General features: G+C 31.8%; 1 protein-coding gene across 1 annotated transcript; it reads right to left on the bottom strand.

Annotated features, from left to right (window-relative positions):
• Positions 1 to 26,382: 26,382 nt before the first annotated feature.
• Positions 26,383 to 58,690, bottom strand: LOC126887664 (attractin-like protein 1). Its single transcript, XM_050655299.1, has 4 exons — positions 58,245 to 58,690; positions 46,253 to 46,482; positions 33,038 to 33,419; positions 26,383 to 26,530 (listed from the first exon to the last, which is right to left on the bottom strand). Exons 1-4 carry the CDS (start codon positions 58,448 to 58,450, stop codon positions 26,491 to 26,493), a joined length of 858 nt encoding a protein of 285 aa, XP_050511256.1. The 5' UTR covers positions 58,451 to 58,690; the 3' UTR covers positions 26,383 to 26,490.
• Positions 58,691 to 72,089: the final 13,399 nt, after the last annotated feature.

The raw sequence follows: 72,089 nt of genomic DNA, 5'->3' as shown, positions 1-72,089 counted from the left end.
TAAAGGATAGAATTATAAAATTTGGGGCAGCTCGGAAACAAAATTCAATTCAATAATTATGCTTCCCCCACCACTTTTTAATATTTTCCCATGTAACTCGGAAAATATCAACTGCACGAAAAAAATTGTTAAAAAGAAATTGTAGGAAATTTTATTTTGAACAGTTTTAGTTGAAAATGGCGAAGATATTGAACAAAAACAATTGCTATAAAATCAATCCGGTCTTACGCTCGCGCCATTACCGCATACGTACCACCTTAAATATTAATTTTATAAAAAAATGAAAGAAATAAAAATTGTGTAGAATTTAGTTCTCTTCATTTTTGTATAGGCACATAATTGTTGTAAACTAATAATAAACGAGATAATTCAATAATTCAATAATTATGCTCCAACTCTCATTATTTTCCCCTCATAACTCGGAAAATATCGACCGCACGAAAAAAATTATAATTAATGAAATTAGAGAAAACAGCATTTTCAACAATTTCAGTTTCTACAGTTTTTGTCAAAAAATTGAATATGGTGGAGATATTGAGCAAAAACGGTTCTCATTTAAAATCAAGATGGTGGCTAACGCAACGGTGGAATTCAGTCGAGATTTTAAATTTACACTAATATTGACCCTCCCTAAAGATTAGAAAAATAAAATTTGGGGCAGCTCCTAATGCAAGGTTAGGCCTGTTATTCGTCTAACCCGACTGGACTATTTGGATCATAAAGAGCTGTGACCCAACTGATGATGATGATCTTTTTTTTTTTGATGCAAGTAAACAGGTTCCACAATCTTCCTATGCAGGCATTTTAAATAAAAGCAATACGACCCATTAAATCGACTTTTTAACATTTTCGACGCACTTATTCTTCTACTTCTCTCCAGAATATTTCAAATATCAACTCCTCTAGACTCAACTAAACTCGGAAATACCAGAAATTACCACAAATGAAGATGTTAATATAAGTACACAGGAAGTACGAAAAACACTCGAAAAGCTGAAAAACAGAAAAACTGCAGGTAAGGATGGAATACCAAACGAATTACTAAAATATTGTGGAGCAGAAATGACAGAACAATTAACAAGATTAATTAACAAAATCATAAAACACAATAAAATATCGGAAGAATGGAGAACGAGCCAACTACTTCTACTATTGAAAAAAGGAGATAAAGAGCAGCCAGAAAACTACAGAGGTATCAACTTGTTAAATACTACCCTTAAACTTACAACTAAAATTTTACAAGACCTAATGAATCAGAGGATAAGTTTAGCAGATGAACAACAGGGTTTTCGTACTGAAAGATCGTGTGCAGAAGCAATATTCGTCATAAAGCAAATTACTGAGAAATCACTAGAGTATAATCGACCAGCATTTCTATGTCTGATTGACTTCAAGAAAGCATTTGACAGAGTAAGACTCAAAGATGTAATTCATCTTCTGTATAATAGAGAAGTCACTCTAGATATCATAAAAACTATTGAAAATATCTACCAAAACAACAAAGTGGAAGTCAGAATAGATGGACAACTTAGAAAACCTATAGATATAGGCAGCGGAATAAGACAGGGAGAGTCATTGAGTCCTATGCTCTTCAATTTAATTTTGGATGAAATCATTAAAAACGTCAACAAAGGACGAGGATATAGAATGGGAAAAAAAGAAGTAAAAATACTCTGCTACGCAGATGACGCAATATTGATAGCCCAAGATGAATATAGTTTGCAAAGATTAGTCCACAGATTTAACATAAGAGCAAAAGAATTCAATATGACAATTTCATCTCAGAAAACCAAAACAATAGTAATCAGTAAAGAACCAGTCAGATGTAAAATAGAAATTAATGGTATCAGTATTGAACAAGTAATGGAAATAAAATACCTTGGAAGTACATTGTCAAGTTACGGAAACCTAGACAAAGAAGTGAGAAATCAAGTACAAAGAGCAAATAGACTCACAGGATGCCTTACTAACACTATATGGCGAAACCGACATATTAACACTGAGATGAAGTCAAGAATTTATAAAGCCAGTGTAAGACCAATAATGACATATACATTAGAAACAAGACCCGATACAGCCACGACACAAAGACTACTGGAAACGGCAGAGATGAGAGTACTGAGAATTACAGGAAATACACTGAGATATCGAAAGAAGAGTGAAAACATTAGAAGACAATGTAACGTACAGAGTATAAACGAATGGACGCTAAATGGAAAAAGAGAATGGAACAACCACATAACCAGGATGGGGGAGACACGTGTGGTCAAAATTGCAAGAGATAAATCACCAGTCGGTAGAAGAAGTATCGGCCGACCGCGCAAAAGATGGAGTGACAACCTTCCATAGAGGTATCAATCCGCCAATGAACAAGCAAGATTGCTTATAAAGAGGAAGAAGAAGAAGAAGAACTCGTCTAGACAACAATTTGCTTCCCATTTGCCATATAAAAAAAAGCAAAGGCCAAAATACTATTGATCTATCTGAACAGATCAGAAAATATATTATCCCTCTTGTAAATGGTATCAGCCCTATTACTTCTGGAGGAATATTAAGCAGTCCCCATTAGACACTCACCGGCACAAAATTCCGCCACCCAAAATTTTTGGTTAAGTTTGACAATTTATAACTTTCTCATTTGTAGTCCGATTTTCAAGATTCTTGCACCAGTTTGTAGGTATATGCATTGATATCGTTTGGTATTATTTCGGTAATAAAAATTTTTGCCAACATGGCATTATACGGGGGTCAATGGAAGCGTTGTATTTTCCCCTAACTTTAAAAAATTCTGTGGAAAAATGGAAGAGCTGATTTTGTTTCATAGTCCTTTCATATTATTCCCGAGGTATCACTAAAATTTTGATTTTTGAATTATCCGAATATCCCTTTTCTTGTAAGAACTGTACCATTTTTTGTAAATAAAAATACTGATGGACTCATAAAATAAAGGTTGGATTAATAAGATTAGAATGGCACGCATTCAGCCTAAATCTTAATCCTATTGAGCATTTATGGGATGAATTAAAAAAGCTATTCGGCCTTATCCTATGGCTCCAGAAAATTTAGTACAGTTATGGCCCTGGTAGAGGAATATCGGGATATTTCCCAGGGAAGGATAACACATCTTTATTCGACGCCAAACAAATTGCGAGCAGTCGTTGCTGCAAGAGGTCGACATACCCGCTATTCAATTGTTTTGTTTTGTTATTAATTTTGTTTTGTTTTGCTAATTTTAGTGCTTTTGATATTTTTAATTAAAAACCCTCAAAGCAGTGTTTCTATTTACAGCTCTTACAAGAAAAGAGATATTCGGATAATTCAAAAAACAAAATCTTAGCGATATCTCCAGTATAATACAAAAGGAGTATAAAACAAAATCAGCCCTTCTATTTGTCCATAGAATTTTTTAAAGTTAAGAGAAAATACAACGTTTTCATTCAGCCCCGTATAACGCCATCTAAGCAAAAAAATTATGTTACCTGAAGAATAAAAAACGACATCAATACATGTGCCTACAAACTGATGCACAAATCTTGAAAATCGAAGTACAAATAAGAAAGTTATAGATTGTCAAACATCCAAAAATTTTGGGTGGCGGAATTTTGTGACGGTGAGTGTATAAAAAAACAAATATCACATATCGAAAGTCAGAAGACCCAGATCTTTGTATAATTAATGTAATTTTAGAATTGATAAAAATGCACAATACCTACCACTTCAACCTTAGCAATTTTCTTTACAATGTTGCCAGCAGTATCGCCAAAATCGTAAAAAATGTGAATTTTTTTTTCTTCGTGCCCTATATATTGAAAGCGGATGGCGATACATTTTTTTACTAAGCAAACCCCAATTATTTCTCAGTTTTTTATCTATCCTAAGACGGTGTTACTTTTTTGAAACACCCTGTATAAAAGGTGTACTTATTGATTCTTTTCTGCTATTTTTTTTAGTGTAAATAATAATTTGTTTTAATTGTTTTAAAGCTTAAAGTGAGTCTGTGGTACAATCTAATTACTCACAAAGAATATCAAATATTAGTTCAATGGTTATATTTTAATCAAAGATTAAAAATACTTTTTTTGTAATTAATTATTTATATGGGAAATAAGCCACAATTAAAATGAAAAAAATAATTTTATTAACGTTTCGACGCCCAAATCGGGTGCCGTTGTCAAAATACAAAATATTACTAAAACAAACAAAAGTGTTGTTGCTAAGCAAAAAAATTCTTCTAATAATTTATTTAATCTCACTCATTTATATTGGCAATTCAGACATATATTATACATTTTAAAGTAGAAGACTTTAAAATGATATTGCCAATATTTATGAGTTGCGTTCCTGGGACGACTTACTGAAAGATAGTTCATTCGATTACATGAAATTAACCCCAACTCAAGAATATCCGTCATAAAAAATTATAGCATGTGATATGTCTTTAAAAAGACAACCAAATGCAACGACAGTAAAATTCTCGCGTTAGAGACTTCATAGTAAATCACAAGGGAAAACCAGGAAAAAAAACCCTGTGATACTATCCCGACATCGTAAGTATTTGGTCTTACATTAATTTACTCTCAAAAAATAATACCAAATTCTGACTTGTAATATGTTTAAATTATAAATAATATTAATAATACTAGATATATAAGTAATACTAAAATATAAAATATGTACTAGCTCGATATTATTGACTTACTAATCTTGGTATTTTCTTTCTATTGACTTCCTCTTTCAGTATGGGTAACCACATCCTACTGCATTCTACCGAGGAATTTGCGACACAATTGGTTTCATTTAGCATAATTAGAGCCGCTTCTTTGATTTTTCTCTTTTTACTATCTGATACTTTCTTAACGAAGGATCCAACGAAGACACTGGAAAACAAAATATATAGAACTTTATTCAAATTTAAAAATGATCTAACATACTATCAAAGAAAATTAATGACACCTCACTACAGTAAGACACCACATTTTTATGGAGTGCCGAAAATTCATAAAGCGAACATACCACTTAGACCCATTTGTAGTACCATCAATTCTCCTTGTAGTGAACTATCAAAATTCTTATTAAACATTCTAAAACCATTTGCTAATAATGATGACACTTTTATAAAAAATACAAAACATTTTTTAAACAAATTATCAACTATTGAATTTAATCCAAATAATATTTTAGTAAGTTTTGACATAAACAGTTTATTTACAAATGTACCATTAGATAAAACTTTAAACATAATCAAAACGAAATTAGAGAATGATAATACATTGGCAACTAGGACAAGACTAAATGTATCAGCTATAATGGAGTTATTGACATTATGTAACCATAATACCTATTTTCAACTAAACAATGAATTCTATAAACAAAATTTTGGTCTAGCAATGGGCTCTTCTTTATCTCCATTATTGGCTAATATATTTATGGAGGATTTCGAAACTAATATTATTTCTAAACAAAATTTAAAACCCACAGTATGGTGGAGATATGTAGATGATGTGTTTTCAATATGGCCTCATAGATCAGAATTGTTGGATACGTTCCTGAATATTATAAACGATCAAGAAGAGACAATAAAATTTACAATGGAAAAGGAATACAATAACAGCCTACCTTTCCTCGATGTTTTGATCTCAAAGAAGGATATTGGATATGAGACTCAAGTGTATAGAAAACCAACACACACCAACAGATATCTCAATTACAAGTCAAATCACAACATCAACGTTAAAAAGGGAATCATTAAATCCTTATATGATAGAGCCAAAATTACTTGTTCTAACGAAAATTCCTTTTTAGCAGAAAAACAATTGTTAACATCTGTTTTATTAAAAAATGATTATCCTTTATCGTTTATAAATAAGGAATTGTCAAGATTGGATCGAATGGAACAGAACAACTTAGAACGGGATCCTACAACATTCACCAGAAATAATACGAGGAAAATATCAATACCATATATAAAAGGACTATCCGAGAAACTTAAAACAATAGGAAATAAATTCAACATTTCAACAACATTCAAAACAACAAACACATTGAGATCTATTCTATCTAAAACTAAACCTAACAATGATCAAGAAAGAACAAAGAATTGCATTTATAAAATACCTTGTGAATGCGAACAATTTTATTTAGGTGAGACATCAAGACCATTAGACGTTAGAATAAGTGAACATCAATCTTATATTAAAAATAGAGAATTTGAGAGATCTCAAATATGTCAACACGCATGGGATAATGAACATAGAGTTCAGTGGAGAGATTCAAGTATAGTCCTGAAAGAATCAGATAGTAAAAAGAGAAAAATCAAAGAAGCGGCTCTAATTATGCTAAATGAAACCAATTGTGTCGCAAATTCCTCGGTAGAATGCAGTAGGATGTGGTTACCCATACTGAAAGAGGAAGTCAATAGAAAGAAAATACCAAGATTAGTAAGTCAATAATATCGAGCTAGTACATATTTTATATTTTAGTATTACTTATATATCTAGTATTATTAATATTATTTATAATTTAAACATATTACAAGTCAGAATTTGGTATTATTTTTTGAGAGTAAATTAATGTAAGACCAAATACTTACGATGTCGGGATAGTATCACAGGGTTTTTTCCTGGTTTTCCCTTGTGATTTACTATGAAGTCTCTAACGCGAGAATCTTACTGTCGTTGCATTTGGTTGTCTTTTTAAAGACATATCACATGCTATAATTTTTTATGACGGATATTCTTGAGTTGGGGTTAATTTCATGTAATCGAATGAACTATCTTTCAGTAAGTCGTCCCAGGAACGCAACTCATAAATATTGGCAATATCATTTTAAAGTCTTCTACTTTAAAATGTATAATATATGTCTGAATTGCCAATATAAATGAGTGAGATTAAATAAATTATTAGAAGAATTTTTTTGCTTAGCAACAACACTTTTGTTTGTTTTAGTAATATTTTGTATTTTGACAACGGCACCCGATTTGGGCGTCGGAACGTTAATAAAATTATTTTTTTCATTTTAATTGTGGCTTATTTCCCATATAAATAATTAATCATAAAAATGCCACAAGGAAATAGCTTCAGAACAACACTTTTTTTGTAATTTTTAGCGCGAAAGTAGGCTTGATACAGAGCCCAAGCTAAAATGTTCACTCGAAGCGACTGACATGCAGCATGACATAATACTATAATTTTATTTATTAAGTGTACATCGCGCGGCGGTCGTCGTTCGAGTGAAAGTTTAAGCTACAGTACTGTATTATTCTACTTTCGCGCGTGTAAATTACAAAAAAATATATTTATAATCTTTAATTAAAATATAACCATTAAACTAATGATCGATATTTTCGGTAAATAATTAGCTTGTACTTTAAACTCACTTTTACGCTTTGAAAGAATTAAAAAAAAATTATAAACAACGCAGGAATCGTATGTTTACTTTGCTGTTTCATAACTTTTTTGCAAATGGTTGTAAAAAAGTTTTAAAACATTCATTTTCAAGATATTTGAAATGCGCATTTTAACTATTTTTTAAAAATTAGAATATAATGAAAACTTTATGAAAAACGTAAATTTGTTTATAACTATTTTTTTAAACATTTAAAGATTATGCAAAAAAATAAAAAATTTATATTTTGTCGACAAAATGTTAAAAATAGGCATCTCATCTTTATAAGATTTCAAAGTTTGATCAGTGTATCATAATCATTTTGGTTACTATTGCGACCGTATATTATTAATTAACAATTTATTTGTTGCTAAAATATTCGTTCAATTTTCACAAGCTTCTGGAACTATAATCTAAACCAAGAAGGCTTTAAATCACCAAATTATTTAATTATTGGTAGATAATTACTTATCTGAAACTTTATTTGAAAATTAAAGATTTTGTTGGGAAAACCAGCATTTTCCGAGGAAAATTTTCATTGGAGAAGATCGGTAAAAACATAAAAATTAATTTTTATTTGAGTGTTTTTGTTGTAAAGTTAAAATCTTCGGAGTTATAGAGCAATAATAGAAAAAAAACACGATTTTCGGGCGCCTTTTTGTTTATAAAAAAAGTAGCACACTATCTGCAGACTTTGCATACCAATATTATTAATATATATAATCATAAGCTTCGATTTCAGCAATAAAATTGCTGGTAAATAACTTTTCCCAAAAATTGGTCTATTCTCCGATAATCAGCCCAGACGTAAAATTTTGAGGAAGGCTGCAAAGAAAAATAAAAACATATTTCCCATTCCCTACCGCCGACGGGGTGACAGTATTTTAATAGTCATTTATGTATTCAGGATAATAAGCAGATATTTATGCCTTGAGTGCCACAAGCTTATAAACCTGATTGCTTCAAGGGGAGGAGGGTGGTTTGCGAGTGAACCGTGCGCATAGAAATTTTTAGGTCATGTAGGTACATATTTGACAAGTTATTGAAATAGTCGACATTCCAAAAATGTACTTTAATAAATATGCAGCAGGTTTTTTATTTACTATTGTAATAGGCCTGGATCGCGCGTACCAAAAAAAGTTAATTAATGGCAAGCTGAAAATTAGTTAATAGATCAACGGTTATCATATATATTATAATATTATATATACGAATAAACTTTAAAACAACCTGCTAGTTTTAACAATCATAAACTTGTCAGGATGACACGTTTCACAATTACAATCACGTTCCACAATTAAAACATCCCCTGTTCCAGTGTTCCCATACATCAAAGTTTGTCCGACTAGACACTGTTAAGCTATTAACAAATTTTCAGGTTGCTATTCTTCATCTTATTAAAGTGCCTATCCGTTCCGGATGTTGGCGATCATCATGGCTATCTTGACTTTGTTTACCGCAGCGCGGAACAGTTCAGTGGTAGTCCTGTTATACCACTTACGTAAATTTTGAAGCCAGGAAATGCGTCTTCTTCCCGGTCCCCTTTTACCATTTACCTTCCCTTGGAGAATCAATTGGAGAAGGCCGTAATGTTTTTGATTTCTCATTACATGTCCTAGATATTTTAATTTATTGTTTTTATGGTTATGAGAATTTCACATTCTTTCCCCATTCTACGCAGGACTTCCACATTGGTAATTCGGTCAACCCAGGATATACGTAAGATGCGCCTCTAACACCACATTTCGAAAGCCTCGAGCCGATTCATAGATGCAACAGTTAGTTCTGCAACAGACGGTTAGTCTGCAACAGACGGTATTTTGTTTTTAATGCTATGTCTCGACTGTTGAAAATGGGTCTCATTCTAACGTATGCTGCTTTCGCCCTTATTAGTGGAGTCAATGAAGGTTTTCACCTCCGATTTCGTTGAACCTCAATCGATTTTCATGAAAATTGGTAAGTATGTAGAGGATACCTCAAGAAACAAAGGTGACATGGTGCCTACTTGCGCTTCTACCCTGGGGGGGATGCCACCCCTTCTCGGGGGTGGAAATTATTTTATTAAAAATAATGCCACTAATCGATAGAGGGACAAATTATAAGTAAAATTTGTTATATAAAGTTATTTCAATAAATCAATAGTTTTTTAGTTATTAAAGATCAAAAGTTTTGATTTTTCCTGAAAAAAATCCATGTTTTAAAGCAGTTTTTCATAAATAACTCAAAAACCATAAGTTTCTTCAAAAAAGTTGTTATTAATAAAATCGAAGATAATATAAAAATAACTAAGCTCCTTATTCGAAAAATCCTTTATTAGTTATAAAAAGTGGGTTATATGCAATTGAATGTATATTTTTTTTCCGCGAGTACTAAAATCTTAGTATTCAAGCTTAAATAACAGGAAAACGATGCACTTTGTTAAATATAGATATTAAACATATTAATAAAGTACTTAAAGGTATCTATCAAAAAGCTATATAAGAAGTCGATAGCATCAAAATTAAGCAAGTTATGATGGAAATAAGAGGACCCTTTCAGATTTTTTAGGGAAGAATGAAAAATGAGACATACGTCATTTCCACAAAAATTAAAATTTATAGTAACCCATTTAAAACTTTATTTATTTTAACATGAGTAATAACTTCAACAATTTTGACCGGTTTAAAATTCATATTTTTGAAAAAAAAGTACGATAAAAAAAATTAGAATTTTTCAAATTTTCGTGAATTTCATTTTCTTTTGATAATAACTCCAAAAATACTCGATATACTTAAAAAATGGTAGAGAACAAAATTTTAGTTTTAACTTCATTTAAGCTTTCTATTTTTTTAATATTTTTTTACGACAAAAAATAACCGAGATAGAAACATTTAAAACCTAAATTTTACTGCGAGAACCATGTAACCGGGAATTTTTCACCTTGTATTTAAAAAAAATAAAGGATTTAGAAAATTATGTTTAATACAGTGTGATAGAACTTTTACTTAGCTTTGTAATGGTTTTTGGATAAATCTCATATTTCAAAATTTAACGTAGTTATTTTAAAAAAACCAATAACATTTTCTTGGAAAAAAATTTATAGCGGAGATTTTGTATGTATACATGTTGTGGGAAGTCCAATTAGTCGTTTGTTGTAGGAGATACGAAAAAGTTTATTTAGGTGAGATTGGGGCATAGATAATAACAGAATTTAAATACATTTCCAAATATACAGGGCCACCCATATTGACAGGATGAAACAAAATTATCTTTTGTTTAATGGAACACCCTGTATATTTTCACATTTTTGGATTCTCCTCAATGTTTTATTTCTTAAAATATCAGGTTTTGTGATGTTATACGAAGTAGTTTAAAAGATAATTACGTTTATATTTTCAAATTTTATAGCAATATTCACCCCCTGTATAATTGTAGTGATTTGACATCAGAAAATCAATTTATGTCAAGTGATTTTTAATATAATCTATTATTGTTAAAAATTATTAATCTAGCACAACGTTTAATTTTAGCTAATACAGGGTTGGTCGAAACTGAATGAGTGTTTTCTCAAAGTTTGAGAGTATGAGTTTTCTCAAACGGAGCAGCCTGTAATGCCTGTAATGAGCATTGTAATGAAATGCTATTGTATGGCACTTTATTATTTCCCACCCTGCCAGTGAGAACTGAATTTATTTTTGAAATCCCTAACTTTATGTCTTTAATTATTTTAAATATTGTAAACGATTAAAAAACAATCAAATTAAATTGAAATGAATAACCAGTGTATATCTTCCACATTTACTTCATATTTAACGTAGCCTGTACCATAACATTGCACAGATTATTATCCCTGTATAGCAACGATATACCATGAATGTGAATTCATACTTGAGAAATGTCCTATATCCAGTCTCACAAAAAAAAAGGGATTCCTCAAGCATAATGTATATGCAGACAAAATCAGCCAAAGTGATTTGCGTTATCTAATTAAAGGCCCTACCAAGTTGGTTTTGTTGAATATAGGATGGAAGCACGACGATACTTTAGTGATAAGCGTATTTTTCGTAGTAGCTATAGTATGTTGTTTTATATTATGTATTACCTATATTAAATTAGTTTTAGTATGTTTCGTTTATCTAAAAAAATGTAAAACAAACAAAAATTCTGTTTTTCTTGTAGTTGTTTTTTCGTATAGATATTGTTTTATATTGTAGTAAATTGAATTTAGTTTTAGCATGTTCCGTTTGTTTGTAGAATTATATTTAATTAGATTTGCTTTAATTACTATAATAAATAAATTCTCAATTATATTTGATGTATTTGTAGAAAAGGAAACCTAGCATTAGCGGCCGCATTTCTATAACGGCCAATTGTTTTCTATTTTTAGTGGCCGTTATTGTCAGGTTTTACTGTACCAATAATATTTTATTAAATTATGAAATATTATTTAAATAAAAAATTTATAAACTTGATAAAAGAAAGTTTGCTTAGAATTTACTCCTCTATCTAATTATGGGGTTATTTTTAATAAAATAGTGTTCACCCATGAGAAGGGGTAACATCCACCCCCAGGATAAAAGCGCAAGTTGGTACCACATCATTTTTGTTTCTTGAGGTATCATCTAACTACTTACCAATTTTCATGAAAATTGATGGAGGTTCAACGAAATCAGGGGTGAAAACCTTCAGTGACTGCCTTTTTGGAAATATAAAAGATTAATTTTTTTCGTGATTGCCGGTTTGCTAATTTTCTGATTTTTGGTTACTATAAGGTTTAAAAAATTAATAAAAATTATAAATCATGCACATAAATTTAAAAAAATATTTATTTTACTTAATTAAACAAGATTGCTTGAACCAGAATGCTGAAATATGCATTTTTATCATTAAAAAAGGTGGATTTCACCCCTAAAATTCAGAAAGCGCAACTTGATGCCATGTAACTTTTGTTTTTTGAAGTATCCTCTAACTAATCAACAATTTTCATGAAAATCGATGAAGGTTAAATGAAATCGTGGGTGAAAACATTGAGTGACTACACTTTCAGAAATATAGAAGAATAAGGTTTTCGTGATATTCGACTTGTTAATTTTCAGATTTTTGGTTGCTATAAGGTTTGAAAAATAAAAAAAATGTAATTCGTGCACATAAATATAAAAAAAAATATTTATTTTTCTTAATTGAACGAGATTACTTGCGCCATAATGCGGAAATCTGCATTTTTTACAATTTAAAATGTAGGGGTATATTACAGCCCTAAAATGCAAAAGCGCAAGTTCATGCTATATGTCTTTTATTGTTTGAGGTATCCTCTAACTACTTACCGATTTTCATGAAAATCTATGAAGGTTTAACAAAATAGGAAGTGAAAACTTACAGTGACTGCACTTTCAGAAATCTAAAAATAATTTTTAAAAAAGGGGTGTATTTCACCCCTAAAATGCAAAAAGCGCAAGTTGGCACTATGTCACCTTTGTTCCTTGAGGTATCCTTTAAGCACTCACCAATTTTTATGAAAATCGATGGAGGTTCAACGAAATCTGAGGTAATAACTCATATCCACCTTCATTGACTCCACTATATTATTCGCTGTTTAATTTCTGTTGACTGGTCCCATTGGCTATTTAAATTCGTACCCAGATATGTATATTGCTCAACTCTTTCGATATTCTGTTGGTTGATTGTAAGTTGAGCGTTTAGTATTGGTTTCTTACTAATTGTCATAAATTTGGTCTTCTTTATGTTAGGGGCTAGTCCGTGTCTGTTGCTGACTTCTGTTGTACGATTTGTTAATATCTGTAAATCATTGAGATTATCGGCAAAAACTATGGTGTCATCTGCATATCTAATGTTATTCAACCATTCACCATTTATTAATACTCCTTTGGCACAACCGTCTAAAGCTTCCTTAAATACCCATTCAGAGTAAATATTGAATAGTAGTGGAGATAAAATACAGCTCTGTCGTACTCCTTGTTCTATTGCAATTTTATCAGTTAACTGGTCTTCTATTTTGATTTTGGCCATTTGATTGCAATAAATGTTTCTGATAATTCTTAGACCTTTGTTGTCAATTCCAATTTCTTGCTTGCTATTAATAATTTTTTTGGTACGCGGGATCCAGGGCTATAACCGGTAGCTCCGTTATACACCGGACTTTGTGAAACACAAGTTTAAGTTAAATAAAAAATATTCGAAATAAGTAAAATAACAAAATTTAACTCAAATTAACTTCTATTCAGATCCTTGTGGGAACGGTACTCATCTGAGGGGCCGCAGACATTCGGATTCAATAAGTCTCTTTGTAAAGACATCGACTTTAGTAAGTAACAAGACGTTTACTCAACGCGCAACACAACACAAATTAATCAATACTAATTACAAGACGAAGCAAGTTTTCAAACCTAATAATAAATTAATAATATTGAAAAATATTAAAAATCACTAAAAGATTTTTAAATTGAAAACTTATTGGTACATTTTCATGGTAACACCTCCAAGACTTCTATAATTTGCAAGTCATATGGATGCTGCAGTGAAGACGAAAGGGAAGTAATTCTACACCTTGCAACTCACATCCCCCGTCTGCAGCCGGCAAAGTTCCAACTGAAAAATGCACCTGGTTACTCTACGGAGTAATACGAAAAATAAAATAAAAATGTGTACCATTTTTATTCGGTTGCAATGCGAAGGCAAACCAATCTTACTCTTTAATTAGAATACGGAGTGCAGTCCAGTTCCTTTAACCGCGATTTTCTGCTCTTATTGGAGCTTCATCAGAAGGAACGTAGGCACTGTTCTCCATACTCCAACTAAATTGCATCGAGAGGTTTTCCCACACATCGCAACCAAAGTGATGATAATAGGTGGCAAGCGCCATCTGGCAATTGAAAGACGAAGCAAGTTTTCAATCCTAATAGTAAATTAATATTGAAAAATATTAAAAATCACAGAATCAGTGCTATGTAAATGAGGTTCCTGAGGAAAATAGTAAACAGAAAGAGGACAGACAAAATACGAAACGAAACAATTAGACAAAACCTAAAACTAGGACCAATTAATGAAAAAATAACGAAGGGACAGTTAAGATGGTTCGGGCACGTGTGTAGAATGTGGAACGAGAGGCTTACAAAACGAGTGTTCGAAACGAAAATGCAGGGGAAAAACAAAAGGGAAGACCAAGAGTTATGTGGGTAGATGTAATCAGGAAAGAAGTCGAGAAGAAGGGATTGACATTGGAAAGTGCAAAAAACCTAAAGCGAGATCGGAAAGCATGGAGACTACAATGCCAAACTCAACTCCACCAGCCTTACACCTAAAGATAGAAAGGCTTAGGACTAAGTAAGTAAGTAAGCTCTCGTCAAAATTCCTAACCTATACTTAGTCTGGGTTAGAGGTGGCCGAACAGATCACTACTTGATCCGGCAAGTAACAGAAAGCAACCAATCAATACTTGGTCGCCGGCGTGAAGGTTTTGGCCTTAGATGAATACTATTCCATGGATACTCCAAAACCTGGGTCGTAAGTTCTTACTATATGAATATTTCAACTTGAACTCCCGGAGCGGTTGGCCTTTAGTCAATATTCAAGAGCCCGGTGAAGTTCTTTCCAGATCAATACTCTAGTAGAACTCTGTTGTCTCTTGAGAGGCTTATCGTTTTATATCGCTGCAGATGTTTGCCCTCTGCAGCGCGCATCTATGGTGGTGGAAGTTTAAGATGGTAGTGCATGCGTACAGGACACTGTACGTATTTCCCATTCTCTGCGATGACTGTATTTGAACAGTCGCTTGTATTCAGAATAATAAGCAGATATTTATGCACTGAGTGCTACAAGCGTATTACTTCTGCATATTTATGATTGCACCTGATTGCTTCTAAGGGGGGTTTGAGAGTGAACCGTGCGCATAGAAATTTTTAGGTCATGTAATTTACAAATTATTGAAATAGTCGAAATTCCTAAAATGTCCTCACGATATTATCATATTTATTTTTACTATTGTAACGGGTAGCTTTGTATAAGAGCACAGTAAGTAAAATAAGTTTTTTGGAAAAATCTAAACGCAGAAGAGACGATTGCAAAAATGAATACATTTTGAACACTTTTGAACACTTTGAACATTTTGACAGGTGACATTTTGCGCTTATGGGCTTAAAGTGAAGCTTTCGCTTGCTTTTAGCATATGTCGCTACGACATCCATGCCACGTTATGTCGTTGCGCTTCGATACATACAGCCCGATATGTTTTGGGTAGTTTAGACAAAGTCATGATTAGCTAAAACGACGTTAACCAACACAGTCAATAAAGTCATGGTAGAAGGCAGTTTTTCAAATCAGTTTAACGTCAACAGAGGATTAAAACAAGGAGACCCCATATCAACAGACTTATTCAATCTAGTACCAGAAAAGATAATTAGAGGAGACAATATCCAGACAAACGGCACGATTATTAACAGAAGACAACAGTGTGCATATTTTCCAGATGACCTGGTGTTTCTGACACGTTCAAGAGTAGAACTTCAAAAAATGTTCAAGCAATTTGAAGATGAAGCAAAAAAATATGGCCTGACTATAAACCAAGAAAAAACCAAGTATATGGAAATGAAAGGAGAAAATTCTGAAGAAAATAAGTGGATTACTCTAAGGGCAAACGACAAAGATTATAAATTTGAGAAGGTAACTGAATTTGAGTACCTTGGAGTAACAGTTACAAATAGAGGAGACTAGACAGATAAACGGTTGTTGAAAGGTAGCAAAGCAGTAGGTTCATTAAACGCACTGTTGAAGGCAAAAAACGTGTCTAGGGCAGCCAAGATCCGAGCGTATAAAACAATAGTGAGAGAAACGGTGTCGTATGCATGTGAAACTAGGACAATGAACCAGAAAGTAGAAAAAAAGCTAGGGATTTGGGAGAGAAAAATATTGAGAAACATTTTTGGTGGTATAAAGGAGGCTAACGGGGAATGGCGAAGAAGAACAAACCAGGAGCTAATGGAGATGTATAAGAATCCTAAAATAACTCAGAAAATCAAGGCACAGAGTTTTAGATGGTTGGGTCATATTTTACGAATGCCACAAGAAAGAAACGTTCTACGAGTTTTATTAGCAGGAGAACAAGGGAAGAAAAGAAAAGGGAGACCACGAAGGAAGTGGTTTGATGCCGTCCGGACTGACCTATAAGAAATGGGTACAAGAGACTGGATAGGACAAGTACAGGACCACAAAAAGTGGAAGAAATTAGTCAAGACTATCGAAGCCAAGGGCCTCTAAGGCATGTAGTGCTGTCAATATATAGACAAAGTCATACGTACATTCTCTGATGATAACCTAAGAACGTATGAAACCGGTTAGAGTATTTATGAACATCTAAGACGGCTTTTGGTGTCGTTTTGCAAAGAATTGATTATTTATTTCTATTTGTTTTACTCCGAACTGAGTATATGGGACTAATTCGTTGGAATTTTTTCCGCGCTGGACAGGCGACAATACAAATGTTTTATTTAACCACTTAACTGTTATTCATAGCACTTATAGGGCAGTCAATGAGGTTATTTGGCTCCGAATTCCATCCTACTACATCGATTTACTTGATATTTTCACATTAAGTAGGGAATATCTCAAGAAACACAGTCCACCCTATATGCTATGTTGCTTTTATCTTGGGGGCGGTTCCCACCACTTCTCGGGGGTGAAAATTTTTTTCGCCAAAATAACCACGGAAGTGGCTAGAGAACCTAATTCTAAGCTAAAATCGTTCCCTAATATTTTTTTGAAAACTAAATACTTTTTGAATTATTCATGGTTGAAAATTGGCGATTTTCATTGAAAAATTACACCTTTTCGGACAGTTTTTTGCGAATACCTGAAAAACTATGTATCTAACTAAAAAACTATACAAAGCATTTTTTAGCTTATAAAAAGGTAAAGAGATTCGTTCCTTAATAAATCTTCTAGTTATAACGCAAAAAGAGATATGGTAGGTGAAAAGAGTTTGTTTTTTGGTGCATGCTCAAATCGGCGTATTTAACTTGAAAAAAACAGAGAAACGGTCGATTTTTGGTGTATAATGTTGCCAATACCTTTTGTAGTACTTAAGAAGACCTTTAAAACGAGCACTATTACATGTCGATTACGTTCGTACTAAGCGAGATATGGTGCAAGAAAAATTGATGACTAATGTATTTTGAGAAAAAATGAGAAGTGTATTTAACCCCTCATCCACCAGAAGCTAAATGCATCGTTTTTCTTCTACAATACCATTTATTATAGTGTTGTTTCTATGTTCAAAAAGTTAGACGGGTTTGAAATGAATGGTTTTAGAAAAATACAAGATCAAATTATAGAGCGCATTTTTTAATTTTCTTAAAATTTTCATTTTTCTCCATGTAACTTGAAAATGATAAGAGATACGAAAAAAAAACGTCGTACAAAAATGTAGGGTTCTTTTAGGTAAAATTTTGTTTTTATTTTTCATTACTGTATCTTTCATCACTTTAAAGTTACAGGGAGAAAAATGAAAATTTTTAACAAAAGTTAAAAAGGCGCTCTATAATTTGATCTTATTTTCTTCAAAAACCATACCGTGATTATTTTAACCACAAAATGTTTCACACACAAGGAGGGGCGGGAACCGCCCCCAAGATAAAAGCACACATCGGCATAGGCTAGACTTTGAATTAGGAGATAAGTAGAGGCTATTCCCAAAATTTCATTAAAATCCATGGAGTAGGACAGGATCCGGAGGTAATATCCTGTTCTTGCTCTTAGTCCAGGGTAATAAGGTTTTTTCCATGACACTCGAGCAGCCAGGGTACTGAAGCGTTTTTTCGACAGGTAATACCTTTAAGAGCAAAATGTAACTATTCCCTGCGTAGGATCTGGCGGCTATTTTTATTTATAAACAATTAAGTGTCAAAAAATGGCATTTTCCCCTTTTTTTTTCAAATCAATAGAAAACAGTGAAATTTATGGTTTTTTAGAACAAATATCTTTGAGATTATGGAAAAAGCTTTAAAATGACGTATTACAAAGTTTGATATACTCATTTATTGTTAATATAATTGCGAAAAAAGGTCGGAATTGCAAAAAAAAATTAATTTCGCAATATCTATTGTAAAAATTAGTGTACAGCTTTAAAATTTTTGTCATATAAGGATTCTTTGGTGCATAATTTGTGATAAAAATTTCAAAGCGATTCATTCGATTGTTAAAATTTTATTCAAATTGTTTATCCCAGAGAGCATTTTTTTTTTCAATAACATAAGTCAGAAAAAATGACGTTAGAACCATTCCACAGGTGTCAAATGAAAGAGCATGAGCTATATTTTCAACTTGGTTTAAAAAAAGCGAATAAAAAATGCATTTATTAGTAATAAATAATTATGCAAAAGTATCGTAAATATTTCCTTATAAACATTTTATTTTGTTATATAAGAAATTATACAATTTTTTATCAATTATGATATAAATAACATTACTTGGTAGTTGTGCACTTAAAACAGGGTAAAAAAGTTAATTCTTTTGGAAAAAGTTATTCAAAAACTTTATAAGGAAAGATTTACGATGCTTTTGCACAATTATTTATTACTAATAAATGCATTTTTTATTCGCTTTTTTTAAACCAAGTTGAAAATATAGTTCATGCTCTTCCATTTAGCACCTGTGGAATGGTTCTAACATCATTTTTTTCTGACTTATGTTAGTGCAAAAAAAATGCTCACTGAGATAAACAATGCGAATAAAATTTAAACAATTGAATTAATCGCTTTGAAATTTTTATCACATATTAAGCACCAAAGAACCCTCATTTGACAAAAATTTCAAACCTGTACACTAATTTTTACAGCAGTTATTGCGAAAATAATTTTTTTTGCTATTCCGACCTTTTTTATTATATTAACAATAAATGAGTATATCAAACTTTGTAATATGTCATTTTAAAGCTTTTTCCATAATCTCAAAGATATTTGTACTAAAAAAATCATAAGTTTCACTGTTTTCCATTGATTTGAAAAAAATAGGGAAAAATGACATTTTTTGACAGTTAATTGTATATAAATAAAAATGGCCGCCAGATCCTACGCAGGAAATAGTTAAAAATTTTTTCCTATAGGTATTACTTGTCAAAAAAACGCTTCAATACCCTGGCTGCTCGAGTGTCACGAACAGGGTATATTTTTGTCTTATTACCCTGGCCTATCTCATTGACTGGCGTATTATAGTTTTGCCGGAAATTTTTATACAGGGTAGCGACAAAGTATGGAAACACGGTAATTTCTCGGAAACCGCTGAAACGATTTTTATAGATTTTGGTATTTTAGGGTCTTCTAATGCGGCCGATATGATAGTGATAATTACATTGTTGTCAAATCTTCCGTTTTTCTGGAAATCTAATCAAATTTCTTAATTCAAATAGAACACCCAGTATATTTTTTAGGTTTTGAAGTTCATGAGAAATACTGATTATTTTTTGTATTATGTTCCCTATACATAAACACCATAATTTAGGAGTTATTGCTACATTTATTAAAAAAAAAAAATTTGAACAAACTACAAAAATCCATTTTTTCGGCCCGGCTAGACATTACTTCAGGTTCTTTGGAGCATTGGGAATAAAAAAGGTTTTTTTAAATTTTCCTCTAAAGTTAATCGTTTCCGAGTTATAAACAATTTAAAACTGAAAAATTCTAATAATGATGATTTTCATGGTTCAAAAACACAAGTAAAAAAAAATGTGAAATTACAAAACACGTGAGTTCAAGCTCAAACCTTCTTCTATCAGCTCCCTGTAAGAATTTTTGGCACTTTCTATTCTAAAATATTATTTTTTTTTAATTGTTAATGAAGTGCATATGAGAGGACAAGCGATCAAGCTGCATTAACAACTAAGAAACAATGATTGAAAATGAAATAAGACCAAATTACTTAGCGGTAATAATTAAAATAAGGTTTTAGCTTGAACTTAGGCACTTCGTAGTTTCAAAAATAATATTGTTGACTTGTGTTTTTGAACCTAGAAAATCGTAATTTTTCGAGTATTTTCAGTTTGAAATTGTTTATAACTCGAATACGATTAACTTTAGAGGAAAATGAAAAAATTACCTTTTTGCACGATTGATCATTTTTGACTGTTTACCGTGACAGATTTTACGTCAGTAGGTGACATTTAATAGCAACTCGACGGTAAGTAATCCAACTCAACGGTAAGTAATTCACTTACCGTCGAGTTAAAAAATCTCTTAAATTTAATTTATTTTTTGAAAGAATAAAGAAAACTTACGAATTATTTATTAATATTGAAACTTGTGGTACAATTTGTTAAATTATTTAATGAAATCCTACTTGTTTGGGCTGTGGTTTCACTTCTAACAGAAACTCCTGCAGAATCGCATACATTAATAGTATTACTAGTATTACACAATATTTTTTCGGCAAAATCTATTTTATTTTGAAGAGAATCTTCTACATAGCTTTCTGCCACTGTCGATGAACGCCAACTTCCCTGACGCTTTAATCCAAAGACATCAACACCTTTATTACCCAAAAGCGTTGCTGATGTCCTCCTGAACGAATGGCCAGTATAGTTCTCGGGATTAGGCAAATTTAAGAATTTGTCAATTTGAGAAGGCCAGCCCCCGATTGTCCCTTTCCCTATTACTTGAGCACATTTTCCTTTGGCGTATCTTAAGAACAAATGATTTCATTTTACTTGTAATGGACGAAGTTTTATATACTTTTGCAGAATTTCTAAATATGGAGTTTTATCGTCTGGTTTATTAACGACTGTAAAAGTACGCTGGATGTTCGTTTTTGTATTGGGTACTTTTACAATCATTAAACCATCGGTTTGTTGGATGTCATTCATAGTAATATTATATAATTCTTCTCTTCTACAGGCACCAGATATTCCCAATATCATTGCGACCTACAAATTATGAAAAAATCTTCATTGGAGTATTTCTTTTACCTAAACTAGCTTATATTACCTTGTGAACTAGAAATTCTTCATCCGGTGCTTCCATCAGAAATTTTTCAAATTGCTGCCGTGTAAAAATGCTCGCTTTCTTAGGCCTATAGCCAACATTTTTTCTCTTCAAATACGCGATCAAAGTTGAAAACTTGGAAATATCAATGCCATCATAAAGAAAAACGGTGGATTTAATCATTGAATATTCTGCCCAGGGGCTTCCAGGAGCTTTCAACTGCATATGTCTTTGAACGAAATATGCCAATAGAGTCTTTTCTTCGATTCTTAAATTCTTGCCTTCGCACCAATTTTTAAAACTTTGGTAGGTATTTTGATAACGGATTTTGGATTTTTCGGGAATAATTGCGGAACACCCTTCTTCCCAAGCCCGTTCAATTTCTTCAAATTCACTTTCGCTCATATTTTAATTTATAATAATCAAAATTGTATTTAAAATTATTGACAACTAAATAAAAACTCAATTCTCCATTGTTGTTATGCACCCTAGTTACTACCTAACAACCAAAGTATCTATCTTGATAAAATGAATGAAACTAGTCAATATGACGAAAATGTTTAATTTTATAATTTATAATGATATCAATCGTGCAAAAAAAGTTATAAGCATGTCCAACGTTAAGGGTAACCGATCTCAGAAAATAATTGGAGTCGTCGCTCCACTCCTCTTCCAAACAATAATTGTCTTCGATCGGTATAAAACCCTTACCGTTCTCCATACTTAATATACTATTTTTGTTACCAATGATCCAAAGAACCTAAAATAATATCTACCCGGGCCGAAGAAACTTATTTTTATAATTTGTTCAAATTTTTTTTTTAATATATGTAGCAATAACTTATGGCATTTAAGTATAGGGAATATTACATAATAAATAATCAGTATTTATTTTTTAAGGACTTCAAAACGCAAGAAATATACAGGGTGTTCTATTTGAAATAGGAAAGTTCATTAGATTTGCAGAAAAACGGAAGATTTGACAACAATGTAACTACCACTATAATATCGGCCTCATTAAAAGACCCTTACGCACCAAAATCTAATAAAATCTTTCGAGCAGTTTTCGAAAAATTACCGTGTTTCCATACTTTGTCACTACCCTGTAAATATTTTCTATCCTTAAAAATTCACTCCCTTCCACTCAATGACTTTAGATCGTCCGTAAATTATTAATTTTTATTATATTTTCTTTATTTTTCAATGGGTTCCATCCTGTTTCCACCTCATTTTTTACTAAAATTTCATTTAGATATCGAAATCTTCGGATCCACAGACGAAAGCGAATATTTTTATCTTCGAGCGTAGAAGGAAAATAAGACATTTTAAAGTATTGATCGACATTACACAAAAACGGAAACTCACATGCAAGACAATTTTTTGCGCAATGTTCATTGGTTTAAAAGACCTCTTCATTTTTTATCTATTATTTCTCTGACAAATTATTATGAATATCTTGAATTTTTGAGCTATAATACATTACATTGTAAGATATAATTAAAAAATATACTGTTCATTTCACGGATTTGATTCGATGAGTGAACACTCACAAGTAAAGAAGAATCAACTAAGTAAAATAATGGAAACAAAATAGTCGAGGAAATGAAACTGAAAAAATGGCAAAACCTCGCAATTTTTTCGTCCAGCAGCGAATTGTACAAAAATTTGGGATTAGGCTCATTTCGCCCTCTAGTTCATTTTCTATATTGAGCCGTTGTACGCTTTTGGTTTTTTAAGGGTGAAAACTACCCCTAAAAAACTAAGATTATACAATATCATTTTAAACTTTAATATTGTCAAAATTTGGTTCTTATTAGTTACATGCTTTAAGATATACTATCATATTATTTCAACCCTTAAAACCACCCTTGTTGGAGCCATATATAAAAAATTGCTTATCCTAAAAGAATAATTTCGGCTTGCATCGATATACATAAAAATTTGAGATTAACTCTGTACTTCATATTCTGTAACATGCTCAAGGGCGTCGATTATTTTTAGGGGTGTAAACTACCCATTATTTTCAAAAATTATACAAAAACATTGTAAACTTTAATATGGGTAAAATTTGGTTTTGATTGGCTAAAAATAATGATTTGTTTTATGCTTTAGGATATATTATCATAATATTTCAGCCCTTAAAAACCACCCTTAAGAAAATTACAATTTTTATAAGTAAATAATTTAAGAGGAAAGGGTAGCGGTCAACAGGTAGCGAAAACGCGTTCCAAGATTGCGGCTGTAATTTTGAATATTTTTTCGAGATATTTGGCACACGTATTCGTAATATAATAAAGAATGGCGGTACAGAGCCCAATTTGAAAAACATATTAATATGTGGAAATTACTCTGTAATTAACTACAATATTAGAAAAACGAGCCTGTACCGCCATTAAGAAGGACAAAAAAATACACTTTCTTCAAATAAACTTTTTTATCCGATGTCTAGATTTTGTGTCATTTTGGAACTACTAAAATTTTTTATTTCATTAGTAGTTCCAAAATGACACAAAATCTAGGCATCGGATAAAAAATTTATTTGAAAAAGTGTATTTTTTTTGTTCTTCTTAATGGCGGTACAGGCTCGTTTTTTTAATATTGTAATTATTTATAGAGTAATTTCCACATATTAATATATTTTTCAAATTGGGCTTTGTACCGCCATTCTTTATTGTATTACGAATACGTGTGCCAAATATCTCGAAAAAATATTCAAAATTACAGCTGCAATCTTGAAACGCGTTTTGGCGATCTGTTGATCGCTACTGTATCACCGTAGAATTAAAGGATTTAAAAACATTTATTTACACAAAAATACGAATTTACAAATATGTAAAAGTACCACTAAAAAGAGAGTGGCATTCCATCTTGAATTTTATTGCCAAAAATTTTTGTTTTTTACATTAAAAAACTTTGGTTGTTGGTTGAAGATTTTAACTTTAATATTAGTTAGTAGTTGGGAAAAAATTAAAAAAACATTCAGCTACTAGTCCATTCTTTCACGGTTTTTGCTCTAAATTTAAAAAAACCGCTTGGATTGACATGAAATTTGGCATACGTCTAGCTCACATGTCAAAGAAAAAAAGTGATATTGTGCCGATATGTGCTTTTGCCCTGGGGGTGACTTTTACCCCCTCTTTGGGGTGAAAAAATATATGTCCAAAATAAGTCCGGAAATGGGTAAACTGACTAATTTTAAGTAACTTTTGTTCTATAGAGCTTTTTCGCCAAGTCAACACTTTTCCAGTTATTTGCGAGTGGATATGTTCATTTTTCAACAAAATAACCACATTTTTAGACGGTTTTTCGCAAATAACTCAAAAAGTAAGTATTTTGTCGAAAAAAATGTTCTTAGTAAAAATATAACCCATAAAAAAGTAAAAAAATGGTGTATATGTTAGGTCTCTGGATCTCGTAGAATCAGAGTTATAGCCAATAAAAAATAGATTCATATTCACCAAATTTCAAATATAATATTTCGACGTAAAATATCCAAAAAATTAAGCACTTTTTGGGGAAAACCTATTATAACTTTTTTAAAGTATTTAAAAAAAGTTTTATTTCTGTTTTTACAAAAAGTTTTTACAAAAAGTAGCAGTAAATTTAAGCAAGTTACGCTCAAAATAAAGTTCGTACCTTTTGTTTTTGCAAAAAAAAAATCGGGAAGACCACCCCCTAATTAGCAACTTAAATGAAATTAATCGTTACCGCTCCACAAGTTATTTTACTTATGTTGTGTTTATATGATCTGTAAGTTTCATCGATTCAAAGTGCTTATTTTTGAAAAAATTTGGTTTCAAAATAAAATTTTTAAAAGTTTAAATTTTGAAAAATATGCTTTTTTCAAAATAACTTAAAAATTGTTAGAGACACCAAAAATCTTGAAAAACAAAAAAAGTCAGATTTGCTTTTCTGAATATCATGTGTTTTTGAGTTTTTCTGTTAGACAAAAATTGACTAAGATTTGCTGTTTCTAAATTTGCATATATTCGTGATCAGTGACTCGTTCAACCCATTTTAACTACAGCCCTTTCAATAATAAGGACTTTGAACCGATGAAACTTACAGATCATATAAACAATATATGCACGAGTCAAGAAACTTGTGAAGTCGTAACGATTAAGTTCATTTAAGATATTAATTGTGGGGTGATTTTCTCGATTTTTTTACCAAAACCAAAAGGGACTAACTTTATTTTGAGCGTAACTTGTTTAGTTTTGATGCTAGAAATTTTTTTTATAAAACAAAAATGAAGCTTTTTTAAACTTTTTAAATAAGTTGTAATGAATTTTCCCCGAAATGTGCTTCATTTTTGGTTATTTCACGTTAAGATATTCCATTTGGAATTTGACGAATATGAACCTATTTTTCATTAGCTATAACTCTGCTTCTACTAGGTGTAGAGACGTGATATATACACCATTTTTTTAAATTTTTTACCGGCTATATTTTTGCTAAGAATGTTTTTTCGACAAAATACTTACTATTTGAGTTATTTGCGAAAATCCGTCTAAAAGCGTGGTTATTTTGTTGAAAAAATGAACATATTCACTGCCAAATAACTCGAAAAGTATCGACTTAGTGAAAAACTCTATAGAACAAAAGTTACTTAAAATTAGCCAGTTTATCCATTTCCTGACTTTCTTTGGACGAATATTTTTCCACCCCCAAGAGGGGGTGAAAACCACCCCCAGGGCAAAAGCACATATCGGCACAATATCACTTTTTTTCTTTGACTTGTTAGCTATGTGTATGCCAAATTTCATGGCAATCCAAGCGGTTCTTTAAAATTTAGAGGTTTTGCAATATTTTACCGTTAAAGAACGGACTATATGTATGGTTTTCAGAGGTGTACTGAGCACAGAGTACTGTAACTATTATGTATAAAAAATATATAATTAATACTATACTTTTGTGTATACTTAATGTAAGAAAATTGAAACATTGGCAAAAAAAATTGAAAGTACTACAAGGCACTTTCACATTTTACATTTATTTAACATTTAACATTATTTATTTAATTAACCAATATGAATATACCAACATAATTTTTTATTAATGTTCACTAAATTTACAGATTTAATAGAATGATTCTATTTTGCCTATTAATTTTATCACTAGGCTCTTGACTCTTGATACTCATTACTATGGCATAGAACCTTGAAGTTTGCTGTATAACTTGGCCCTGTAAAACAAAAAATTAATACAATCATTAAATGGAGAAGAAAGTTTGTAAAAACGGTGATAAACTCCAAATTTCTGGGGAATTACGTGCAGAAAATAGCACGTAAGGTGAGTGAGGTGTGTGAGGTGAAGTGCACTTTAGGATTTAAATAGTGTTTCAAAACTACTGTTTCGGTGAACATCTGCTCGGAGTTTGATTCATCTGCTCTAATTTCAGAAATTACAAAAAGCATTGTATTACAAAAAAATTAAAAACTCTTCTTATCGTCTTTGTTTCATGTCCGTCAAAACGTAATCTCCAAACCGTCAAAAAATATTAACATGGAGAGCTGTGACAGCAATTAATAAATTGTATTTTCCGCAAATCGCCAGGAAATTTTGACATTCCTGTCAAAATTTCTTGAAGAAAAAGTCAGGACTTCCTTACTGTAAGGAAATGTCATTTCCTTACTGTAAGGAAATGATATTTCCGTACAGTTGTTAGTGTTCTACATAAATGATAGAAAACACATTGCTTATAAGGAATTAATTTAAAATGCGATAATCCATAAAACGTCTGTATGCATTTTCGTACTTTTCTCTTGATTTCTTTGGCAATAATTCTAATGAAGCAGTATTCACTGCCTCAACCAGCTCTGGAGGAGTCCCAGGAATGGAAATTTCATCATCACTGATCATTTTACTTTCGAGAACACCAGCAATTAAATTTATAAGCGTCAAGTTTGACAATTCAACCTCAATACGTTTCCATAGTAACCCAAGTAATTTTATTAGGAATTTCAAAGCACCATTTATTTGGGAATAAAATTATCGCGTTTTTTTAAATCAATCAATATCTGTCGAATTTTAAACGATTTGCGGAAAAATAGTATGTTTACCTCGTAGGAAAAGCCACATTCCTGGACTCTGTGTTGCTAAGTCTCGGCTTGCGCCTCGACTTAGCAATTTTCACAGTCGTCCAGGAATGTTAAGCTTTTCCTACCCGGTAAACAATGTACTATTTTTATAAAAAAGTTCACCTAATATGAGTCAATACGGAGATAATAATATCTATCAAATCGCTGAGGAATAATAAGTCCCCGGAACCGACAGCATTTAACTGCTGAACTTTTGTTTCCCATAATTCGAGAGGTGTGAAAAACAAATTGCATTCCAGCAGGCTGGAAGGTAAAATTATAAAGCTTCAAAAAAATGGCAACCTCACACTGTGCAAAAGTTTGAAAAGATTGACCATGTTTACCGCCATGAATAAAATTTTCACGACCATTAAACTGAAAAGATTAACAAACAAAATTAAATTTCGAGCTAATCAGACCAGAATCCTCCTGCGTAGACCATATAAATACTGCATACACCCTCTACGAAATCCTGCTGTATAGACAATAAAAATACTGTGAGGATAATAATGGAACAATCGTTTGTAGGCTATTGATTATATTCAAAATAAGATAGCTAAAAGGAACTACAACGTTAACGTGGTTTTATTATTTCATATGGTCAATGGACATCTACATATGAAAAAACCGCGAAGTGCTACCATTTAAAGGGGTGCGTTTTTGAGAAATGGGTGAATTATTCCCTGGCCACAGGTTACATTAGGGTGAGTTCTATGCACTTTTGGTATAAAGATACCTACATAAAAATTGTTCCTGGTTAAATTCCCTATCTAAATATCGCTTTTTAAAGTCAATGATACTTTTTTTTACAAAAATATATTCAAAAGAAAAAGCACAAATAAACCCAAAAGAAAGAAATTTTGTTTTTTGTCCCATAACTTTTGTCCACGAGGATATAGGTATAGACATTGCTTTACAGAAAAAAAATCTACATATTTCTTCTTTAAAATGTTTTGTAGCAGAGGTAATTAGGATTTATAGTTTTCGAAATATGATTTTTAAAATTTCGCCACTCACAGCAATTTTGGGCAATTTTCCTTGTAATTTCGCAAATATTGTTCTGTAACTTTTTTCCACGTATCTTTAGGTATATGAAATGGTACACGTAATAGAAATAGAAATCAATTAGCTTTAAAATGGTCTACTGTCTAACGTTGTACGACTTTTTTTTTAAAGAGATTATGGTTTTGCAAAATTTTATACTTTTAACGATTTTTTATAATATAATATAAAAATAAAATTATATTATATTATGATATATTGTATATTATATAATATTATATTACATATAGTATATATAATATAATATTATATTATATAATATATAATACCTAATATAAAAAATATTATTTTTTACATTTTTTACGATTATTTTTGAAATTTCTCATTATAACTTTTTTCTTCTACATTTAGGTATATATTATATTATATAATAAAAAAAGCTTATTTTGTTTACTTTAAAATTTTGTATTACAAAAAATTCGAGGATTATTTTTGAATAAGATATTATTTTTCAAAATGTAATAAGTACTTGCAACGATTTTTGATTTTAGGATTATTTTTTAAATTTCTCATTATAACTTTTTTTTCTTGTACATCAATATACTATATATTGCTGAATAAAGAGGGCTTACTTTCTGTTCTTTAAAATGGTGTATCATCTATATTTAAATAATGGAAACCGAGTGATTCTTTGATATTTTTTTACCTGTATTATTTAAAATTATTTCTTTTACAAAAATTACATAAACATTAGGCTTAGAAAACATCACTTTAGTTAAAATTATTTAAACGTTGACATTTAAAAAAAAATTCAAAATCAAAGTCCATCTCTTCGTTAGCATTAGCTTCAATATCTTCCTCTGACACCTCAGTTACCTTAGAGTCCCACAATTAGTACCCATGCACATGCACCATTTTCAGAATATTGAAAAACTAATTCCTATCTTCCTACAACCGCAGTTTTTTGTACATCCTTTGGTACATTTACATGCTATTTTTTCAAGCAAAGCTTGTGGTGCAGGAGCTTTGACAGTAAATATTGGAATTAATCCATATTTTGAAGTTTGCCCGGCCGAGTCAAGTGGATCCAAAGTATTACCTATAAAAAATAAGATTCAATCATAACACACAATCACATAAAAAAGTTATAAGGAGAAATTTAAAAAATAATCCTAAAATCAAAAATCGTTGCAAGTACTTATTACATTTTGAAAAAGCATATCTTATTCAAAAATAATCCTAGAATTTTTTATAATACACCATTTTAAAGTAAATAGAATAAGCTTTCTTTTTTATTATATAATATATACCTAAATATAAAAGAAAAAAAGTTATAATGGGAAATTTAAAAAATAATCGTAAAAAATATAAAAACTTGTTAAAAGTATAAAATCTTGAAAAAGATAACCTCTTTAAAAGAAGTCGTACAACATTATACAGTAGAACATTTTAAAGGTAATTGATTTCTATTCCTCTTACATGTACCATTGCATATGCCTAAAGTTGCGTAGAAAAAATTACAGAAAAATATTTGCGAAATAACAAGGAAAATTGCCCAAAATTGCTGTGAGTGGCGAACTTTGAAAAATCATATTGCGAAAACTGTAAATCCTAACGACCTCTACTAAGCATCATTTTAAAGAGAAAATATGTAAGTTTTTTTTCTGTGAAGAAATGTCTATACCTATATCCCCGTGGACAAAAGTTATGGGACAAAAAACAAAATTTCTTTCTTTTGGGTTTCTTTGGACTTTTTCTTTTGAATATATTTTTGTAAAAAAAAGTATCTTTGATTTTAAAAAGTTATATTTAGATAGGAAATTTAACCAGGTACAATTTTTATATAGACGTGTTTGTACCAAAAGTGCATAGAACTCACCCTAATGTAACCTGTGCCCAGGGACTAATTCACCCATTTCTCAAAAACGCACCCCTTTAAATGGTAGCACTCCGCGGTTTTTTCATATATAGAGATTCATTGACCATATGAAGTAATAAAACCCCGTTAACGTTGTAGTTCCTTTCTATAGTACATAATCAATAGCCTATTGAATGGAACACACCACACAATGTCTTGGCTGTTCTACACTAATTATAGTACATTCTTTCACGGTTTTTGCTCTAAATTTTAAAAAACCGCTTGGATTGACATGAAATTTGGCATACGCATAGCTTACATGTTAAAGAAAAAAATTGATATTGTGCCGATGTGTGCTTTTGCCCTGGGGGTGACTTTCACCCCTCTTGGTGGTGAAAAAATATGTGTCCAAAATAAGTCCGGAAATGGACAAACTGACTAATTTTAAGTAACTTTTGTTCTATATAGCTTTTTCGTTAAGTCAACACTTTTCGAGTTATTTGCAAGTGAATATGTCCATTTTTTAATAAAATAACTACATTTTTAGACGGTTTTTCGCAAATAACTCAAAAAGTAAGTATTTTGTCGAAAAAAAAAACATTCGTAGCAAAAGTATAGCCTGCAAAAAAGTAAAAAAAATGGTGTGCGCGTTATGTCTCTGGACCCCGTAGAATCAGAGTTATAACCAATAAAAAATAGATTCATATTCACCAAATTTCAAATAGAATATTTCCAAGTGAAATATCCAAAAAATTAAGCACTTTTTGGGGAAAATCCATCATAACTTTTTTAAAGTGTTTAAAAAAGCTTTATTTCTGTTTTTATAAAAAGTTTCTAGCATTAAACTTAAGCAAGTTATGCTCAAAATAAAGTTGGTCCCTTTTGTTTAGGCAAAAAAAAATCGGGAAGATCACCCCCTAATTAGCAACTTAAATTAAATTAATCGTTACCGCTTCACAAATTATTTTACTTATGTTGTGTTTATATGATCTGTAAGTTTCATCGATTGAAAGTGCTTATTTTTGAAAAAATTTGGTTTTAAAATAAAATTTTTAAAAATTTTAATTTTGAAAAATATGCTTTTTTCAAAATAACTTAAAAATTGTTAGAGATACCAAAAATCTCGAAAAACAAAATAAGTCAGCATTGCTTTTCTGAATATCATGTAGGTATTTTTTGTTTTTCTGTTAGGCAAAAATTGATTAGGATTTGGTGTTTCTAAATTTGCATCCAGTCGTGATCAGTGACTCGTTCAACCCCTTTTACTTACAGATCTTTTAAGCAATGCATACACGAGTCAAGAAACTTGTGAAGTCGTAACGATTAAGTTCATTTGAGATACTAATTAGGGGGCGATTTTTCCGATTTTTTTACCAAAGAAAAGGGACTAACTTTATTTTGAGCGTAACTTGTTTACTTTTGATGCTGGGAATTTTATTATAAAACCGAAATGAAGCTTTTTTTAAACACTTTAAATAAGTTGTAATGAGTTTTCCCCGAGATGTGCTTCATTTCTGGTTATTTCACGTTAAAATATTCCGTTTGGAATTTGACGAATATGAACCTACTTTTAATTAGCTATAACTCTGCTTCTACTAGATATAGAGACATGATATATACATAAATTTTTAAAATTTTTTACACGCTATATTTTTGATAAGAATGTTTTTTCGACAAAATACTTACTATTTAAGTTATTTGCGAAAAACCGTCTAAAAGCGTGGTTATTTTGTTGAAAAAATGAACCTATTCACTGGCAAATGACTCGAAAAGTATTGACTTAGTGAAAAAACTCTATGAAACAAAAGTTACTTAAAATTAGTCAGGTTATTCGTTTCCGGACTTACTTTGGACGAATATTTTTTCACCCCCAAAAGGGGGTGAAAACCACCCCCGGGGCAAAAGCACATATCGGCACAATATCACTTTTTTTCTTTGACTTGTTAGCTATGTGTATGTCAAATTGCATGTCAATCCAAGCGGTTCTTTAAAATTTAGAGGTTTTGCAATATTTTACCGTTAAAGAACGTACTATTAGCCATAGGATGTGAAACCTGGAAATTGACAAAAACCCATTCAGATAAACTGCAAGTCTTTGTTAACAAATGCCCAAGAAAATTTGTTTGTATTTTCTGGCCCAACATCATCAGAAACGAAAATCTGCTACACCTGACCGAACAAAAGGGGGTAGAAAATGAAATAAAATCCAGAAAGTGGAGCTGAAGGCAATAGCTTCCAAGAGTGGAAGGATTTTCCTAGAATGGAACCCCCAAGAGAAAAAAAAAAACGTGTCGCTCATAAATGTGGCGTTAATAAAAAAAGTTGCAGATGAAACTGAATAAAATTGACCTAAGAAGTTTATACGCAATTGGAATGTGGAGGTTCCAAAAAGTACTGAAGATCTCATGTGTACATAGAATAACCAATGTAGCGGTATTGAGACGTAGGTATAAGGAAACAGCAGTAATTCTAACAATTGATTAAGAAATGAAAACTGAGATATGGGATATATTATGAGAGGAGATAATTATCTAATACTTCAGGTCACTAACTCATAGCTGAAGAACCTTAGATAATAGTTTGGATGTAGTAACAACGAATTATTTAGAGCCGCAGTCTGAAAAGTAAAAATCGGTCTGATAATTGCCAACCTTAGAAGAGGAGATGGTACCTAGAGAAAAAGCAAATGAAAAGTCAACAACGTTTCGGAACATGGTCAGTAAACACCGAGAAGAATGTGAAATATACTTACGTTAATAAAGTTATGGCAAATTGTTCCAGATTTAGTTTCGGAGGCTGACTGAAGGAAATTTCTATTACCGTAGGGGTTTGAAAATCGTAGACATGGGCATAAAATTTAGTGGTACTGATATTCCGTGGATCATCAAAATTGTATAAATGTTTTGAAATTTTTGTGGTGATTTTTCCACAGTGGAGGCTTTCCAAAATGGTTTTTTCTTCCAATCCTTCAGTTTTGACTGTTAGATTCACTTTCGCCGGCTTTGAACATGTAATCCGGACATCTACGTCCAAGTCAGGTTTAGTGGGGGAGTTAACATAGTTGATTCTTGTGAAATATTTGTCGCTTGATTTTGATATGTTAAATGTGAATCTATAATCGGTAGTAAGTTCATCTGAAATAAAATAGTTATTAAGGTACCAAGGGTATTATAAGAATAATAACGCTTTATATTAATGGTGTATATTAGGGTGGAAGGAAAAAGGTCAAAAAATAAACGAAAAGAAAAATTCTTGTGGCTGTCGTTTAAAAGTTGTGTCAGGTGATGAAAACAATTGGTGTGAGAGCATTTTAAAGTAAAAAAAAATATCTTGAGGTTCCATATTGGATTTGAAAAATGAAAAAACAGAAAAATTATTTTTGTCGAAAAAATCAATATGGCTCTGATCAAATTTCAATGATCGTGTTTTACCAACTACGTGTGACATTCTAAAGTGTGACATTACATTCGTAATTAACTAAAGTTGACAAATAATAATAAAGATCCATCTATCGCCGACGCGCGACGCCGACGCGACGTCTTGAATGTCGTTGCAACGAAAGTAGAACAAATATGAATAAAAGCTTCTATTCCAACATTAGCGCATAAGTGCATTCAAGCGATGATTTAAAATATTTATACAGAGTATCAAAATCTTAAGCGATAGGTACACAAAAACTCAGCAAGCATCTGATTCATAAATAGAAAAGATTTGCCAGTTTCGAAAGGAGTGTAAAAAGTTATTGAGTATCGCGGCTTGCAAGTGCAACATGACTAGAACTGTGTGTGTGTACTTGTTATAAAATCAAGAAAGTACCACAAAATGAGCGAAATTTTCTTCAAGATCAACGATTCTGTCGAAAAATGGCAATTGGACCAGTGGATATTGCAGAATCTGCAGTAATAAGGAAGAAAATGGAAAGAACCATGAAGGCAAAGGCAAGTTCTCAAAAATATAATACCTACTGACGAAATTGTTCTTAAAGCATGTACCGTCGATTCCTGTAATCCTCCCGTAAGTAGCAGCTTTTCTGACTCAAATTCTTCTGATGCAGATGATCATGAAGAAGAATCATTGCTCCTTTGTCAACAGTTACAGTCCAACCATCTACGTCACAAATACTGCGGCACTTCACTTCAATGGCTAGTATGCTTATTTCATTGCAATAGCTACCTCTACGTCATTTAATTCAAGAGTTAGATGGACGCACCAGTGGACCACTTGGTTTTTCAGGGCCAATAGGGAAACTTCTGGAACGCTGTGAAGAGAAGGCTGTTGTCGATTTTGTCGCAATAGGAAACAACCTAGCAATATTATTAGAAACAACACACCTTAGTACCGATCAGAAGGACTTGTACCAAATCAGTCAAGCAGTTGCTGCGGGAAAATGTCCTAATGATTTGAGCCTTAAAAAACCTGGGAAAATATCACACGCAAGGTGGCTGACAGTTGATAATCGGTTGCTTCGATTGTATGTTGGAACTAAATGTCCCAGCCCCCAATTAATTATGTTAGTAGGTTTCATCCAAAAAGTGTACGCACCAAAAAAAAGAAAAAGGATTTTGGTTTTCCAAAGAAAAAAGATCCGGAGATTCAAAATACCAACATTAAATTTTAGTGCTGCAGATTATAATGACTTAATTTCTATTTCTGGATTCAAAGTTACGGTTCCTCCTTTGCTAAAACACATTTCCAATGAAGATGTAAGGGATATGATTGATTCTGGGAATTACAACAACATGGAGGTCTTAAACTGCACTTGTCATACAAAATCCGTGGAAAGAACTGTTAAGTTAGTAACTGAAGCATCAGCTGCTGTTTGTGGACCAGAATCAAGGGATGGCTTTATTTGTTCAAGGTTGCAATCTAGAAATATTATGCCGTTTTTTAACACAAAATCAGACTACCAATCTTAAAATGTATATATTATATCATAAAAAAATTATTTAGATTCAAAGAACTGATACAAAATTAATTTTTAAAATTTTATTTTTTTTTGATATTCCCAAAAATTTAAATTTAATATGGAACCTGAAGATTGGGTCCAAAACAAAAAATATTTCTTACAGTTTTATTATACATCAAAACACAACTTTGTCGCACTAGCCCCATAAAAAATAATGACTTCGAATTTTTCGTTCCACCCTAGTGTATATACAGAGGGCCTTTGGCCCGAGGGATATACGTTGACCGAAAGCGTTATTATCTATAATACCCGTGGTGCCTGCAACGTTTAATATCCGACTAAATTATTCTTTATTTGCAAAAATTTTTAACGAATTTAATGAATTAGTTTTTAAATAATGTTATTTTTCAAAATAACGCCCTAGGTCATTATCGCATACTTAACTGACTTCGAAATCATGACATTATTACAAAATTATTAAATAATATACAGGGGGTCCAAAAAGTTTCCTGAGAAATGAAGACAGGAGAATATTCAGATATTTTTAAGGCAATTTAATCCAATTCACCTAGCCCAAAAATGCTTTTAAATGTTTGCTCACTACGGAGAGCAATGGATTGTATCCTTGCCTAGTATCTATTGTTGTCGTCCCTTCGTATTTACTCAGTGTTTGTTGTACGTTTGCCGACAGTATTTTAAATATTGCATATATTTTACCTGGTATTGGATACATGGGTACGATACATTGATCGGAGTAAGGCTTGGCGCCTCGTAATAAGAACAACTTAAGGGAGCTAGAACTCTTTGAAATCGAGCCTTGTGATTAGTTTGTTGTTTATAAATACCTCCATTATAAATACATAGTACTTTTACCTCCAGAATGTTCCATTTAGAAAAACGAAAACTGGTACGGTTATTATTTATACTCCAGATATGAACAGTGGCGTAACTAACGCCAATGCAACCAATGCGGTGCATTGGGGCGCAGGCCTTAGGGGGGCGCAAAAAACTGATATTCTGGAAAAATTTTAGCAAAAAAATACGTTGAAGCAAAACTCCCTGTAGCTTCCCGAAAATAAAAAAATGTAAAAAAAATATTCGTGGTATTTTGTTCCCTTCACTCACTTCCGTTCAGTCACAACAGAATATTGACTCTTTTGTTGACTCTGGTAACTCTTTTGTTTACTATTATCGTTATCTTATCTCCTCGGCGCGACGATGCACATCTGTGTTTATGGCTTTCTCATCCCAATGCTTTTGTTTATTTATCGTTGTTAGCTACAAATATATTCAAATAAAATATTTTAGTATTATTTTAGTAACTAGGACAACGTGTCCCTGTCAAGTGTCAGTCCTTGTTGTAAGATCGTACGGTTCAGTAGCTTTATTTGTTACATAAAAATACAAAACAAATTTTGTCGGTGTATTTGTTATACAATTGAAATAAGTGGACCGTTTATTTGTGCGTTTTAGTGGATTTAGTGGAAATAAAAGAAAAAGACCTAGTGGTGCTGAGTTCCGAAAAAGGAAAAAACAAGAAGATGAAAAAGTGAAAAAACTACCAAAGATTGACATGTTTTTAAAAAAACACGATTTTGCTGACACTTCTAAAGGTCAATCAGGTGACGATGGTATTGGTGAGAGTGAATGTGAGCGTGGGGAGAATAAAGATGAACTGAAATCTCGTATTTTGAACTCTGAATCATGTAGACCTCAAGGGCCATTCCCTAAAGACATTCAAACAAATAGATCTTTTTCAAAAGACTATTATTTTTTCGAAACAAAAACTGGTCAAAAAATTGAGCGGTTTTGGCTTTGCTACTCTCCGTCTTTAAACGGAGTGTATTGTGAACCATGTTGGTTGTTCGCTAACAGACTTGATAAAAACTTTAACAATGCATGGACTTCGGGGAAAATCAATGATTGGAGAAATCTGTCAACAAAAATGAAAGACCACGAATTGAGTAAGTGCCATATTAATGCATGTATCTCTTATAGAATGAGAAAAAATAACAGAGATATCAAAATGCTTTTTTATGACAAAAAAGAAACACTGATTAAAGTAATAAAGAGAATTTTGGATGTTATCATAACAATATCAACCTGTAATCTAGCTTTCAGAGGGCATCGGTCTGAAAGCATAAAAAATGTTCAAAGTGAGTCAGGAAATTTTCTGAATATTATTGATCTCCTTTCTAGATACGACCCTATTTTAAAGAATCACCTGGAAAACGAAGATAGTAGGGTAAAATACTTAAGCCCTTCAATTCAAAACGAACTTATTCAATTGACATCTCATCAGATTTTGAGTGAAATATTGACTGATGTTCAACAGTCTCCATTTTTTTCTCCCATTTTAGATACTACACAAGACATTTCAAAAATTGATCAGTTATCAATAATTTTAAGATATGTTTTATACAAACCAGACCTAAATCAGCTTCAGATAACGGAATCCTTTTTTTGTGCAAGTACTAGACCAGTCAGCCGAAGGACTAGAGGAGCTTGTAGTTAAATTTATAGAAGAAAAAAAAATACCTTTTGATAAGTGCCGAGGTCAGGGATATGATGGCGCTTCTGTCATGAGTGGAATTTACACAGGACTGCAGACCAGAATAAAATCAAAGTCCTAACGCTGAGTACGTTCATTGTGCTAGTCACAAGTTAAATTTAGTTTTAAACGACAGTGTGAAATCAATTTCAGAGATTTCATCATTCTATGATACAATAAACAGTATATACGTATTTTTCGGCCAAAGCCTACCAAGATGGCAATGTTTAAAAGAATTAACCGACTCGTGTGTTATCAAGTTAACCTTGAAAAAACTCTGTCCTACTAGGTGTATGTGAATTTAGTACTTTTACACTAGGATAGCCCCTTAATTTTACTTTCAATTAATTTTTTGAATAATAACTTTTTAATAATTAACTTTAAAATAACTGTTATATGTATTTCTTTGTATAATCTTTCTCTGGATGTTAGTTTCGTTGGAGGTTGGGGGGGGGGAGGAGGGCGGAGAATAAGTCTGAGAATAGGGGCGCACGAGGAATACTTGCATTGGGGCACAGGTCAGACTAGTTACGCCACTGGATATGAATTGATTTGAAAAACAAAAAACAAAAGATGTAAATCTTTGAAACACACTCAGTGATCAAAAGATCTAAGTTATTGGTTTACCGACCAATCGTAACTAAATTAAACAGTGAAATAGAGAATGTTGAAAAATCCCCTTACGAACAATTCACACATCCACCATTTCAGGGTGGGAAAAATTTTTTGAATAGAATCAAAGATCCAAACACCAGTTCTCAGAAATGTGTTTCGCCCTCTTCAAACCTCTCTGGGCTCATCAGTGAAGATGAGAGTTTGAATATCTCCAGACACATTCTATCAAAAAACAACATTCGAGACCCAGACATAGCAGGAGCGTATATCTACGCCGCATAATCTGACCATGACAGTCTCAGTTTTAATTCCCTAATTACTATAAGTAAAATATATGTTTGAAAAACAAAAAACAAAAGATGTAAATCTTTGAAACACACTCAGTGATCAAAAGATCTAAGTTATTGGTTTACCGACCAATCGTAACTAAATCAAACAGTGAAATAGAGAATGTGGAAAAATCCCCTTAAAACAATTCACACATCCACCATTTCAGGGTGGGAAAAATTTTTTGAATAGAATCAAAGATCCAAACACCAGTTCTCAGAAGAGACACATGAAGAGGGCGAAACACATTTCTGAGAACTGGTGTTTGGATCTTTGATTCTATTAAAAAAAATTTTCCCACCCTGAAATGGTGGATGTGTGAATTGTTCGTAAGGGGATTTTTCCACATTCTCTATTTCACTGTTTGATTTAGTTACGATTGGTCGGTAAACCAATAACTTCGATCTTTTGATCACTGAGTGTGTTTCAAAGATTTACATCTTTTGTTTTTTTTTGTTTTTCAAAAATATATTTTACTTATAGTAATTAGGGAATTAATACTGAGACTGTCGTGGTCAGACTATGCGGCGTAGATATACGCTCCTGCTATGTCTGGGTCTCGAATGTTGTTTTTTGATGGAATGTGTCTGGAGATATTCAACCTCTCATCTTCACTGATGAGCCCAGAGAGGTTTGAAGAGGGCGAAGCACATTTCTGAGAACTGGTGTTTGGATCTTTGATTCTATTCAAAAAATTTTTCCCACCCTGAAATGGTGGATGTGTGAATTGTTCGTAAGGGGATTTTTCCACATTCTCTATTTCACTGTTTGATGAATTGATTTCATCAATTTCGAATTACTACTGCCGGCTATAGACGTCCCTTTTGGGTAGGTCAAAGGTTATTTCAACGCATGCTTTTTTGAATTTAACTTTTAAGAATTTGTGGTATTAGATTATTAAATTGAGGGGTGTAAAATCAAAGGCGGCAATCTCCACTTTTTCATGTTTTGGGTTAGGGACGCCATTTGTTGCGTTTCTTTATTATCTGTTAGACAAAACTATTTGTAAAAACCAAAAGCGGTCTTAACTGTATACAAATCGCAGTGAAAAATTCATGTTAGGATCAAAAGCAGCAATATCCATAGCTGAGTGCGTACCAAACACGGCAATCTCCGCTGCGGGCCAATAAGAACCACGTTGCACTCGCACGTGATCAACTGTGTGTGAATGTCATGAACTCTGTCAAAACCTGTGAATATATACCCGAACTTCCGGATACTTTTTTATGTGATATGCATTTAAATTGCTTTTACATTATTGTTGAATATCAAAATATATTTTTCTTCACTAAGTAACCGGCACAATGATGTTTAATTAGTTTCAAAACTGGTAATATCCTTATAGATCATTTTCATATCAGTCAATCTACTAGCGTTGCAAACAAAAGCGGCAATCTCCAAAAAAAAATATTTAAAAAAAGGAAAATAAATAATTTTCTTAAGCTCCTCCTTCTGGACATCCGATCACAAACTAAATTTTATATGATTCTTATTAGTTTTATTGCGTTAATTTAATTTTGCTAGTTTCTACAGTTTTTCGCGGTTTGCCAAAATTATGGAAATGGGAGATTGCCGACTTTGATTTTACACCCCTCAATTGTGAGACATTCTAGTACTAAAAGGTACTCTTGCTTAGGTAGGATACATCGTTTTCTATAAAAATCGATTTGATAATTTCTCGATATTTCGTCATGAAAATTAAAATATTAGGTATATATCGCTACTTCAGTACAAAAGGGCCACAAATCAAAAAATACGAAAATCGCGTTTATTGAAAAAATCTAACCTTAAGCAGTCATATTTTTATATACCACTGAAACCCCCATGTATTTTACGTTTTTTAATATCGAAATAACACTTGCGCCCTTTTTGCATTTTTATGTTTGAAAGAAAAAATATGGACAAAACCGCCACTTTGTTAGTTGTGTCCTGGCAGTCGAAGTGAACGCACGTTTCCTTTGTGCTAAAGAGCCACATTTCAAAAAACCCTAGTCGTTGTTACCGTTTTTATAAACGAAAGTGCCACATTCCGAAATACGTCCGTTTGGCACAGAAGATTCACGTAAGTACATTATTATTTCTTAAGCAAAAGAGATGTGTAACGAAATACGGCCATTTTATACAAAATATTCGCATAATATATATTTTTTTTTCTCAATCAAAAACGATGTATTACAGAATACGTTCATTTTGCTTATGATATTCTCGTAGTTAGTATATCATTTAAAATAAAAAAAGGGCCATATATTGGGACACGACTATTTTGCATTTTTTATGACAGTCAAATGTTATTATTAGAAAGTAAAATGCCGTTGTTTTATTTACTTGCACAGTAGACTCTCTCCATAACGAGAACTGAAATGGCGGACCAAGACTCTCGTTATAAGCAGATCTCGTTATATCAGACAACAATAATATTGAAATGTTTTGATGCCTCTTATGTAGTTTATTAAGCCCTTAATGTACACGCTCTGATACGAGAGCGTGCCTTATTGGCAATTTTGTACACGCTCTGACACGAGCGACCATTAACCCATTAGACCTATTTATGGGATATTAAAAGTTTAATTTTTTTCAACCATTAACATTTTTGCTTAAATTGTAAGAAAAAATTTACCCTGTATATTTTATGATCTAGTAAACTAGTTAATACACTTTGTTTGATTATATTACAAACACCCATTCAGTAAAAAAAATTATAAACATTGGTCAAATTTTTTTACCTCGTCTAGATTTACACATTTAATAATGAAAATTTCATTTCGGCACTATTTTTGTCTCTCTATGGGTTATTATTGTTGAGTAAGGTTTATTACATCCGATAGTCATAAATAAATCTGGTAAAAATATATTGCTGAACAGTAAATGAAGTTTACCTCCGAGGTCCAGATTTATTTATTATATCTAATAACTTGCCCTAGGAACCGTTGACAATTGATACATTGAATTTTGTTGAATTGTTAAAAACTGTTTTTATTGGAGACACTAAACAGCTGTAAAACATTGATACCTTTTTTTATTATCCAGCTAGTGTTGACATTAAGTTATAAATTGTACCTTTTAGTAGTAGTTTTGGAATTAACTTTTGTTATTTTTGTAGACTGACATTGTAATATTTTTTTTGATAAGATAAGACTTTTTGTAATAATTTTACTCAAAATCTACATTAATTAGTGACAAAAACATTGATTAAAATGTTTGTTTTTTTGGTATGTGTCCGTTTATTTCAAATTCCTATCATGACATAAGAAATATTTTTTATACAAAAGGGCCATATCTGCTAATATCTCTTTCAGGAAAATACTTACGCTGTATCTAAATAAAATATCAGATACAGTTTAAATTTACCTTTCTATCAATATATTACTTGCATATCAATGATAAAAAATAAAAGAAAAATGAACCAAAAATAAATGTCAAAACTTTTGAGTAGCTCCTCTGTAAAAACTGTGATTTTGATTTGTGGCCCTTTTGTATTGAAGTAGCGATATGTTACAGTTCAAGTTGCTTATCAGGTTGGAGTTGACTATTCCTAGTTCGAGTCAACTCAAACGGCTGGTTTCAGTAAAAGTTGATTATAAATATAAAATGAAGATTTTGATTCAACATTTACTAGTAAAAGTAGACTCCAACTAGTTAAAGTATAATGTTCCCAATGCCATTTAGTAAAAGTTGATTCACACAAACAACCGATTCTAGAATAATGTTACTGGATATTAGGCCAGGAAATGAAGCATTGTGGCTGGCAATTTTTTTGTCCAACATGGATTTACTTGAAATTTTGACAAAAGGTAGGAAATAACCCAAGGATCATTTTCTAAATCATGCCGCTCTACGTTAAAACCTTAGGGGTGGTTGCCAGCCCAGCTCGGGGGCAGGAATTTTTCATTATATTTTAACCATGGAAATCGATGGAAAATGTAATTCTAACAAAAACATGTTTATTACGTTTTCTTCGTAAAACTAATATTTTTTCAAGTTATTCGTGGTTGAAAGTAACAGTTTTTGACGAAAAAATCGACTTTTTTAGAGGGATTTTTGAGAATAACTCAAAACATATACACTTAATAAAAAAACTGTAGCATTAAAAATTGTGTCTCTTACAAACACAAACAAAATCCTTTTTTTATAATTTTTCTACAACGAATAGAAATTTTTTCGTCAAATGCATAATTTGAAATATTCAAAGCCAAATAACAGAAAAACTTTCGTCAAATGCATAATTTGAAATATTCAAAGCCAAATAACAGAAAAACTTTGCATTTTTCGAGGAAACGAATACTTTAAGTATATAATTAGACCTTTCAAAAAAGTTTCAAGCATAAAAATTGAGCTACTTACGATCAAAATAAGGTCGGTACCTAGTTTTGCTACGAAAAAATCAGTGAAAGCAACCCCCTAACTAACCACCTACTTAAAATTGATTTTCGGACTTCTGTAATTATTTTTATATATGTATTACCAATACACCCAAGAAGTTTGACCTATTTAAAATTTAAAAAAATTGAAGTTTAAAGATAAAATATATATAGCTCCAACAAGGGTGGCTTTAAGTGTTGAGATGTTATGATATTATATCCTAAAGCATAAAACAATCATTATTTAACTAATAAAACCAAATGTTGACCATATTAAAATTTAAAATGCTATTTTATATATTTTTTTAATTATAGGTAGTTATTACCCTTAAAAAACCAAAAGCGTACAACTGATCAATATAGAAAAGTAACTAGAGGGTAAAATGACCCTAATCCCAAAATTTTCGTACAAATCGATGCTGGACGAAAAAATTGCGCGGTTTTCCCTTTTTTCAGCTTCATTTATTGGCCTATATGTGCAAATCATGATAAGTAGTTGAAACGGTCAAAACAAAGAGACGCAGTCATCAAAAAAGCACGTGAGATTATACTGGTATAATCAACATTTACTGAATCGATCCAGGAATAGTCAACACCAACTAGTAAAAGTTGAATTAAATTTTTCAAATCAACTTTTACTGCTCGTTTTAATTTAAAAATTATCTTTTGGTTCAATAAATGCACAAAATTCCTGAAAATTTTTTAGGAAAGTATAGTCCGTTCTTTAACGGTAAAATATTGCAAAACCTCTAAATTTTAAAGAACCGCTTGGATTGACATGAAATTTGGCATACACATAGCTAACAAGTCAGAGAAAAAAGTGATATTGTGCCGATATGTGCTTTTGCCCTGGGAGTGGTTTTCACCCCCTCTCGGAGGGTGAAAAATATTCGTCCAAAGAAAGTCAGGAAATGGATAAACTGGCTAATTTTAAGTAACTTTTGTTCTATAGAGTTTTTTCACTAAGTCAATACTTTTCGAGTTATTTGACAGTGAATATGTTCATTTTCTCAACAAAATAACCACGTTTTTAGACGGTTTTTCGCAAATAACTCAAATAGTAACTATTTTGTCGAAAAAATATTCTTAACAAAAATATAGCCTGCAAGAAATTAAAAAAAAAAGATGTTCATATCACGTCTCTACACCTAGTAGAAGCAGAGTTATAGCTAATGAAAAATAGGTTCATATTCGTCAAATTCCAAATGGAATACTTTAACGTGAAATAATCAAAAATGAAGTACATTTCGGGAAAAACTCATTAAAACTTATTTAAAGTGTTTAAAAAAAGCGTCATTTTTGTTTTATAAAAAAAATTTCTAACATCAAAATTAAACAATTTACGCTCAAAATAAAGTTAGTCCCTTTTGGTTTTGTTAAAAAAATCGAGAAAATCACCCCCTAATTAGTATCTTAGATGAACTTAATCGTTACGACTTCACAAGTTTCTTGACTCGTGTATATATTGTTTATATGATCTGTAAGTTTTATCGGTTCAAAGTCCTTATTATTGAAAGCGCTGTCGTTAAAATGGGTTGAACGAATCACTGATCACGAATGTATGCGAATTTAGAAACACCACATCTTAATCAATTTTTGTCTATAACAGAAAAACAAAAAATACATGATATTCAGAAAAGTAAATCTGACTTTTTTTTGTTTTTCGAGATTTTTGGTATCTCTAATAATTTTTAAGTTATTCTGAAAAAAATCATATATTTCAAAATTTAAATTTTTAAAAATTTTATTTTGAAACAAAATTTTTCCAAAAATAAACACTTTGAATCGATGAAAGTTGCAGATCATATAAACACAACATAAGTAAAATAATTTGTGGAGCGGTAACGATTAATTTCATTTAAGTTGCTAATTAGGGGGTGGTCTTCCCGATTTCTTTTTGAAAAAACAAAAGGGACCAACTTTATTTTGAGCGTAACTTGCTTAAATTTCATGCTAGAAACTTTTTGTAAAAACATAAACAAAGCTTTTTTTAAACAATTTAAAAAAAGTTAAAATGGGTTTTCCCCAAAAAGTGCTTAATTATTTGGATATTTCACGTCGAAATATTCTATTTGAAATTTGGTGAATATGAATCTATTTTTCATTGGCTATAACTCTGGTTTTACAAGATCCAGAAACCTAACGCACACCATTTTTTTTTACTTTTTTATAGGCTATATTTTTATTAAGAACTTTTTTTCCACAAAATACTTACTTTTTGAGTTATTTGCAAAAAACCGTCTAAAAATGTGGTTATTTTGTTGAAAAATGAACATATTCACTCGCAAATAACTCGAAAAGTGTTGACTTGGCGAAAAAGCTCTATAGAACAAAAGTTACTTAAAATTAGTCAGTTTACCCATTTCCGGACTTATTTTGGACATATATTTTTTCACCCCCAATAGGGGGTGAAAGTCACCCCAAGACAAAAGCACACATCGGCACAATATCACTTTTTTTCTTTGACATGTAAGCTATACGTATGCCAAATTTCATGTCAATCCAAGCAGTTCTTTAAAATTTAGAGGAAAAAAACGTGAAATAATGGACTAGTAAGCAAAAAATAATCAAATTAACAAAATGTTTCAAATGAACAATAGTATATTGTACAACAAGAGAGAAAAAAGACATATTTCTCACGAGCGCAGAAGTTCGTTGGCACGAGACGAGGTACGAGGAGAGTGCCGCAAATCAAGCGAGGGAGAAATGTGTCGTTTTCTCACGTGTTGTGCACTGTACTTTTTCTATGGATGCGTTTTTGTCAAGAGTTCAAACTTCAAAATTAAATAGTTTAGGTGATTTTATGTAGATTATATGCCAAAATTAACATAAAGTACATATTATACACATATGTGGGTATATAATATTCTTAATATTTATATACTTTTATTTATTTAAAATTATAATTACCAGTTATATTTGAACTGTTTTGAAAAATAATTCCTGGTATGTTTTCATTTGACACATTTTATTTGACAAAAAAATTTGTGTTTGTATTGTGCATATTACCATGGAAACCGCGATTCTACGTATGGAATCCGTGAAAAAAAATATTTCTCACTGCAATGGCCGACTTTTTTCACAGCCTAAGAAATTGTTCGTTTTGAATGTATGTAAGTAGTAAGAGACGTTGCACATTGTATAGCATCCATAGAAAAATACATTTGCCAATATCCTAGTAATTACTGAACACTAAGAAGCAATACTTACAGTAACAAGCTTTATTCTTATCTTTATCTGGATGATAATGATTAAGTGTGTCACACTCATCGCAAGTATTTCCAATCGTTCCCTTCGTCAAACAATTGCATTCTCCAGTGTTTTTATTACAATCTCTAGCATCAAGACCGCATTGACACTTTTTACATTGGTCTCCATTTAAAGTGGTTCCCCAGTAGCCTTTCATACATTGCTGACAGCTCCTTCCTGTGGTACTGTTACTGGAATTAATTTTACAAATGAATACGTTGGATGAAGAAACGTTCAGAAAAACGGCTAAATAAAGAAAAGAAAAGGGCAAAAAGGAAAAGTCTGACAAAAAACAAAAAAGACAAAATATATTCTCCTTCTCTCATGGCCGAATCAGCTCATCTAAACCACAACCGATCACAACAGAACACGAACAAAAATACCAAATACCAAAAATATCCTCCAACGAAATAAAATTATATCGGATCCTGAAATACCATAATCTTACCAAATTGATGTTCAGGTCATAGAAACACAGGGAATACTCTACACTCTACACATACGGCACTAGTCCTAAATAACTGATTAGTCAGAAGATGACAAGCTGGACATATATAAGGGTGTAACAAAAATACAGGTCATAAATTTAATCACATATTCTGGGACCAAAAATAGTTCGATTGAACTTAACTTACCTTCGTACAAATGTGCATATAAAAAAAGTTACAGCCCTTTGAAGTTACAAAATGAAAATCGATTTTTTCCAATATATCGAAAACTATTAGAGATTTTTTATTGAAATGGACATGTAGCATTCTTATGGCAGTGGTATCTTAAGAAAAAATTATAGTGAAATTTGGACTCCCCTTAAAAATGTAATGGGGGTTTTGTTCCTTTAAACCCCCTCAAACTTTTGTGTACGTTCCAATTTAATTATTGTTTTAGTACCGTTAGTTAAACACAATGTTTTAAAAACTATTTTCCTCTTAGTACATTTCGAAAAGTTTTTATCGAGATATTTTGAATATTTTTCAAATCCCCCACGTATTTGTATATGATTAAGTACGATTATTAGTCTAGTAAAATAAAATTACACTACATGTAAATCAAAATGTAAATTCGTACAGGTTGAAACAAATTTTATATCAAAGTTTAGGTGGGTACAAAAGATATTTTCAAGAAAGTATCCAAATCATACAAGGGGATCATTGTTTAAATAATTAAAAATGGGTCATTTTTGCAAAAAAAAATACTTTTTTAACTGCTGAGGTCATTCAATTACTAATGAAGGTCTATAGGATTTTTTCTGCAAAGCTAACGGATAAATCTTTCACATAAGACTTACTAAATTAAATTTGACCTCCTATTTATTTAAATAATTATACATAAAACTTTAAAAACAAATTTGCAAAAAAATATTTTTAGCGTTCTAAATAAGCACTATAAAATATTTTATTTTACAGAAGAAGTTGCGCTATGTTATCAGTATTAATAAAAAAAAATTGGTGCAAAAATATTTAATATTTTTTGAGATATTGAATTTGTTTTTTAAATATTACTCTATTTCAATTGCAAAAACGCGGTTGTTGCCAAAGAAATATTCACCTTTGTTAAATCTTATTATTTTTGTTTTTGTGTATATTTTCGATAAATATATTGATACATTTAAATTTCAATTAAACTTCCCCCTAAAATGGCATTTGAACATTATTCAAATTTGTTTATAATTTGTTTTTTTAATAACGTCGCGGGGATTAAATATTTTGAAATGCCGTTTCGATAATTGGGTTGCTGGGAATTTTTCAATAATTAAAAATTTTTTTTGTCTTTTTTCCTCTTCTTTTTTTTTCTTGGAGTTATATTACTACGGGCCCTTTTAGGGTTAAATTTTATTAAGAACGTCGAATCTCTAAGTTATAGATTCTAGACCTAAAAATATTAAGATTTAACTAAAATCTCTTAAATAAAATGTGGCTACTTACTGAGTTACAGGGTGTTTTATTTAAAAACTAAAAAATTATTCTTACCAAGTACTTTAAAAGTATTTGATGTATCCTTATCATACTTGGCATAAAGCGTGAGTACTATACAGTCTACTAAATTGTGATAAATAAAAGTTTCTAGCTACTACCAGAGGCGTACGACGGGGATAGTTATTGGTTGACCCTTCCCAAATTCTACGCTACTGAGGGAATTACTATTTTAGCGAAATTTTTCGATTCTCCAATACTTTCTATATAAATAATACACTCTTCACTGGTAACGATTATGTCATTAGTTTTCGAGATATTGGACGTTAAAAATGAAACGGCATAGTTATTTTGATTCATCCATTCATTAATTATTTTAAACTTCCAATATCTCTCAAACTGATGACTTTATCGATAACAATAAAGCTTATTTACATACAAAGTATTGGAGAATCGAAAAATTTCGCTTAAATAGTAATTAACTCAGTGGCGTAGAATTTGGGAAGGGTCATTCATTCACTATCCCCTGTCGTACGTCTCTGGCACTAGCTAGAAACGTTTATTAATCACAATTTAGTAGGGTGTATAATAGCCACACTTTCTGCCAAGTATGGTAAGGATACGTCAAATAGTTTTAAAGTACTTGGTAACAATAATTTTTAAAGTTTTAAATAAAACACCCTGTAACTCAGTAAGTAGTCACATTTTATTTAAGATATTTTAGTTAAATCTTAATATTTTTAGGTCTAGAATCTACAACTCAGAGACTCGACATTCTTAATAAAATTTAACCCTAAAAAGGTCCGTAGTAATATAACTCTAAGAAAAAAAAGAAGAAGAAAACACGACAAAAAAATGTTCTTAATTAGTAAAAAATTCCCAGGAACCCAATTATCGAAACGGCATTTCAAAATACTTTATCCCCGCGACGTTATTAAGAAAACAAATTATAAACAAATTTGAATAATTTTCAAATGCCATTTTAGGGGGGAAGTTAATTGAAATTTAAATTTACCAATACATTTATCGAAAATATATATGAAAATAAAAATAATGAGGTCTTAAACAGGTGAACATTTCTTTGGGAACAACCGCGTTTTTGCAATTGAAAATATAGTAATATTTAATAAAAAAATTCAATATCTCAAAAAATATTAAATATTTTTCAACCAATTTTTTTTGCTTAATACTGGTAACATAGCGCAACTTAGTCTTTAAAATAAGATATTTTATAGTGCTTATTTAAAACGCTAAAAATATTTTTTTGCAAATGTGTTTTTAAAGTTTTATATTCAATTATTTAAATAAATAGGAGATCAAATTTAATTTAGTAAGTCTTATGTGAAAGATTTACCCTTCAACTTTGCAGAAAAAAGTCCCATAGACCTTCATTAATAAGTGAATTACCTTAGCAGTTAAAAAAGTATTTTTTGTGCAAAAATGACCCCTTTTTAATTATTTAAACAATGATCCCCTTGTATGATTTGGATATTTTCTTGAACATATCTTTTGTACCCACCTAAACTTTGATATAAAATTTGTTTTAACCTGTACGAATTTACATGTTGACTTTTTTTTTATTTTATTAGGCTATATGGAGACTTGGTAATAATATGAAAATTTATTTATGATTTACATTTTTAGGTACATTTTGAACCATATTAAAAAAGAAGCAGCATCTCAATAAAGGGTGCCTTATCGAAAAAATACAAAGAGGCAAAAAAGTTTTAAAAACACTGTGTTTAACTAATGGTACCGCAGTAATAGTTTAATTGGAACGTACACAAACATTTGGGGGGTTTAAAGGCACAAAACTCCCATACATTTTGTATGTAAACGTACTTAAAAAGAAGCCGCATCCCGATAAAAACTGCCTTATCGGAAAAATAGTAAGAGGCAAAAAATTTTGAAAATATTGAATTTAACTACCACAATAATAATTACCACTATGGTACCACAATAATAATTTAATTGGCACGCTCACAAAAGTTTGGGGGGGGGGGGGCCTTTAAGGGAACAAAACCCCATAAAATTTTTAGGGGGCGCACAAATTTCACTATATTTTTTCTTTAAGATGTACCTGCCATAAGAATGCCGCATGTCTATTTTCAATAAAAAATCTCTAATAATTTTCGATATATTCGAGAAAATCGATTTTCATTTTGTAAATTCAAAGGGCTGTAACTTTTTTTATGTGCATATTTGTACTAAGGTAAGTTAGGTTTATTCGAACTATTTTTGGTCAGAATATGTACTTTAATTTATGTCCTGTATTTTTGTTACACCCTGTAATTACTAAAACTTCATTATAGTCTGACTTACATTGTTGCAAAAAATTTAATTGGGAAAAATCTAGTAATAGTTGTTATTTATGTACCAAGTCAGGAAAGTGACTGTTTATCGAAAGAGTCTGATATTACGAGCAGAACGAGGGTAGCGAGCATAGCGAGTAACAGACGAGTTCGATAAAGAGTTTTTGCTGACGTGGTGCATAGAAAATTTTATCACCAACATAATTTGATATTAATTTTAACACCTACTTGTATCCCGAATAAAGTACGTGCCTCCTAGTGGCGGGATACGGGCAAAAATACATTGGCTTATAGGGCAGTCCTTACAGTAGGGATCCTGGCCTATACAAAAAAATGCAGGCGGGTGTGGGGTAATACTGCACTTTGGTTGCATTGGTGGTGTACTGGCTTAACGTGCAGGGCACGGTATGGTGCTGATAGAAAAGGCATTCAGGCATCAAATATCCAAACAAAATATTTTAAGGCCATAAAAATGAAAATACCTTCTCCAAAGATATAAAACTTTATACTGAAATGATGGCATCTCCTGAGGTAAAATATACCGGAAGTAAAATGAGTCTCAGTTAGGATTTCCAGGTGAGGACTATCTCAGGGGGAATACCATTGCAGGTTTCAAAAATCAGGATAGGGTCGTGGAATATTGGTAGTCTTACAGGTAAAAGTCTGGAGTTAGTGGATGCGCTCAAACGAAGGAGACTTCAAGTTGCTTGCATTCAAGAAACTAGGTGGCAAGGTGAAAGGGCGAAAGAACTAGGTGAAGGTTAAAAATTGTGGTATGCAGGGAGTAGTAACACTAGAAATGGAGTTGGTATAATTGCTGATAGTGAAATAAAAGATAACGTAGTGGAAGTTGTAAGAACGAGCCGTAGAATGATGTCAGTGAAATTTGTAATTGATAAAGAGGTATAGTCGGTTCGCTAAACTCAGACGCAACTGGCTAGATAGTTTAGTCGATATTTTTTTTGTTTTTTGCCAATTTTGCAAAAATTGGCAAAGTTACTAAATATTTAGTGATTATTAACTATTTAAAAATTATTTTTTGCCAATTTTGCTAAAATTGGCAAAATTGCCGACTAAAATATCTAGAAAGTTGCGTCTGAGTTTAGCGAACAGACTATATTGAATGTTGTGTGTGTGTTTATGCTCCCCAAATATGTCTGGGTGAGAATGAAAGAAGAGCTTTCTATGACCCATTAGGAGACGTCCTGAGTGATATTCCATCAGAGAAGAAAGTTATAATAGGAGGTGATTTCAATGCACATGTGGGCCAAGCCAAGGCAGGATACGAAGCAATACATGGGGGATTAGGCTTTGGAACTAGAAATGAAGCTGGAGATGACGTGCTTGAATTGGCAACAGCATTGGATATGGCAATTGTTAACACATTTTTTTAAAAGAGAGAAACTCAACTTATTACCTACAACAGTGGACAACATCAATCCAAAATAGACTACTTCGTGATAAGGAAAGAAGACATACGTGAATGCAAGGACTGCAAGGTAATAGTTAGGGAGACAGTAAGCCAACAACATAAGCTGCTTGTTCTGGACATCGAAGTAAAAAAGCGAAACTAAACAAAAATATCGGAGAGGACCACAAAAAATCAAGTGGTGGATGCTAAAATATGAGAAAGAAGGTCTATTCAGCAGAAGAACAGTAGGTACAAAAAATATGCTGGAACATGAAAGGAAGCCCTAATACAATTTGGAGAAAAATGGCCATTAGTATTAGAGAGACTGCAATTGAAATACTTGGGAAAACGTCAGGAAAAAAGTTTGAGGATAAAGAAACTTGGTGGTGGTCAAACGAAGTACAAGAAAAAAATAAAAGAGAAGAGAAAATATATAAAAAGTGGCTTAATTAACGGAACACTAGAGAGTAATCTGAGATATGTAGGCGATAAAATACGATAGATACGATAATTTGGGATGCAAGCTAAATGTACAACAGGATCGCAGCCTTGAAATGAAACAACTCATTGAGATGGCCAGAAACGCTTTCAATAAGGTGAAATCAGTATTATGTAATTGTGGAAAATATCATGTCATATGGTTCTTCTGAGAGGCATTTTTCAGTGCGACACAAGTGACAGAAAAAAGGCACGTCCGCGATATATACACATTTATAACATTTATCCCAGTTGTTGGTAGATGGCGCTATAATCGGAAAACAAATGATTTAAGACTTGTTTACACGGGTAGAGTTTTAAGGAGAGTAGAGTAGCGAGGAGAGTAGACTCTACTCGCTACTCTATCAAGGATGGCTTGATACCGTTCACACGAGGAGAGTACAAGTATAGTACTGATGCTAGTATTTTTATATTTTTAAACACTCTTGATTATAAGTGCACCTAAAATTCTTAATTTTTTGCTTGAGCGCGTTTACTCCAAAGCCCCCCTTTGCCATTCTTTCGACGATTTCATCCTCCACAGCTTGCCTCATACTTTTATTTCCGTAGTGTACACTACCTAAATTCCATTCACACTGGTATTCGCCATACAGATCTACAAGTTTTAAAGTTTCATCTTCGGTGAACTTCATTTTCACTACTTACACAAAACATAATTCCAGCCGGAATGACAGCGTCCCTATGTACTCTCCTACTTACTCTACTCTACCACTGCTACCAAAATTGAGCGCGTTCCATGGGTAGAGTTCGCAGGCGAGTGGACATTTTGGCGGTGGTGGTGGTAGTAGAGTAGAGTTACTTTGCCACATGTTGCTAGTCACTCTACTTTACCACCTACTATACACTCTACTTGCTACTCTACTGTGCTGAGCGTTTTTACGGGTAGAGTAACTCTACTCTATCAAGTACTTGCATCATTGCTCTACCCGTGTAAACAAGTCTTTAGGTATTTATCCATTATTTACGGATTACATATCGATACGAATATAATTTAAGTTCTGCTCAGTCTTTCAGTGTGTCATTAATAACGTAGATATAATTTTACGAATGTAGAGAATCATAGCATGACATTTTAGTTAAATCTGACACTTGTTAGAATCGTAATCATAATTTGGTATAAAAACAAATAAATTGTGTTTATTTCATTTATAAAAAGGTATGTTCTTTGATTTGTATAGTCTTATAAATTGTACAGATTATAGTCGTATAGATAATATTATTAATTTTATATCCAGACAACCAAGTGACGTCAATAACGTCGAGGAAACGTCAGCTTTTGGTTGAATATATACACGTGTTTGAACATTACGTCGTATAAACGTCTTTTGTAGGTGATTTTAAAGACGTAAGATTAATGACGTTAAAATACTTTTAAAAACACGTTTTCATTTCAGACAACCCAAATCTGACGTCACAAATAGGTTAGGAGCTTAACGAGTTAATGATTATAATGTTTATATTTAAATTTGACATGCATTTGACTCCAAACAATTTCGTTTATAAGCTTAAATTGTCATAAGAAATTTTTTATTTACTGTTTACGTGCTTTGTGTGGTATTAAAATAAGATTTTTCATTTAGATATTTAGTTGAAGAAACGTGTTAATTAAGAGATTTTTATTCGTTTTTCTCAAGTGAGTTAGTTTAATGCAATACGTCTTCTTGAAAACGGTTTGAGGTTATGTGTTTTGTTTTGGTGAATATTTTCTGTTTATGAACTAATTATGTGTTATCGAGTTTAATTTAATTAATTTGTTAATAATTTATTTATTAGTTGATATGTTGTTTCAGTTTTGACACAGTAAGTACGTATACCTATATAAAAAGTGAAAATGCTATAATGTTGCATCGAGGGTATTGTAATTCTATGCATTTGGTTTTACTTTTAGCCTATAAGCTAAATTTAAAACAGTTAAATAAAAAATTGCAATTACAACAATGCCCGTACGACTAATTATTTGATATTGTGTATTTTTAAAACTATAAAATGAAAAATAATCTAAAAAAACGACATGAAAACTACGTTTTTTATATCACGTATTTAAAACGTGATAAAAATGACGTCAGTTATGGTGGGACATATTCACATAACTTTCTACGTCGAAAAAACGTGACAAACTGACGTGGTTTGGTGATAATTATGACGTCTTTTCAACGTTTTCTGTGAAGATTTCAAAGAAATCGAAAAACTGTGACGCACTGAAAGATGCCTGTGAGAAGGAGATTATTAATATCATTACATGTAACAAACACGGAAATGTTAAGAAAGGTGAAGAAAAAAGAAATACTCAACACTATGAAGAAAAGAAAAATCAGCTACGTTGTTCACATACTAAGAAATTAAAAATATGAGTTGATGCGATTGGTTGTATAAAGGAAACTGGAAGGGAAAAGAGGACTAGAGAGAGTACGGACTACCTGGTTGAACATGTTAAAGTAGTGGAGTAGAAAAACAACAATATAACTCTTCAGAACCGCTGCAGATAGAGTAAAATGAGCCAGTGTCCTTAAAGGATGAGGCACATGAAAAAGAAGAATAAAGTGTGGACAGAGGGGAATAAAAAAAAACAGAAAACAAAAGGAATTAAATAAAATATTCTATAAAAGAATGTAGTGTGTGTGTGTCATCGAATTTCCTGACTGTGGACTTAATCTATTAGCCGAACTTATTTTTGCTCTACAGATAATTATCTCACATCAATATTACTATTAAAATAAGATTTTGTATTTTATAGATATACCTATATTCTATACGAATAAATGGATAGTTTAATCTTTAGCTACAATCATATAATATTACACATTAATATAGATATATCTATATCAAAACTATATTCTAGTATTATTCAACATTATTCTTTATTGTATGTTTTTTATTATTATTATTTTCTTTTTTTTTATTGTTTTCTTTTTTTTATTATTATTTATTTTCTTGTTTGTTTTTTTTAATTGTATTATAAGAAATGTCAACAAGGAGTACTTTTGCTCAGGAGTAATACACATACACAAGACTAGACCACGGAAAGGTAGGTAGACAAATGGGATAAACACAGGTATTAATAGTTTACAATTTTAATTTTATACTAAGTATGTGTTTAATTAAGATCTCATATACACGTTCGTCTAAACTGGATAATATTGTTATTAGATTAAAAGGTCTTGTAATATTGGTTTCTCTATATACTTGATTCATGAATTGATTTATTTCTATTATCTTTAGTCTACAGTTTAGTATCATGTGTTCTGCAGATCCTAACTCACCACATTTACAAATATTACTATCACTAAGACCTATTTTAAATTTGTGTTTTGGAACTAGGCAGTGTCCAAATCTAAGTCTGCATATGTATGAAACAACGATTTTTTCGCCGTGACAATGATTAAACTAGGATTTAGCTGGAATATTTAACTGTATGTTTTTGTAGAATATTAGACTGTAAAAATATTAGTACAATTGGACATTGAGAGGTGACTCAAATTTTTTTTGCAGAAATTGCTTGGAAATGTCTCATATAATAATATTTGAGTTATCCTCCCACACAAAAAGGTCCGGAACATTGTTTAAATAATCAAAATATCAAAAAATGAAGGAAAAATTCGATATTTTTGTTGGTTTTTCGATTATAACTTTCAAAGTATTCACTTCCGATAAAAGTTGCATTGACATAAAAGTTGCATAATTAAATTTCCTATAATATAGGATTGGTTACAAATTTTAAAAATTGTCACCCTTGTTGCATAATAGCAATAATTGCGAAAAAAAAAAAAACGATAAAAAAACAGTATACGCATTTTACGTTTTTCAACCATTTATGCTACACTTAGGACATTCATATTTTACCCAGAAAAACTATAATATGATATAAGAAAACAATACTGTAAATTTCATTAAGATCGGATCAATAGATTTTGTAAAATAAATTTTACAATACAGCTTTCGCAAAAAAATTCATTTATTCAAAATGTTGCAGGACTGAAAATAAAGCAGACAGCAAGTTGAATTATTTTTTACATATAGAAGAGTACTGTACCTTTCATTTGCAATTTGCAAAATTTAAGTCGGTTAACCACTACGGCGTCAGGAATTTTTTTAAATAAACATTATTTTTTGGTGCTACGCGCAGGACAGGGGATAGTTTGCTCTGATTGGGCATTCCAATGACCTTTGATAATGATTGATAAATTTGTTTATTGCAAAATAAAAACACATACTCTGTCGTTTGAAATAACACTTTTTTTGGAAAAAACTTTCTTTGTTCATATATTTTAAGTGAGAGAGTAAAAGTTTATTATTTTTAAACGTATGAAATTGTTTAAACAATATTTCACAGACAATAATCAAATTAGTTTGATTTTTGCGGAATTAAAATATTAAAATACAACAAAATATAGAGTAATAAAATAATATATTAGATAGATTCGACAAACTGTTGGTGGAAATCAACTTGTGTGAATCGAACACCACTGTCCTGCGCGTAGCACCAAAAATTAATGTTTATTTAACAAAATTCCTGAAGCCGTGGAAGTTAATGGATTTTAATTTTAGAAATTGCAAATGAAAGGTACAATATTCTTCTATAAGCAAAAGAAATTTCAACTTGCTCTCTGCCATATTTTCAGTCCTGCGATATTTTGAAAAAATGAATTTTTTTTGCGAAAGCTGGATTGCAAAATTTATTTTGAAAAATCTGTTTAACCGATCTCAATGAAATTTACTGTGTTCTTTTATTATGTTACAAAATTTTTTTGGGTAAAATATGAAGATCCTATGTGTAGCATAAATGGTTGAAAAACGTAAGATTCAAATACTTGTTTTTTATGGTTTTTTCGCAATTATTGCTACTTTGCAACAAGGGTGACAATTTTTTAAATTTGTTACCAATTCTATATTATAGGAAATTTACTTACGCAGCTTTTATATTAGTATAACTTTTCTCGAACGTGAACACTTCAAAAGTTATAATCAAAAAACGAAGAAAATAATCGAATTTTTCCTTCATTTTTTGACATTTTGATTATTTAAACAATGTTCCGGACATTTTTGAGTGGGAGGATAACTCAATTATTATTATAGGGGTCAATTCCAAGAAATTTCTGCAAAAAATATGAGTCACCTCTCAACGTCCAACTCAAAACAGATGCGCCCTGGACCATAGCCCTTTTGTTGAGTTGTTATACCATTGTTGCCAGGTTTTGGTTTTATTGCTGGTAATATTAGCGTAAACATCATTTAATGTTAATTTATATTCACTTTCCATTTCTTATTCGGTAGCCTTCTTAGCTAAAGTATCTACTATTTCATTGTGTTTAAGATTAGAGTGGGCTTTTACACAACAAATTGATATTTGTTTGCCCTTATCCTTAAGTGCGATATATGCTTTAATAATATCAATATATACGTAGGTTGATATGTCCTTCAAACTTTCCAGTTTGGGTAAAGTACTTTTGCTGTCTGTAAGAATTAGAAATTTTTCTTCGTTTTTGTTTATACTGCTTATATACTGCAATGCTCTCAGTATTGCAATAAGTTCTGCTGAAAATGTTGTAAAATTTTCATTCAGCCGTATACCCTCTTTATACCTTGTCCTGGGGTCCCACACGGTAGCAGCCACCCTCGAATTCATTTTTGAGGCATCGGTATAAATTTGGTAGTGTTCCGGAAATAAAGTTTCTATATCCACATTAAACATGGCATTCCTTAAGTAAACTGGAAATTTCGAGTAATCTCTCATGTAGGTTGGTTGTATGTTCGGTATAAAAGAATGTAAAAGTGAAAAACAAACCGACTAATAATTTAAAATAAGTTAAAGCAAATATGCTTACCTAACGTTTCCTACACAATGCTGACATTGGGGACCACTCCAGCCCACATCACAGATACAGAGATCATCTTTACAAACTCTATTTCCACTACAACTGGTGTCATTGCATGTCGCAAATATATTTGGAAGCACGCATATACTAGCAAAAACTGTTATAAGACAAACAAAATATTTGTGTCGATATGATTTATATATCGAGATACACATTATCTCTCGTATGTGTGTGTCTTGGGTACTCTTACAAAGAAAAACAAGAATTGATTGACCTCGAGAAGATTATAAGTAGTTGACTAAATTATTATGTTAATAACTTATGGTGTTTTTTATAAAAGAAATATGGCCTCTTAATAGTCTGGTAAAATGTGATAAAAATTTGCGATAAACGCAAATGCAGTTTACGCAATAATTGAACGAAGTTATCTACAGTAAAATAGATACAACCAAACCTATATGGAATCATCTGATATTTCTTATCATTTCAAGCGAATTAAAACAAAAGCAACATTAGAAGTGATCAGCTAAAATCCTCACTTATATTGTATATTTTGAACGATTACTTAGAATAATTAAGTTTAAAGGGAAATAAACGGACGTAGGCTTCTCAACTAGTCATATAGTCTGGGCTGTTTATCGGAGAATAGGCCATTTTTGGGAAAAGGTATTTACCAGCAATTTTATTGCTGGAATCGAATTTTATGATTGTATATATTAATAATATAGGTATGCAAAGTCCGCAGATAATGTGCTACTTTTTTTATAAACAAAATGGCGCCCGAAAATCGTGTTTTTTCAATTATTGCTTTATAACTCCGAACATTTTAACTTTACAACAAAAACACTCAAATAAAAATTCACTGCAATTAAATTCTGCATCGAGATATGTTTTTCCGATCTGCTCCGACGAAAATTTTCCTCGGAAATTCCGGGTGTTCCCAACAAAATCTTTAATTTTCAAATAAAGTTTTAGATAAGTAATTATCTACGAATAATTAAATAATTTGGTGACTTAAAGGCCTGCTTGGTTTGGATTATAGTTCCAGAAGCTGGTGAAAATTGAACGAATATTTTAGCAACAATTCAATTGTTAATGAATAATTTACGGTCGAAATAATAACCAAAATAATTATGATACACTGATCAAACTTTGAAATCTTATAAAGATAAGATGCTTATTTAATATTTTGTCAACAAAATATAATTTTTTTTTGCATAATCTTTAAATGTTTAAAAAAATAGTTATAAACAAACTAACGTTTATCAGAAAGTTTTTATTATATTCTAATTTTAAAAAATAGTTAAAATGCGTATTTCAAATATCTTGAAAATGAATGTTTTAAAACTTTTTTACAACTATTTGCAAAAAAGTTATGAAACAGCAAAATTAACATACGATTACTGCGTTGTTTATATTTTTTTTTAATTCTTTCAAAGCGTAAAAGTGAGTCTAAAGTACAAGCTAAATACTTACAAAAAATGTCGATTATTAGTTTAATGGTTAAATTTGAATTAAAGATTATAAATATATTTTTTTGTAATTTACACGCGCGAAAGTAGACTAATACAGTACCGTAGCTACACTCGGAAAAATGAAAGAATACCCATGAACAAACATATAAAACACGCTGTATTTTCCTGTCACCGTGCCACAAAGAAAATTGCCCAGCGCAAATACATGTAATAATAATTATTACATGTACTTGCGCTGGTCAATTTTTTGTGTGACACGGTGACAGAAAAATACAGCGTGTTTTATATGTTCGTTCATGGATATTCTTTCATTTTTTCTACTGTATGTATTATGCATTATACCCGTCCGCATACACAACTCGCGCGAGCTTAGTGTCAGTCGCTTCGAGTGAACATCTCCGGCTCTGTATCAAGCCTACTTTCGCGCTAAAAATTGCAAAAATTAGTATATCACTTTATGAGGCGGAGAAGCATGACTTTTCTTGACGCGCCCGATATTACGCGCCGAACGAAGTGAGGCGCGTAATAGAGGGCAAGTCAAGAAAAGTCGCTTCTTTGCCGAATAAAGTATACTATTTTTTCTTCAAACGTAGCAATTTTCAACCATAAATAGTACAATTCATACGCTATTTTTACTCGAAATTAACTGTGACAACTATCAAAGTTGTCTAGATGTTAGAAATTAAAATAATTAAGTCGTCGGTGGGATTTGCGTCTCCCTGTTTACAGTTGTTTGACAGTTGTTTGCAATTATTATTACGACGAACTTCAGCAACACTTTTAATTGATGGAGGCGGAAATCTAGAATGCCTCAAACGACATGGGGGCTGGAAATCAAGCACGGTTGCCGAAGGATATATAGAGGATTCAATAAGAAATAAGAACGATAATGCTCAAAAAATTTTAAACCCTCATGATTCGCCAACATCGGGAATGATTGCTGAAAGTTGTGCTCGACCATCAGTATCATCAACAATTAACAATGCGTATCAAGAGTCGGGAACATTTTTGCACGGTTTCAATTTTGAAAATGCCTCATTAACTAATTGTACTTTTAATATTACTATAAATAAAAATGATGTTTAATTGTTGTTAATGACATTTGTATTGTTGCTTTGTGACATGTTTCATATTGTTGCCATGACAATATTTTTCCCTCCGCCGCGCCGTAAAGAAATCGGAAAAAAAACTGCTGCCGGCGGAGACATCAAACTTTGACAGGATCAAGTTAGATAAGTAATGTCATCATTATTTGACGTTTGAAGAAAAAAGTATTTTTAATCTTTGATTAAAATAGAACCATTGAACTAATATTTGATATTCTTTGTGAGTAATTAGATTGTACCACATACTCACTTCTAAGCGTTGAAACAATTAAAACAAATTATAAAAAACGGAACAATCGTATATTTATTTTGCTGTTTCATAACTTTTTTGCAAATGGTTGGAAAAATTTTTTGAAGCATTCATTTTCAAGACCTTTGAAATACGCATTTTAAGTATTTTTTAAAATTAGAATATAATAAACAATTTCTGAGAAATGTTAATTTGTTTATAACTATTTTTTTAACATTAAAGATTATGCAAAAAAATAAAAAAAATATTTTTTGTCGACAAAATATTAAATAGGCATCACATCTTTATAATCTTTCTAAGTTTGATCAATGTCTCATGATTATTCTGGTTTTTATTGCGACTGTAAATTGCTAATTAACAATTGAGTTGTTGCTAAAATATTCGTTTAATTTTCACCGGCTTCTGCAGTTATAATCTATACCAAGAAATTTTTTATTTCACCAAGTTATTTAATTATTGATAAATAATTACTTGCCCAAAAAATTTATTTGAAAATTCGAGATTTTGTTGGGAAAACCCACATTTTCCGAGGAAAATTTTCATCGGAGCAAATCGGAAAAAACATGCCTATATGTAGAATTAAATTGGGGTGAATTTTTATTTGAGTGTTTTTGGTGTAAAATTAAAATCTTCGGAGTTATAGACCAATAATTGATTTTGTTAATAAAAAAAGTAACACACTCCCTACGGACTTTGCATACCTATATTATTAATATATAGGATTACCATATTCGATTCCAGTAATGAAATTGCTGCTAAATAACCTTTCTTTGTACTTTACTAATTTGACCAGCGTATTATGACTATTTTCTTTTCAAAATTTAATAATTATGCAAAAAAACGAAAAGTTGTTGCTAAAATCTATACCAAGAAAGCTTTGATGTCACTAAGTTATTTAATTATTGATTAATAATTACTTACCTAAAACTTTATTTGAAAATTAGAGTTTTTGTTGGGAAAACCCGCATTTTCCGAGAAAAATTTTCGTCGGAGCAAATCGGGAAAAACAAATCTCTATGCAGAATTTAATTGTGGTGAGTTTTTATTTGGGTGTTTTTGTAGTAACGTTAAAATCTTCTGAGTTATACAGCAATAATTGAAAAAAATACGATTTGTCGGCGCCATTTGTTTATAAAAAAAGTAGCACAATATCTGCGGACTTTGCATACCTATATATAAATATATAGGATCTTATAATTCGATTCCATCAATAAAATTGCTGGTAAATAACTTTTCCATGAATTTTGCTAATAAGCCCAGAGTAATAATAGGTGACCAATAGCCAACCCAACCCGGGGGCATATTTACAGATGCTAGCGTGTATAGACACCAGGTTGTTGAAATCAGTTGTAGTCCAGAGAAATAAAGTTTTTCTCGGGACACTTGAGCAGCCAGGTTGCAAATGGATTTTTTGGGTACTATATAACCAATACATTATAAATACAAAAATGCCCGTCACAGTTCGGACTAGAAACTTAGTTATTAACAAATAAGGGTAAAAAATGGCAGCTTTTTCGTTTAAATCGCTACAGGTAAAAATAGGATGACTAATTATCTTATTTATAATATTCTTCTTTTTGTAGATGAGCCTGGGTTTAAAATGGCACTTTTTGAATTTCGGTTCGATCCTTTTTTGTTTCGGAAAGTGCAAAATAAAATCTGAAATTTCAAAAATAAAAAATGTGCTATAACTTTAGCGAAAATGGCCTTAAGACTTTCGTTTTGCACGAAAAGTTGAGTCAAACATTCCGTATAATGAACAAAAATTTTTAAGACGATTCGTCAATTAGTTTAAATTTTATTCAATTTGTTTATCGCAGAGCTTTTTTTCGCAATGTTATTTTTCAGAAAATAATAATGAGATAGCAATTCTATGGAAACCACACGCAAGAATAATAGTTTTGTTTTTAAAGTATTGAAAAAATCATTAAAAATTCGTTTATATCACTCCGAAAAAAGTTTAGTAAAATAGAGTCTTTTTCCTTTTAAACAATTTGAATAACTTTGTTAATATTGACTATAGAGTAAATCTACTTTAGAATTTCAAAAGCTGGTATTTTTATACGAGTTTTCAGAAAAAAATGTTTGCCTAAGTTAATAAGGTTCAAAGTTAGCCACTTTTATTATTTCATTCGCAGTTACTTCTATATACATCAAATTCTCCTGTAACAGTGTTAGTTACCATACTACTCTGAAACGGCTTGGCCGATTTTTATAAAATTTTACATGTTTATCCTGTAGGACGTTGAAGAGGTTTTAATCTATTTTTTATACCCATAAGTTACAAGGGGGTTGCGCCACTGACATTTTTTTTTAATTTTTTTGGACAAAATTATCTACCTTAATTTTTTATGATGTAGAATTAGAAAATACATACAACCCTTAATTTTCACTCTTCTATCACCAACCCTTATTTGGTAATAGCCATCTATATATTTATATCTATAAAATTCTCCTGTCACAGTGTTAGTTTCCATACTCCTCAGAGACCGCTTGACCGATTTTTATGAAATTCTGTATGTATATTCGGTAGGTCTTAGAATCAGTCGTAATCTATTTTTCATATCCCTGAGTGATAAGGGAGTCCCCCCTAATATTTTGTAATATTAGGTGGGGTTGTGTGTACATAACGTACTCTATAAGACTACGAGTACATACAAATTAAAAAAATTATGATCAAAATCCTTCAACAAGTTCCAGAGATATTAATCGCAGCATATGTTTGCAGAATCAGTTTCATTTTTTGAGTGCACGTATTTTAGTAATTCCCCTCCACCGACGAATTAATTCCGTTCGGACGCCATTTTTAAAGCTTTATTAACCACTCTGTTGAGGTTCAAAGTTTACTGAAACTTTTACACATAACCTATATATCTTCAACTTCAAAACGGCTCTAGTTAGGTTGTTTAATTGTTATAAACAAAGTAGCGGTCAATTAAATAAAAAAAGTGGCTGACTGTAATTAACCTAGGCGAAAAGTTTTTCTTTGAAAATTCGGATAAAAATACCAGTTTTTCAAAATCCTTTATAGTTCTAGCCTACAGTCAATATTAACAAAGTTATTCAAATTGTTTATAAGCCAAAAATGACTCTGTTTTAGTAAAATGTTTTCTGAGTGATAAAAATGGCTTTTTAATGATTTTTTTAATGCTTTGAAAATATGACTATTCTTATTTCATGTTTTTTTCACAGAATTGCTCTATCATTATTATTTTCTGAACAATAACAATGCGAAAACATCTCTTTCGGATAAACAAATTGAATAAAATTTAAACTAATTGACGCATCGTCTTAAATTTTTTTGTGCATTGTATGAACTCTTTGACTCAACTTTTCATGCAATATGAAAGTCCTAAATTTATTTTCGCAAAAGTTATAGCAAATTTGTTATTTTCGAAATTTTACTTTTGTTTTGCAATATCCGAAGCAACAAATAATCGGACCAAAATTCAAAAAACGCTGTTTTAAACCTTGGCTCACCTTATAAAAAAAATATTTATAAATAAGACATTTAATTACCCTATTTTTACCTGTAGCGATTTAAACGAAAAAACTCTCATTTTTGACCCTTTTTTGTTAATAACTAAATTTCTCGTCCAAACTGTGACGTAGATTTTTGTATTTATAATGTATTAGGTATATAGTATCCAGAAAACCCATTTGCAACCTGGCTGCTCAAGTGTCCCGAACATGGTACATTTTTGCCTTATTTCCCTGGTGTATTGTTAGGGTTTGGAAAAACAGTACATTTACAGATGCTAGCGTGTGTTGACACCACAGTGTTGAAACCAGCTAACTTTTTTAGTGGCTTCTTCTAAAAGTGCCTATCGTCTGGAGATGTTGGCGACCACATTGACCCATCTTATTCTATTTACGGCAGCTCGAAATAGATCAGTTGACGTTAGACCAGTCCACTTCCTAAGATTGGCCAGCCAGGATATACGTCTACGTCCAGGGCCTCTCCTGCCCTCAATCTTGCCTTGTAGAATCAACTGCAGCAGTCGGTATTTTTCATTACGCATAATGTGGCCGAAGTAAGCCAATTTTCTGTTCTTTACGGTGTTAATTATTTCTTTGTCTTTTCCTAGCCTCTGGAGAATAGTTATATTAGTTGTGTGGTGTATATATGAGACCCTCAACATACGTCGGTAGCACCACATTTCAAACGCCTCTAACCGTTTTATGGCATCTTATGTCAGGCTCCAGCTTTCAACTCCGTATAGGAGGACACTAAAGACGTAACATCTAAGAATTCTTATGCGTATATTGATACTTAAAGACAAGTTGCAGAGAATTTTCTTAAGACTGTTAAAAGAGCTTCTGGCTTTTTCAATACGACTTTTTATTTCGTAGCTATGATCCCAAGTATCCTTAATGTTGCAGCTCAGGTAGCATATTTTCTGTACTCTCTCTAGAGGTGTATTGTTTACTGTAATTTGGGCGTTTATGTTGGTGTTTTTACTAATGATCATTATTTTTGTCTTCTTACAGTTTAGTTTTAGGCCGTATTTGTTACATGCTTCTACAACATTATCCATGATCCTTTGGAGCCCCTGCGCACTATCCGCCAGCAATACTGTATCGTCTGCATATCTAATATTATTTATAAGTTGTCCATTTACTGCAATACCATCTTCTGATTCGTCCAAGGCCTCTCTAGAGATGTTTTCAGAGTATATGTTAAATAATGTTGGTGACAGTATGCAACCCTGTCTGACTCCTTTTTCAACCGTGAAGATTTCGGACAGTTCATTTTCGAATCGAACTGTTGCTTTTTGTTGGAGATATAAGTTTGAAACGAGTCTTATGTCCTTACCATCAAGTCCTGATGTTTTTAGGATATCGATTAGTTTTCCATGTGGGACTTTATCAAATGCCTTCTCGAAATCTATGAAACATGTATACACATCGCAATTGACATCCCTGACTCTCTGTATTAGAACTTGGAAGCTGAAAAGTGCTTCCCTCATTCCGAGTCCTGATCTGAATCCAAATTGAACTTCACTCAGCTGTTCTTCTAATTTGGTGTATATGCGCGAGTGAATGATAGTAAGAAGTACTTTAAGTACATGGCTCATCAAACTAATTATTCTATGTTCTTCACATTTTCTAGCGTTGGATTTTTTGGGAAGTGGAATGAATATTAATAGTAGCCAGTCTTTTGGTAAGTAACCACTCTCGTATATGTTGTTGAATAAATTCGTAAGAGCTGTAATTTGTTGTGCCTCTAATAGCTTTAAAATTTCACCATGCACCTCATCAGGTCCTGGTGATTTCCCATCTTTAATCCGCTTAATGGCCATAGTTACTTCTTCGTTTGTTATTTCTGGGCCATAGGGATTGTCTATTTCATACGGACTTCGTGCAGCATCTTCGAATAATTCTTGCATATATTCTTTCCATCTTCGTAATTTATCTTCAATTGCAGTCAAAATTTGACCTTCAACGTCTACGACTATGCCTATATTGCGTTGTTTTCTGATGTTCTGTACTTCTTTAATCTTTTTGTGCATATGGAAATCGTCATATTTGCGTTGTAGTGTTTCAATTTCTGTACATTTCTCCATCAGCCATGCTCCTTTTGCCCCTTTTATTTCTCTTAGTATACTCTTATGCAACTTTTTGTATTCATTGTCATTTCTACCTTTTAATTTCCTTCGCTCTTCCATCATCTGCAATATTTTATCTGTCATCCATTCTTGCTTCTTTTCTCTTTTTGATTTAAGATATTCATGCGAAAGTGTGTTGATAGATGTCTTCATTTCTTTCCATTGTTCTTCTACGCCACTAGGAGCGTCTTCAACTATTTTCGCAAAATTCTTATTAATCTCTGTTTTTACTTTTTCCTGGATGCTATTTTCTTTCAGTAGTTTTATATCTATCTTGGGTCTTATTTTCTTTTGAATTATTTTGAGTCGTATGTTGATATTTGCAACTAGCAGACTATGATCTGAGAAGACATCGGCGCCTGGATATGTTTTTGTTGAGGTGACAGAATTTCTAAACCTTTTGCTTATGTTAATAAAATCAATTTGGTTTCTTATGATTTTCCCTGGGGTATCACCGGGTGCTTTCCATGTATAAAGCCTTCTTGGATGTAATTTACAGAATGTGTTTATTACAACCATATCCGTCTCTTGGCAGAATTGTATCAGTCTTTCTCCTCTTTCGTTTCTTGTGCCAAGACCATATGAGCCCACAACATTCTCGACTGTACCTTGTCCTATTTTGGCGTTGAAATCGCCCGTGATGATAGTCATCTCATGTTTTTTTGTCAGCTTTAGAGAGTTTTCTAGAGTCTGGTAGAAAATTTATATTTCTTCTTCGGTTGATTCGGATGTCGGTGCGTAGACCTGGATGATATTTATATTAGAGGGACTTGAATTAATCTTCAATAGAATAACTTTATCTGATATGGGCGTAAATCCTATTACTGCTTTGGCTATTTCCCTTTTTACTATCATCGCTACGCCATTTCTGTTTCTTGTTGTGTCATCTCCCGAATAATAGATATGGTGTTCATCTATAATTTGTATGCCAGAATTTGGCCATCGAACTTCACTGCATCCTAAAATATCTATGTTTAGGCGAGTCATTTGTTGAATAATATTTGCTGCCTTGCCTGCTTGATACATGCTTCGAATGTTCCACGTACCGATCTTTTTCACTTTTGGGACATTATTGGCTGACCGGAGGATTCTTAGCACCCTCTCCCCATTTAAGAGTTGCCCGGGACTGAGGGCCGTTTGTTTTGGGTTTTCAGCCATTGTGGTGTCCTGGGGATATCCTTATGGATCTTTAACCCTTAAACGCCCAAGGGTGGGTAAAAAATGTCCACCTAATGCGGATTCTCTTGTAACATATTTATTACGTGCTTAAAAATTTTTCCAGGCCACAACAACATATTCCCCCTATAAAAGATCAACAGGGGAAATGGGCCAGAAACGACAAAGAAAAGGCCAATGCATTTGCACTTCACCTATCAAATGTGTTTACACCAAATGAAGTAGAGAGTACACAAGAAGACATGGACGACATACAAAACTACCTGGAGTCACCTCTCCAAATGGAACAGCCCATAAGCAACTTTAACCTTCGGAGTACGAAGACTGGGTCAAACGTGACCCGAAATTCAGTTATTTCTTAATATTTTATGAAATAATTTTTTTACAAATCCGATTGATCGTAAGTTCTCCTTATTTGTTTCAATCTATTTTTTCGCATATAATTCGTGAACATGCAAATTATTGTTTTTCCTCTACGTAACATCTATGATGCCGGGTCAGTCCTGACCCGGTCTTCGGATTTCGAAGAATATTTTCAATATGTTTGTAGGTACACGTAAATCGCAGACGTCTCTGTTTACGGGTATACGTACAGTGGAAACCCGATAAGTCGGCCTCCGATAACCGGAAGTCCGGCTAACCCGAACCGATTTTCATCAGACAAAACAAACATTTTTTCACTTTGACCAAGTTTTTTACCAAGAAATAAACAACACTGTATACAACTGTACGTAATTTAGATGTATTGTGCATATTTTATGTACTTCATGTTTTTGCAATTATAATGGAGTTTATCTGTAAGTATACCGTGTTTTATTAATTTTTACTATATTCTCCGGTTAACTCGGATTTTCGATAACTCGGATCGGCCGCAGTCTCGATTAATCCGACTTATCGAGGTCCCACTGTATTCAAATATATGGCCGGAGCAAATTTACCTATGCCCGTTTTCTGTAAGGTATTAAAATCTGGCCGCCGGAGCGAACTAGTATATGCCCATGAGTAACCATCTTAAAAAATTTAAATACAATAATTTAGGATTTTCTTTGTTTTTTGTTGAATTAAAGATACTGTTTAATAACACTGACTATTTAAAACATCCTTATAAATAAAATGAGAATGGGTCACGCTTGACCCATTATCGTAATCTAAGTAAGTCAAATAATCTCCGTACTCCGAAGGTTAAATACAAGGAAATAAGAGATGTAATTGTACACCAAATTAAACCAAAAAAGCACCGGGCTATGACCTAATAACCGGCATTATAGTGCAAAACTCACTAGAAAAGGAATCACAGCATTACTACAAATTTTTAACGCAATGCTAAGGCTGAGCTACTTTCCAAATCAGTGGAAAGTAGCAGAAATAATAATGCTTCCCAAACCAGGTAAAAACCCTAATGAAATATGCTCGTACAGACCCATCAGTCTCTTGCCAATTTTATCAAAAATATTTGAGAAACTTCTACTCAAGCGAATGTAGCCAATATTAACGGAAAAAAAGCTCATACCAGATCATCAGTTCGGCTTTAGAGCAAAACATGGCACAATAGAACAAGTCCACAGAGTCGTTAAACAAATTAGCAATGACTTAGAAAAGAAAAGGTGTTGTTTAGCCGCATTCATAGATATTAACCAAGCTTTTGATAAGGTGTGGCATCCTGGACTATTGTATAAAATAAAAAAAGGTTTACCTCACAACTTCTATCCATTATTAAAATCATACCTAACAGATTTTTCTTAGTAAAACAGCAGTCTGAATATACTAACATCTACCACATAGAATCTGGAGTACCACAGGGTAGTACCTTGGGCCCAATATTATATTTATTGTACACGGCAGACATTCCCACTACAGAACAAACAACAGTATCAACATTTGCTGATGATACAGCAATACTAGCCTCCCATCACAATCCTGCAGGAGCTACAAGAAACCTACAAACAAACTTGAACAAAATAGGAGTATGGCTAAAAAAATGGAAAATAAAAGCGAATGAATCCAAATCAATACACGTTACTTTCACGATGAAAAGAGATCAGTGTCCACCAGTGAAACTAAATAACAGCCAATTAGCACAAGCTGATAGTGTGAAATACTTAGGCATGCACCTAGACAAACGCCTCACATGGCGAACACATATATTCAACAAGCGAAAACAACTAGGACTTAGACTGCAGCAACTATACTGGATTATCGGCAGGAAATCAAAACTGACCATTCAAAACAAAATACTTGTATATAAATCAATTCTAAAACCAATCTGGACATATGGAATCCAGCTATGGGGCACAGCGTCAAATTCAAACTTAGAAATACTTCAAAGGTTCCAAAATAAGGTTTTAAGAATAATAGTCAATGCCCCCTGGTACGTGCCAAATACAGCAATAGAAAGAGACTTGGAAATCCCCACCATCAAAAGTGAAATAAAACGACATAGTGAAAAATATCGGGATAGAGCAAATACGCATGTGAACCCCTTCGCGAGTGATCTATTTAACACAGTAGGTGAGGTGCGCCGCTTAAAAAAATTTAAACCAACGGACCTGATAAGCAGGTTTAACTAAGTGTACTCAGAATAACAAACAAATAACGGTTTTAAATAAATAGGTTAATTATGTAAAGGAAATACATGTCCAATGTAAATATCCGACCATTTACTTATTGTCCTTCAATATTATATATGTGACAGATTGTAAATATACTGGGAGTTAAAAAAAAAAAATTTTTTCAAAAATTGTTCATTGTTAAAAAGACAGGCCTTTATCGAATGTTAATTTGGTTCTACCGATATTTTTGAAAATAAAAGTAATATCGTGAGTTTAATGTGGGTGAGCATAAAAAGTACACCCTTAGTAAAACTTGTTACTAAAGGTTTGTATATAATTTCTCGTTGTGTAACAAAATGAACTTCTGTTGGAGTGATATACTCCAACAGAAGTAATGAAAAAGAAAATGAAAAGACTAGGTAATAAAAATGAAGAGAGAGAGTGGGGTGTGTAGAAAGGGTGCAGTGACTTCTACGTTGAGAAGCCGAAGTAAGAAAATAAAAAAATACTACTTTAGTGCAGTAGTACTGAAGAAAGGGGGATTAGAAGGGATAGAAGTAGAAGTGGGAAGAGACAGAGGCAAACTGAATAGAGTTGGCTAGCAAGAGATGCAAGAAAACCACTTGACACTCAAGGATGGATACGGCTCGTTTGCATGCCTGTCGAAGAACAGTAGCTCTATATAGATAGTAATGATGACTAAAAGATGAAATAATAAAATAAGAATAATGTACTGAAACTGAATGAAGATGACTAATGACTAAAACGAACAAAATAAATAAAACTAACTAATCATGGGCGCCATGAAAATGATCTTCGATCATTTTCCCAGGTATCTTATACTGCTGTCAAATATTAAATATATCAAATCTGTAATAATGAACATAAAGGAATAATAAAATAATTGATATACAAAATAAATACACATTTATTAAAAATAACTACTAGATTTTTGACAATCTCTGAGTTACACAAAGTGTATATCATGTGACTCTAAAATGACATAAGTTATACAAAAAGTTATCTCTAAGATAACAACAATAATGTTATCTGTTACAAAATTACAGGTATAAGTACCTCTCACTAACATATAGGGTACAAAATTACATAAGTCTTCTACCAAATGGTTATAGTACGCCTGCTACGTACAACTAAAGGAAACTGACAAAGTTGAAAATACTACAAATAAATAGGCCCAAGCCTCACTAAGGGAAAATACAGTAATGAATAAATAAAGTTAAATATACAATTGACTAAAGTAGAAATGAAGTTGAGATAAATACCGACGATGACCTAAATTAACCGAACAAATGGAATAAAGCGAATAACAGTAAAATATTTGGGAAACAAGCTAGTAATATTAAAAAATAAATTTACCCGAATTACATAAACCAATAATAAAGTATTAAAAACCTAATTTTCTCTAGGCTTTTTCCTGTGCACAAGAAGTTACCGTAGATACAAAGTTTGGGAACCAAATAATCTAATATACAAATATGTCAAAAAAAAAACAGAGGTAACCTAAATCTGGAAAAAAACATAGTGTATTTAACAGATAGTCTGAAATATAAAAAAAACCAATAGTTACTAAAACACCTCACTAAATGTTCCCAAACGAGGTTGCGGTTACATCCTAGAAAATGATGCACCAGGATGGTGCGCCCCCATGACTCCTGTAGGCCCAGGTGC

This window comes from Diabrotica virgifera, chromosome 7 (genome assembly GCF_917563875.1).
Source record: "Diabrotica virgifera virgifera chromosome 7, PGI_DIABVI_V3a".
In the NCBI taxonomy this organism is placed as follows: Eukaryota; Metazoa; Arthropoda; class Insecta; order Coleoptera; family Chrysomelidae; genus Diabrotica; species Diabrotica virgifera.
Note: the sequence above shows the minus strand (reverse complement) of the source record. Positions and strands in the feature narration are given on the sequence as shown.

Bases quoted from the DNA above. Each gene is read 5' to 3' on its own strand.
- LOC126887664 (XM_050655299.1), bottom strand. From the start codon at position 58,450: ATGTGTATCTCGATATATAAATCATATCGACACAAATATTTTGTTTGT. The intron at 46,483-58,244 runs GTAAGCATATTT...AATTAATTCCAG, and splicing joins CATTGTGTAGGAAACGTTAG to TAACAGTACCACAGGAAGGA. The intron at 33,420-46,252 runs GTAAGTATTGCT...ATTTTATTTCAG, and splicing joins TAAGAATAAAGCTTGTTACT to ATGAACTTACTACCGATTAT.